Source organism: Rhineura floridana, chromosome 16 (genome assembly GCF_030035675.1).
Source record: "Rhineura floridana isolate rRhiFlo1 chromosome 16, rRhiFlo1.hap2, whole genome shotgun sequence".
Lineage (NCBI taxonomy): Eukaryota > Metazoa > Chordata > Lepidosauria > Squamata > Rhineuridae > Rhineura > Rhineura floridana.
Genome location: NC_084495.1, coordinates 38,508,291 through 38,576,719, shown reverse-complemented (window position 1 = coordinate 38,576,719; position 68,429 = coordinate 38,508,291). Strand labels below are relative to the sequence as shown.

Sequence of the window (68,429 nt, the reverse complement as noted above, 5' to 3'; positions counted from 1 at the left end):
GGCTGGAAAATTAAGGGGAAGATGCTTTGGAAGAAAGTGGAGTACAGGCTGGAGAAGAGCAACTGTTGACAGATTTCTTCACCCTGTGTGTGCCAGCTGTGGAAGAGAAAGTGCAGGAGGAGAAGCCTGAGGTGGGAATGCAAGTCCAAGAGGAGCTCCCAGCGCCTGGAGAGATGGGTGAGATAAAACCCCCAATTAACTTTGCCCCTTGGGTGCCCCATAATGGTCTTATAGAATGGGATGCAGCTCCTATGATGGGTGCAGTTCCTGGGCAAATTCCAGCTGTGAGAGGCACCCAGCGCCCTGTGAGTTTGGAGGGCAAGAGACACTGGGAGGGTTACCTGCCTCTGTTTGGGCCCATGTTTCACACTGGGGATTATGAGGGAGAACAGAGAAGATTTCTTTCTGCCAACCTGGGTGGGCTAGGCCAGCTAGTCCTGAAGATGCCCCCAGATAAAGGCTTGTGGCAGAACTTTGGTTTGGAGTTTGGGGCAGGAGATGAAGTGGACTGGCTTAAAGACTTTTCCCAGAGCAGAGAGTGGGAGGAAAATGGCTACAGCCTGCCCGTGTGCTGATGAGGAAACAAATCTGTTCCTGCAGATAAATCCCAACACCCTGCAGGTAGCAGCAGGGATCTGCATGGACTGGAACTCCATGAAGCCCCAAGACAAAGGGCCATGCGGGCAACCGCATTGTTTGGGGGTGGGGGTTATGCATATGGGATTGTGTACTGATCTGCTGTAGGAATTCTTCGGATGCTTTTAGTATTGCCTTTTGAAATGCTGTTGATTTGTGCTTTTTGCATGCTTGTGGGGATATAAGCTGTTTAATTATTTTTTAGAAATTATGCTGATAGGTTTTTGCAATAAGGTTTTAATGTTCAAGATTTACTATTCTGTGTCTGTTAGATTGTGGGTGTGTGTACAACTGTTTGGGGGAGCTCCAAGGAGGAAGAGGAAGCCTAAAGAGAGAGCAGTTATTTGAAAACTTGCTGTAAAGGAATGGATTGTTTTTGTGCTTGTGTGGAAATGAGACTGTAATATGACTATGCTTTTAATTATGTATATTTCAATGTCTTATTAACCTGTATCTGTTATTTCTTTGTAGGAAAAGCTGTTATTCTGTTGTTTGCAGGTCTGGGACAGACCTTTTTCAGAGAAGGGGGTAGTGTTGTGAGTTTGGGGGCCTTGGAATGGATTATTCCTGTGGGTCCCCTTCCAGCCTCTGATTTAGAATCCTGTGCCTTGGGGTGAGAAACTCTGTTCTGTTGGTCAGATGAGCTTCTTTTGTTAAACAAATAGAGTGGCCAGGTTTGTAATGGGTCTATCAGGTCCCCAGCAACTGGTGAATGGGCCAGGAAGATCCTTTTGTCATTGAAACTCTTCAGGAGAGCCTCCCCCCCTCCTGGAGCCAAGGAGAGGCTTGTGTTTTAGTTGTGTCTAAAGAAAGGCTGAGAACTGGAGGCAGGCAGAGAGGCTACCTCCTCTGCACCATGGCTTTAGGATGCCTCCTGTAACACTGACGGGAAAGCTGGATATTGGACTTTTGATGCCTTGAACCCCTCCATCCTAAGCTCAGGTTGGAATGTGCGTAAATAAATAAACTATATTTCATAAAGACACCGCAGTCTCTGCTGAACTTCTTCCCAAAGGAAAGCAAACCATGGATGAGCACAGGGACCCCTGAAATCTCACAGCTCGGAGATTGGGGAGGCGTGCAACAAAAGGTAATTACAAAATAGTTGAGGTACTGCCTTTTGTTGACACACTTTGCAGGCAGCCAAAGCTCCCTTTTCCATTCTGCTTGAAGAAGACTTCGGAAGTGCCAAACTTTGCATCATTAAGGGGCCCTACTTGTGTCAGTCCACAGGAAAGTGTATCATGCAGGATCTGCAGTGTGGGTGTGTGCGCGCACCTACTTTGCACCCACACTCTCTTATTTCCAGGATATACCAAAGGGCTGATCTGACTGATCCTCCTTTGGCAGTAAGAAGAAAGCCTTGCCCTTTGCCTCTGTTTGGGCTGGGGAGGGGAACAGTGCCCTTCCGCTCCAGGCCTGGCATCTCCTGGCTGCAGGCTCCTTGGCTGGACCTCCTTTGCCTCTGGCCCTAGTCAAGGTCTGGCATGGAAGAAAAACCGAGAAGACCCCCTGCAGTTCCGCCTGAGCAGTTCAAGGGAGGTGCTGGTGGCTCTTCCGTTTGACGCGCAAACAGCACCCTGGCCTGTGGCTCGCTGATCAGAGGCTGGTCCCTCCACACGCCCGAGGCACGCGAGCGGAGGAAAGGCGACACTCTGGCTTCGCTTCCGAGACGAGCGCGCGTGGCAGCGGAGTGCCGCGCCGTCGGGGCTGTCCTTCAGTGGGCTGGGCAGCGCCCTCCCTGCTGAGGGCGGGCTGAAGCGAGCGGGCGCGTCTCTGTCGAGCCTCTGGGCGGCGGGCAGAGGAAGCGGGCGGCAGGCAGGACCGAGGCGGTGGCCGTCGCTCGGCCGTCAAGGCGCCTCCGTGCGGCACAGCCGCTGCCGCTGCCGGACGGCGCCGCGGAGTAGCAGCGGGACATGCTTGCGCGCCTCCTTGGGCTGCGCCGCAGCCGCTGTAAGTCTCGCCGGCCGGCGGGAGACAGAGCGCGGCCGAGTAATGCAAGCGCCGCTCCTGCTACAGATCCTGCTCGGCGCGCTGCTCAGGTAAGGCGGGCAGGAGGGGGATCGCCTCCGGCCGGGGCAGCCGCCGCCACCGCCTCGCGCCTCTTGGGGAGCAGGTTCTGGGACTAGTCTCCGGGACTAGAGCTGAGCGCTAAAGTTGAAAACTGGTTCCGGGGTTCACATCAAGGGCCAGGCAGCCCCTCCCCCCCGCGCGCGCCTTCTTTCCTGGAGTGTCCCTGGGGCCTCTCCGCCCGCGCCGCTCCCAGCCTCTCTAGCTACTTACCCTGAGCCGGCCTGGGCGACAAAGACGTCGAAGGCAAGCCTAGAAGAGAGAGACCCCCCCCGCGCAGATCGTCCCCCCCCCCGCTTGCCTGGATCTGGTATTTGAGGGGGACTTCCTACCTTCGCTGTGCTTGTGGCGGGGGGGGGGGGCGTGAAGCGGGTGCGGGAGGGAGGGAGGCGGGCCTCAGACCTAGAGAGGCGTTCTGCCCCTTCCAGAGGGGAGAACTTCGGCTGCTGCCGCTTTTCCCTTCCAGGGAGCGGGATGGCTTTTCCGAGGCATGGCTCAAAGGGCAATCTTGCCTGGAGGCGGCTGCTGGGAGGAGGCGGCCGCTCCCCCTTTGTGCCTACCGCCAAAGTCGGCTGCTGTAGGAGGAGATCCCCCCCCCCGAAGGAAGTGGCTTCCCCTCGGGTGGGGCTGGCCTTTTCCTCGCCATCCTCGGGCGAGGGAGCTCCAGAGAGGCTCCCCTGTGCCATTCCCGCCATGATGCTCCTCCTTGAAGCTGTGGCTGCCCCAAGATGCGTTGAGCCCTGGGCGGGTCTGGCCTGGTGGGTGCCCATGACCAGAGCTGGGAACAGCAAGGGTGGGGGCTCCCTGGGCTTCGAGGAGCAGAGAGCAACCAGGAGCAAGCTCTCCTGGAAGAGGTTCAGTCGTGCTGCTCTTGCACAGGGACAGGATTCCAGCTGCTGGGCTGTCCTGCTGAGAGGCCCCATAAACACTGCAGACCCCCCTCATGGCAGCCTCAGCTTTGGAGCCAGTTTCCAGGCAGGCGCATGGGCCCTGAGCATAAAGGTGTCAAGGGAGGTCAGGTGCACCCTCTCTGCCTCCGGGGCTGCGCTTGTTCTGCACAGAGTGCAGCTATGAAGTGTGGGGGAGGAGCTGAGGTTGATTTTGATCAGGACCAACCAGACCCACTGTTTGGACTTGCCATTTGAGGGGTGGGGCGAGGCCTGCCTGCTTGCCTGATGCTGCGATGTAGATGTCTGGGCCTGGAGAGGCACATGGGCAGCTAGCCAGGAGGCACCACCACCGTCTAAGGCCCTGCCCGCTTGGAGGGGTGCCCTGGACATGGCCCAAATCTTTTCCAAGCACTGTGGCTATGGCACAGTGCTTCAATTAGAGGGAGGGGGCAAGGCCTGTGACTACTATTTTGAAGAGGCTGCAGCGGTGACTGTAGCCAGCCAGGTTTCCAGGGCTTGCCTGATATGGGCCCAGCTCTTCCTCTCTGCCCCCCACAATCCTCTTCCAGGTGGTGCTGGATGGCTCTGGGCGGCGTCTGGGGCACAGTGTCCAACTGTCTTAGTAGCCACAAGTGACTGCATGTGCAAAGTGAACTCTGAAGCATCCACCATCCCAACGTGTGTGGCTTCTGACGTGGGGAATGTACTCCCAGGGGCATCCTCCGTTTTGGACTATTTGGAGTAAGAAAAGGTTTCCACCCCTCCCCCACCACATTATTCCCTCCTTGCGGGCTGCTTGCAAAGAAAACCAGGAAGGCTCCGTGCTGGAGACAGAACTGCAATGGGACGCCAGGTGGCAGGGAGGTGTGGAAGGGAAAATGCAAGGGATTTTGCTTCCTGCTTGGGATCTAATGGACCCAGCCAAAAGAAGGAATGTTTTGCCTGGAAACTTTTGCTGTCTCCATGTGGATTGGCTCATTTGCTTGAGCTTCTGATGTGAGGCGCTGTGCTTGCTCACATCCTCTGTGCTTGCCATATGCCATTGTTGGAATGAGATGTGTGTCATAAGAACATAAGAAGAGCCTGCTGGATCAGGCCAGTGGCCCATCTAGTCCAGCATCCTGTTCTCACAGTGGCCAACCAGGTGCCTGGGGGAAGCCCGCAAGCAGGACCCGAGTGCAAGAACACTCTCCCCTCCTGAGGCTTCCGGCAACTGGTTTTCAGAAGCATGCTGCCTCTGACTAGGGTGGCACAGCACAGCCATCACGGCTAGTAGCCATTGATAGCCCTGTCCTCCATGAATTTGTCTAATCTTCTTTTAAAGCCGTCCAAGCTGGTGGCCATTACTGCATCTTGTGGGAGCAAATTCCATAGTTTAACTATGCGCTGAGTAAAGAAGTACTTCCTTTTGTCTGTCCTGAATCTTCCAACATTCAGCTTCTTTGAATGTCCACGAGTTCTAGTATTATGAGAGAGGGAGAAGAACTTTTCTCTATCCACTTTCTCAATGCCATGCATAATTTTATACACTTCTATCATGTCTCCTCTGACCCGCCTTTTCTCTAAACTAAAAAGCCCCAAATGCTGCAACCTTTCCTTGTAAGGGAGTCGCTCCATCCCCTTGATCATTCTGGTTGCCCTCTTCTGAACCTTTTCCAACTCTAGAATATCCTTTTTGAGATGAGGCGACCAGAACTGTACACAGTATTCCAAATGCGGCCGCACCATAGATTTATACAACGGCATTATGATATCGGCTGTTTTATGTCCAGTCCTGATGACTGCTTGGCTCCAGAAGCCCCAACAGCCACTCAGGCATTCTGCTGGCCAATACATCTGCATAAAGATCCTCCTGAGCAGGGCCAGGAATGGCCTCTGCAGGTGGAGGCCTGCACAGATTAGTCACCACTGCTGTCCCCCCGCAGGGCTGAGGCACCTCAGGCTCAGGGGGTGAATGTGGCTGGCCAGGCGCCTCTGCCCGGCCCTCAGAGCTCTCCTGCAGCCACATCCTGGCTCCCCATGCCGTCTCCCTCCCAGACCTGCTTTGCACCCTCCTTGGCTCCTGTTTCTGCCTGGTTGGAAAAGTCTCCTTGAGTGCTGATCATGCTACTCCCATGTCTGGATGGAGGACAGAGAGGAGTGTCGGGCGAGGGAGATGTGTGTGTGGCCACTAGCCTGTCGTGAGAAAGTTAAAATCATACTTGCTGCGCCCACTTTTCCCTCTGGCCCTGCCCACTGCTGGCTTGCGACCACTGGCAGGGAGCCTAGAAGGGAGTGTGGTCCTTGGTCTGACCCAGGTTCCCCCACCCCAGCCTTGCAGGGATCAATTGCACCTCCATCTCCCCGTGAGCCTCCGTAAGGGAAGGAAAAGTCTTGCTTGGGCAAAGATGCATCCGGCTGGGTGGACACCCATGGCAGGCAAGAGGGCACCCACGCCCCCTCCTGGCTCTGGCAGGAATCGTCCCCTCTCCCTCCCTCGTGGGCAGTGCAGCATCTCCTGCCTGAAGCCCTTCTAAGCCCCTTGCCTGCTCTCCTAAGACTGGGCCAAGGGACAAAGGAATGGGAGGAAACTGGACCCCTGTACAGAAAAGGGGGTCCTTAAGGACTTGAGAGAGGGGGCAGCGTCTGTGCTCCAAGCTGCTCCAGGCAGCAAACCATTCCCTCCTCCTCCTCCTCCCCATTGCCTGCCTTTCTTGTGTGAGCCCTCTCACTCGCTCAGTCAGCTGGGTGGCCCCTTGCTGCAGGGCCCTAGATGGGAGCCTTGCCTTGGCAGGGGAGGGAAGGACTGGCATCCCTTCCTCTCCGAGGGACTTAGAGCCCTTGCTTCTGTCCACTCTTCTTTGCTTACTGGAGCCAGCAGCTGGCTGCCGTCACCCAGGATGCAGAATTCGCGGAAGCTGCTCATGTAACGGGAAGCTGGTCATAGGATGAGGAGTGATGTTAGGACGCTGCTGGTACTGACTGAGCAGTCTTCTGAAGACTTGGGCTGGGCCTACCTACGCTTGCCCTCCCGTTTCTCAGGGTGACGGACTAGTGGGCCAGGAACTTTTTTCAAGGCAGCACCTGACCAGAAGGGCAACCGGGGTGGGGGGGTGGATGTCTCCTACTCACTTGAGATCTTCTGGCGCGGTTCATCCAGTTGAGATATTTTTGTGAATTGCATTTATTTAGAAGTATTTGTTACTGTAAAAATATAAAGGGCACATTCCACATGGTGCTATGATTGGCTTGTAAATGTAGTCAGATCTTTCCGCACCCCAAAAGAGGAAAACATTGCTGTTCTTGCCTCAGGCCACGACCTCCAGAGTGGCTCTGCTGCGTTGCTGAATTATTCTCTGTAATGTGTGTGCAGCTGACCTGCAGAACTTGCTCTCCTTGCCTTGCAGAGGAGGTGCATGTTTAAATTATTTGTCCTCTCAGGATTTGCAAAGCCTATTTTGCGTCTCTCTAACAGGGTTAGGGTCTTGCTATGCGTTTGTAGTCTGGCAAATATATTTCTTGCAAGCTTACTTAATTTCAATTGACAAGATTTTCATTTGGGAGATCAATAGCAAATACTTTTGCAGCTCTTGAGGAGGGGACATTCACAGAAAAATTTGCACTGAAAACTTTGGATGGAATGGCAGGAGGTTGGCCTTCGGACAGGCGAAACCTGGGCTCCTCAGAGTTGGCAAAAGTGCATGGCGAGAGGAGGTGGCCCCAGAGAGGGACCCTGAGAACAGCAGCTGGCCCATTAAAGAGGAAGGATTTCCCATGTGCTGCTCCATGTCTCAAAAGGAGATGGGAGCACCTGCTTGCCTGCCCACCTGCCTGAAAGAGTTGTCTGCATGCAGGCTACACATGGGACCTCCAGAAAAAGAGCAGCAGATGAATGTTGGCAGGCTGCAGAGAGAATCTGGCAGTGTCCTGGGGTCAGAGAGGAGCACATTCCTGTAGTGAGACCAAACTCCCTTGGGGATGTAGGGGGAGAAGCCCTGCTCTTGCTGGGTAGCTTTACAAAGGCTTGAGAAACTGGGTGGGGGCAGGAGGGGAGGACAGCAGCTCCCTGTGGCCTTTGGAAAAAGGCTTATGCCCGGTTTCTGTAGAGCTGATTTCTTTAATCTGCCTATTGATTGGTTACTAAGTTGAAGCAGTTTGGCTGAACAGTCTCACTCCTAATTCTAGGCAGAGTTCTGGGGAAGCATCTCCTCTGCCCGGGGCCCTCACAGCTGTGGGCTGGGGATGGCTGCTAGAGCAAGCCCTCCCAGGCGAGATGCTAGCCGGGCTCAAACTGGCAGGAGACACAAAAACCTGCACCTCCGCCCCCACCCCACCGTGCTCAGGACACCTCTTGCCCTCAAATCCAGCAAGTCCGCAGGCTGGTCCCCAAGGGCAGCCTCTCTGGCTTATCCACCCCAAGAGCTCCTGGCCGGCTGCTGCTGCTGTTCCTCCCTGGCAGACACCGGCCCAGGTGGAACCTTCGTGCAGTCCCTCTGGGCCGTTCCGACTGTGCAAGAGATCACGTGCTGCGTGGAGGCAGCCACAGAGCAGCTGGTGAGCAAGTGGAGACTCTCTTGCTGTGGAGTGAGAAGAAGAAGAAGAAGTTGAGGACGACCCACTGTTGGGTGGAGGAAAGGAAGGGAGGCCTCTGAGGGCAGCTCCGAGGAGATGGCTGGGACCCTTCTGGGATCTCCTTCACTTGAGGATGGTGCATGCTTGGCAATTAGGGATGGCTGTCAGATAAGGAATCTGAGCCCCATGTGGAGTGGGGCAGGGGCAGGGGAGAGAGTTTCCGCTTTGGAAGTGATATCGCATTTCATGTTGTTGGGAGTTTGTTCTTTTCCTTCCCTCCCAGGATTGATTGAAATGTGACTCTGGGTACACTTGGAATACCTGTCCATGTTCATGCTTCAGGTGTCTGCCACGTTGCAGCATCTCCGCATGCAGCGTTAGCATAGGCCTGCTCATCATCCACATGGCCAGAAATCCCTGGTGTGCTAATCCTGTCTGTGCAAGAGAAGCACATCTCTCTAAACAAGATGCCGAGTGCATAGAATGCCACCCAGGTTTAAAGAATTGTGTACGGCCATCAGTGTGGCTAATTAGACTCCAGGAAGAGTATCTGCGGTTGTGGATGGATGGGCTGGAATATCTTAGGTAAATAACTAGCACACAGACACAACCACAAGCACACCCACACATGCGCACTGCTTTTCTGGTGTGAGTCCTCTGAGCTGCTTTGCGCGCACCTTTGCTGCAATGCTCACCCTGCAGCTGTGGTCATTGTGAAAATTGCCCCGTCTGTGCAGCTATAGCGGGGGGGGGAGTAGCCTGGATGGGCCTCCTTGGCGGGGGGGGGGGTGGCAGTAGACTAAAGTGGCTTTGAGTGCCTTGGCCTTCTCCCTGAATGGCTCTTGGTGTTTATGTCAGGGTGCCCAGATATCTAAGCCAGCCCTGATGGAGGGTGACAGAGCAGGACTGGGTTCTGTGCGCCCTGTGGGGGCATTTTCAAATCCAGAGGTGGGCCAGCTCCCACTCCCAGCAGGGAAGGTTGTGTGTGTGTAGAAGTGGGCTTCAGGCAGTTGACCTCCCCTCTCCCCCCTCCCTCCAGATTGGTGTCAGGGAAAGAAGTCAAATCTGCCCCACGGAGTGCCCCTGAACCACCCATGTCTCCCTCTGATTTCCTGGACAAGCTGATGGGCCGGACGTCGGGGTACGATGCCCGTATCAGACCCAATTTCAAAGGTAAAGGAAGAGTTTGTGTGCTGCGCTTCTGGTTCCTTTTCCACCCCCTTCCTAGGAAGGCTGCCCAATCCAGGCTCCCTCAAATGCAGGAGGCCATCGGGGGCCAATGATACTGGCGGCAGGAAGTTTGGAAGCTACCCGGGTGGGTGTATGTGTGCCAACGGCTCAGGGCCCCCTTCCTCAATAAGAGAGATCCCAGTCGATAGGAGAGCTCCCTGGCTGGTGGGGGGTGATGGGGGGAGGCAGAATGGCTGAAGAGGAAGCTGGGTGTGCCAACAGGAAAGAGACTGCAGGGCCTCTGGGTCAGTTGCAGATGTTGTGCCCGTCCTGATGGACCCGAGTTCATCTCCTGCCATCTCCGGGGCAGGGCTGGAAATGGCCTTGGAGACCTGCTGCCAGCGAGGGGTATTGTTGGCGTTGGGCGGGGTTTGCGCTGGACAAAGCCGGATCCTCACACCACAGCTCTTGCAATCTGAATGGCTGAGGGTGGCTTCATATGGCCCCCTGGCACCTGCCAACTCATTTGGGCTTTTCCATTGGCTCACAGGCCCGCCTGTCAATGTGACATGCAACATCTTCATCAACAGCTTTGGCTCAGTCACAGAAACGACCATGGTGAGGCCTGGCCCCGCCCTCTTTCTCCCTGCTCCTCCTTCCCTGGGGGGCTCCCACATGGCTGGCTGGGCACGCCTAGGTTCCTGGGGCTTTCCCTCACCCCTGTGTGGCTGCTGCCGCCGCCGCCTAGAGTCCTTGCTCCTGGGGCTGATGGGGAGAAGAGGGAGGCGGCTCAGGCGATGAGGAACATTGGGAGGCAGGCAGAGCAGCAGCCGGGCAGGGAAGAGCCTTGGGACTCCACTCCTCAGAGCTCTCCACCACACCTCTTCTCGGCAGCCCAATTCCTAGCTTGGCTAGCTGTGCTATACGTACCTGTGTGTGTACATGTATGTGTTACTTGCCTCTGCCCACACGTGTGACTGCCAGTCTTTGCTCCCTAGGATTACCGCGTCAATGTCTTCCTGCGGCAACAGTGGAACGACCCACGCCTGGCCTACCGGGAATACCCCGATGACTCTCTGGACCTCGACCCCTCTATGCTTGACTCCATCTGGAAGCCAGATTTGTTCTTCGCCAACGAGAAGGGAGCCAACTTCCATGAGGTCACCACAGACAACAAGCTTCTGCGCATCTTCAAGAATGGGAATGTGCTCTACAGCATCAGGTGAGCCAAGCAGGACCCGGCGGAGGCTCGTAATGTGTAGCTTTCACATCCAGCATTAGCATTGCCACTTGGAAACAAAGCAAGAGCTCACATAGCCCCCCACCTGCAACCTTGACTCCCTCCTTTTTGTCTCCTCCCCAGGCTGACACTAATCCTCTCCTGCCCCATGGATCTCAAGAACTTCCCTATGGACATCCAGACGTGCACGATGCAGCTTGAGAGCTGTGAGTACTGGCATGCGGCATCTGGGAAGTCCTGGTGTCTGCAATCCATGCTTGACAGGCAAGGCATGGAGGAGGGATGGCCGCAGCCAGGTTGCCAGTGAGTAGTGAGGAGGGGCTGGAGGTGGTCAGGGTGGCTCACCAGAGGCTTTATTAAAGGGGGGCTGTTCTTACGGTGCCTTTGGCAGCAAAAGGAGAGCTGGAGGAGAAAGCCAAAGGCCAAGGAAGGTGCCGCTGGAGGCTGAGTGAGGGCAGCAGGTGGGGAACCTGCTCCCATCAGCCCTAGCCAGCAGGGACAGTGCGCAGGGAAGAGGGGTGGCCCAGTCCACCCATTTCAGCTTCTCCCAGTTTCTCATTTTTTCCAGTCTTAAGTTCAGTTAAGTTCCATATCACTTCGCAATTTTTTTTTAATATAAAAGAGTCCTCATAAAATTCATCTTCATTTTAGTGAGAATTTTTCCTAAAACATTTTAGTAAAAAATGTTCAATTTTCCCTAGTATAATGGACTTTCACAAATTATTTTCATGAATATTTTATTTATTTGATTTATATCCTGCCCTTCCTCCCAGTAGGAGCCCAGGGCGGCAAGCAAAACACTAAAAACACTCTAAAATATCTTAAAAGCAGACTTTAAAACATATTAATACAAAACATCTTTAAAGACATCTTCTAAAAAAACTCTAAAAACATCTGAAAAAGCAATTCCAATACATACGCAGACTGGAATTAGGTCTCCACTTAAAAGGCTTGTAAATAGGAAGGTCTTCAGTAGGTGCCAAAAAGGTAACAGAGATGGCCTCTGTCTAATATTTAAGGGGAGGGGATTACAAAGTGCCACAGCACTAAAAGTCCACTGCCAATGTTTTGGGAGATGGACCTCCTGATAAGATGGTATCGGCAGGAGGCCCTCGCCTGCAGAGCACAGTAATCGATGGTATATAAGGGGCAAGACAAATATATGCATTCTTACACTTCAGGTTAGTGTCTGCATTTTGTACACCATCCTTGCCTGGAGAACGGCATTGCAAGATTTGAAGACTTATGTTTCGGACAGTGTGAATTCACTAGATTCACCTTTAAATGCGAACTGGATCAAACCTCTCCCCCAAATCCCTAGTCAGGGATGAGAATGGTGGGAGTTGTAGTCAAACAGTGGGGGGGGGACACAGTTCCACTTTCCCTGAGCTAGAGTCGGGGGGGGGAAGAAGGGGGCATAGCTGAGCAGAGGGCTGAGGAAAAGGCAGTGAACAAAGCCCAGTGATTTGGGGAAGAGAAGAGATTCTTGCCGGAGCCTGTGGCTCCCTGCAGAGGGCTGGGAGGGTCTCCACTGCCAGCCCCCTCCCCCCCACTTACCACCACTCTCTTCTTCGCCTTGCAGTTGGCTACACCATGAACGATTTGACCTTTGAGTGGGTGAAGGAGCAGGAAGCTGTCCAAGTGGCTGATGGCTTGACACTCCCTCAGTTTATTCTGCGGGACGAGGAGGACCTGGGCTATTGCACAAAGTCTTATAATACAGGTCAGCCACCTCCCTTGGTGGGATGCAGCCCAGAGAGGTACCTTCCCACCCGCAAGGCTGCCTGCCTAACTTGGGGTGTGCTCTGATGGGCATCTTGCCTGCTTGGCTCTTTGTTTTATTAAAGTCTTCTTGATCTCCTTACCTGTGTTTTTATTTAGGATATAAATCTTGTGCTGAGGGTTTTTTTATTGATTGTATCGGAGCTGTATATTTTATTCATTTTTGCAAACCACCCGGGGGGCTTTGGTCAATGGCACAAATAAATAAGTAGGTAGACAACCAGGCTGCTTCCAGCCTAGAGAGCCGTGGACCTGCCTCCGCTCACCCAAGGGGAGCCCCAGCTCCTGCCTTTGCAACATCTGCCATGCCTCCTTTCTCTTCCTTTGCAGGGAAGTTCACCTGCATTGAGGTGAAGTTTCACCTGGAGCGGCAGATGGGCTACTACCTGATCCAGATGTACATCCCCAGCCTGCTCATAGTCATCCTCTCCTGGGTCTCCTTCTGGATTCACATGGACGCTGCTCCTGCCCGGGTGGGCCTTGGCATTACCACGGTGCTGACTATGACCACCCAAAGTGCGGGCTCTCGGGCGTCTCTGCCAAAGGTTGGTGCCAGTGGGCAGCGGGGAAAGGCCTTCTCCAGGGGACTGAAATGGTAGGCAAGGCAGGTGGAGCCTCTCCAGGTCCCATGGCAGCCTCTTTTAAGATGAGCTGCATGCTTCTCCCCCTCCCCAGTGTTCGGGAAGGGGGCGTCTCCTGCCCTAGTAGGTCCCTGCCTGCACTTCTTTACCTGATCAGCTTTCCCCTTTTTGCTGCTGCTCACCTTCCTGATCCATCTGCCCTCCTTCCTCTTCAGACCGTCTCAGGTAATGGAAAGAAATAATGCCAAATATCTCTGTGCACCGTTACGCACAAGTAAAAGGAGCAGTGGGGATCCACAAAAGGGGCATGGACCTTTATTCCATACTGCAATCTTTGGTAACGTCTCTACACGTTTTGCAACCCCAAGATAGGGTCAGAACAGGGGGGTGGGCTCCATGCCACAGCTGCTGGGGAAATGCTTGCCGTGGCACAAAGGTCACATTGAGGCTTGGTGGGGCATCAGGTGATTCAGACAACTGCCTCTCATTTCTCCCACTGGTGTGTGCATGCACGCAGACGCACACTCACACACAAAACCACTACACACACACCCCAGCCGCTAGTTCCCGGCATGCATTGTGAACCTTCAGCGCACATCAGAGCCGTGAGGAATCCGGCTTCTCATGTTTCACACACTGTTTGAAGCCATCCTGCTCACGGGTAGAGAGAGAAGGTTTCTTAGGGTGACAGAGAGATCCGCAGGACTTACCCGAAACCTCTTGGCAAGTACAAAGATGGCCGGAAGGTCCCCAGACCGTTTTCGGATCTCCTCATTTCTGAGTTCATGATGCATGATTCATAGCTTAGGCAGAGCTGAAAAGCATTTGCAAAAGGAATTTTGGAACAAGGCACCTCAACTTTCGTTTGAAATAGGCAGATTTGAAAATTATCAGACGAATTGAATTAAAATTATTTTCCTCAATGCCCCCAACATTTGCAAGGAGCAGTGCCCTTTTCTCTTCCCCTAAAAACATAAATGCTGATTCTCCCTCTGGTTTTTTACATGCATGTTACTTGATGGATATTGTCATTTTTATCAGTAATTCTTAACATTTCAGAATGCCAGTGGGGAGTGTCAGAACGTTCTGACACCTGCTGGTTAGTAAAGCTCAGGAGTGTCCAAATGCCTAATTTCCATGCATCTCGTTTCCATGGGAGCCTCTCCCCCACCCCCATGGCTGCGTTTGCCAGTCAAAAGCCCTGCACGGATCTCTCCCTGTGATCTATTTGCGCTCCTAACTGTAGTGTCTGTAAACAGTAAACTTGCCGAGAGAAGTTCCATCTTTTGCCTTCTGCTTTCACTATCCCAATGGTGGCTGTCCCTAGGTGGGGGCACCACACCCTTATTTTCGTGGAGGGGCAGAGAGAGGCTGGAGGCAAGGCTCCTCCATTGCTTGTGCTGGCCCAGTGAGTAATAAGAGGATTCACCTGCACCATCACAGGCGTTGCTTCAGTTGCACCAGGTTCTCTGTGGCGTGATAACATTCTGCCACGTCAAGTGAGGCTGCCAAGGTGCACTTGTTAGCTCACACAACCCACCCCGTGAGCATTTTTAGCAGGGGTGGGGAACAAGTGTAGGACTCCCAGCAGCCAGTATGGCCAACGTTCAGGGAGGAGGAGGAGGAGGAGGATGGGAGCCGTAGTCTAGCAACCCCTGGAAGTTCCCCTGACATGGGGAGGGGATTGTGCAGAAAGCCTTCTGGAGGCCTGCAGGAAAGGGAGTGGGGGGGGCATGCGGGAGGCGCTCAGAAGGGAGCTGTGTGTGACCTGCGGCCTGAAGGAGGCACTGCAGGCAGTGAGGCAGGGGGGAGGGAACAAGGTCTCCCTGGAAGGCTGGAGTCCTTCCAGGCAGGCACACTCTGCCCAGGGAGCAGCTTCTGAAGGGCACCTTCTCTTGCAGGTCTCCTACGTCAAGGCCATTGACATCTGGATGGCTGTCTGCCTCCTCTTTGTCTTTGCCGCCTTGCTGGAATATGCCACAGTCAATTTCATCTCGCGCCAGCACAAGGAGTTCATGCGGCTGCGCCGAAGGCGGTGGCGGCAGCGGATGGTGAGTAGATGGATCGATAGCCCCACTCGCCTCTGCCTCCCAGCTGGCTTCTCGCAGGGAGGGGGTGATGCACTGGCCATGATCCCAGCTGGTCTTCTCTGTCCAGACAGGATGGCTGTGGAAGGGGGGCAGGATAGGGGCCTCCCTACTCATGTGGCAATAGCTGATCTGCCCTGCTGTTGCATCCCTTCCATGCCAAGAGTCAGTTTGCCAGGTGCTTGGGACGTGGCGGGGAGCAGGGCTTCTCTGGAGGGTGGAGCTCAAATAATCAAGAGCCATTTTACTAACCTAGTTACAAATATGTCGCTTCCAAAAATACCTCTAAGCTTTCCGTCTGTTTTGCTGGGATTTTGTTTCCATGAGGGTAACATCTGCTGTGAGTCTCCATAACAAAACCCGTTTATAAATCTGATTAAACTGTCTTGTAGGGGGTCTTGCACGTAGCTTTATGTCTTGGCCCCTGGCTGTTGCTGTTTGGGGGTGGGGGTATGGGGGAGGGAATCCAAACCCAATTCCTGCCCTCGGGTGAGTCAAACAAAACATGAGGCCTGGAAACCTTCCCCTCTGCTGCCCTATTGACTTCCAGGCTGGAGTGGACACCTGCAGTAGTACCTGCTTTGGCCACTAGAAGGCAACAGTAAGCCATACTTCTGCAGTAGCAAACACTCCCCCACACACACACACCTTTGTCTGCCGGGAGCCTTTCTCTGCTGTGAGCAGGGGTGTCTGCTCTGTCTCCGAGCATGCTTCCTCAGGAGCCTCTGGGGGCTTCCAGATGCCTGTTTATTGTGGGAAGGAGGCCTTATGCATACAAGGTTTTTTTCAGTGTCCACACAACATAATTAACATGAAAATGTCATCCTGAATTCCTCCCCCCATTTAATTTGGATTTACCCTTTATAAGGGCGATCTGATAAGCTTTTTTAAAAAAACACCTGTTGCCAATGACCCATCTGAGATATCTGAGGGGCCCATTTGCAACGTTAAGCCCCCTGTCTGGAAGCATCAAGAGGAATGTGGTACCCCACAACCAGAGCAGAGCACTGCCTTTACCCTCCACACGCAGGCAGTGTGGCCAGGATGGTGGGCCAAGCAACAGGCAGACCTCCCTGCCTTCCCCCCTCCCTGTTTGAGTCACAATCCAGCAGCAGAGAGGCCCATCCTGTCCCTTAGTCAGGCCTGAGCACCTTTCGGCAGTGTCTCCAGTCCAATGGTGATCCGTGCTGAGTGGCCCTTGCTCTTTCCACCAGAAGGAGGAGGAGGTCCGCGAGAGCCGCTTCTACTTCCGGGGCTATGGCCTTGGCCACTGTTTGCAGCACACGACGGATGACGGAGCCATGGAGAGCCCCAACAGCTGCAGCCCGCCCCCTCCCACCCTGCTCCTGAGGGAGGGAGAGATGCTCCAGAGGCGCTACCTGGACAGGGCCAAGCGGATCGACACCATCTCCCGCGCTGTCTTCCCCTTCACCTTCCTGGTCTTCAATATCTGCTACTGGGTGGTCTACAAAGTCCTTCGCTTGGAGGATGTCCACCAAGCCACACCCTGAAGCCCCATCAGGACTTGGAGACCAAGCCAAGCCGGCCCCACGGGCTGTGTTCTTGCTGTGTTGGGACTCTGATCTCTTCCCCAAGGACAGCCCTTTGTGTCTTCCTGGACGTCCACTTTCCCGTGCCAGCTGAGAAACTTGGCAAGCTGTGCGTGGCATTAGAGCTTGTTCCTCCACTGCCATCTGAGCGTGGCATTTAAGGATGGGATTCAGGGGGGACGTGTTCCGCAAAGTGCAGCAGCTCCTGTCCCAGGGACGTTGAGGCACCACCAGACTGCTGGAGGCACCAGCATTTCTGCTCTAGGCCTGTGTCCTTCTTCTTCTACCCCAGCAAAGAGTTGGGAGATTCAGTGAGACCCGGTTTTCCAGCTGTGTAGCGTAGTGCACCTGTGTTGCCGCTGCCACCCCTCTCTGGCCCCGCAATACTTAATCAGCGTGGTCAAACAGAGAGCATTCTGCCAGTACAGGTAGGACACTTTTCAGCCACCCAGCATGGACCATTCAGCCATCCTGCATTAGTAGCATAGATGTGCATCCTATGTGATCTCACCAGTGTAGGTGGGTCTGTTGGGGCAAATGGGACACTGCCTCACCCACCTCAGGCAGCCCTCACCTGCCTGCCTTCTTCCTTACATTCAGTCCCAGGGACGGCCCTGCCTACAAGCGTCCTCTTCCTCCTCACCCTCAGCGTTGCCCTTGTAGAACTCAGCAGGGAGGAGGAGGGGACAAAACTAGGATTAAGCTGTGGGCACACTAGTCACTTCAAAAGCAGCGAGAATGGTTTTCCTGGCTGTGTTTTGATGCCACACTGCCCTCAGCTGACTTCAGGCCTTTCAGGACCACCCACACTAAAATTGGGCCAATCACTGTCTCTGCCTGAGCCTACGGCAAAGCATTTCCATTGGCCACACCTGGAGGGGCAACAGGTTGATCCACCAATCAGTCGTGAAAAGAGCCTGAAGCTGAATTTTAAATAAAATACACTCAAGCTGATCTGACCAGGTTTTAGAGTAAAAGGGGGCAGGATTTGACTCATGTAGTGTGCCCCCATTTTCAGAAATGAGAGGTGGAGATGCACTGGAACCGGCACAACAGAAAATGTACCCTCAGCGGGCTCGGCCTGTCATTGACTCCGTCTGCACCTCCCTTCCAGCCTGCCTGCCCCAATGGGCACCAGCTGCCACTGGATCTTGCTTCCTGAAATCTCTCTGACCATAAGAACATAAGAACATAAGAAGAGCCTACTGGATCAGGCCAGTGGCCCATCTAGTCCAGCATCCTGTTCTCACAGTGGCCAACCAGGTGCCTGGGGGAAGCCCGCAAGCAGGACCCGAGTGCAAGAACACTCTCCCCTCCTGAGGCTTCCGGCAACTGGTTTTCAGAAGCATGCTGCCTCTGACTAGGGTGGCACAGCACAGCCATCACGGCTAGTAGCCATTGATAGCCCTGTCCTCCATGAATTTGTCTAATCTTCTTTTAAAGCCGTCCAAGCTGGTGGCCATTACTGCATCTTGTGGGAGCAAATTCCATAGTTTAACTATGCGCTGAGTAAAGAAGTACTTCCTTTTGTCTGTCCTGAATCTTCCAACATTCAGCTTCTTTGAATGTCCACGAGTTCTAGTATTATGAGAGAGGGAGAAGAACTTTTCTCTATCCACTTTCTCAATGCCATGCATAATTTTATACACTTCTATCATGTCTCCTCTGACCCGCCTTTTCTCTAAACTAAAAAGCCCCAAATGCTGCAACCTTTCCTCGTAAGGGAGTCGCTCCATCCCCTTGACCATCATCAATAACTCTGGAACAGCAACCTGGCAGCTGGGCGTGTGTGGGAGGGGTATATCCTGAAGATGCAAAAGTCCTTAATGACAAGATAGATACTGTCAGTTATTGTTGCTAGAGCCAGCCCAGTAGCACAGGCAAGAGGAAGGTGCAAGTGATGCAACTCCATCCCCTTGCGGGGGGGTCTGTGTGTGTGTTTATATCTTTTGAAAATGCTTGATGGGCCTTGGACTGTCACTAGAATTAACTATGAGAGATGCTTTGTGTTCTTTTCTTCATTCAGTGCAGCTCAGTTCTAACACAGTAAATGATCTCAGGTCAGGCATTTGAAGAGTCAACACACGTGCAGGCACACACAGAGGAACCCCCTGTTGTTATTACAAGTTTGCCAGAGGCCATGCTCTGAGACTCTCATGAGATAGATCCTGGGGATCTATATGATGGTGGCACAAGATCTGCTAGCCGGCTTAGGAGAACTCTCTGAGGGGAGGAAATCGCTGCCTGGGAGTTCATTAGCATCACTACATCATTTCTGTCCTGCCCTTTGCCATAAGAGCCTAGGGCCATTACACTAAGTTGAAAACAGTAAGAGTTAAGAAACAGAATGCAGAAATCAATCCAACCCCCCCCCAGCTCCATCTCTCCCCTGGAGCTATACAGGCCCATCTCCCTAAAATGTTTCGAAGACTTTCAGCTATCCTGGGAAATGGGCAGTGGCCAGCAGAGCCTCTCTCTTGTGGTGGGGTGCCATTGCCAAGGTGGCCCTCTGTATCAGGAAGGGCACTGGGCGTGTGGGGAGGGGGTTCGTGTTGGGCACATTCAAACTTAATACAAGGACCAAACCTTTTGAGCGGTGGATTCCTTTGTTGCATAGTGAGGCCAAACACGTCTTGGAGCTGAGGGTTTGGTGAAGTGCTGAGACAGCACAAATTCGAGAGCCGGTTCCCTTTGCAGCCCAGAGATCATTGGAGGCTCTGCGTTGGCAGATCCTGTTTCAGGAGCCCAAGGAAGGACTGGCTCAGATTCTGAAGCCATAGATAGTGTCCAACCCCTGAAGCATTGTTTTTCACAGTTAAATTGAACCAGGGTTAAAATGGTGGCAGCACAATTTCCCTTATAACCGTCTGGCAACACCCTTTACTGTGGGTGCGATTCCACTGTATATTTACTCAGAGGTAAGACCCTTTCAGCACAGGTCGTGCTTCTCCCTACAACAGGTCTTTTAATTAGTAGCTTCATTTGCCATAGCTGAAACATTCCAGTATGTATGTATTTATTTATTTTCTTTTTCATGAGTGCAATTGCAAAATTGCACTGATGAAAAAATAAGAAAGTTGATCTGGCGGCAGAGGTGCAAGCAGTAATTGCGGCCTCCCCCTTTCAGGCAGCAGGAACTGCAAATAAAGGGCAATTTCAGGGCTGCTGAACAGGAAGGAACTCTTTTAAAAGAGCACCCAGGAGGAAGCCTTTTATTAAAGACTTGGGAGCCCTGAAAAGCCTCAGCAGTGCTTTGCCAGCGCTCCGTTCAGGCTGGTGCTGCAGTTGCAGTTTATGCATAAAATTGCCACATATCTGAAAAAGACAACACCAGTGCTGGAAGGCAACAGTTTGACAGCAGTGTTTGTCTGGATTCACTGTTAACAGTGAGTGAAGAAAAGATGGCACTTCCAGCATGAGCTGCTAATACAGAGTCCAAAAGCAAAAAGAATGAGTGTGTTGCCTATGGCAAGGGCTGCAGCTCAGTAGCAGAGCACTTTCCTTGCAGAGCAAGATCCTGGGTTCAGTCCCCAATGGCATCTCCAGGTAGAGCTGGAAGACCCTTGGAGAGCTGCTGCCAGTCAGTGTAGTCAATGCTGAGCTGGATGGACCACGTCTGACTTGATGGAAGGTGGCTTTCTGGTTCCTACAGAAACTGATGGTGGTAGAATGGAGCTGAATCCCTGGCCTGGCCAAGCAGCCACATAGTAAATCCTTTGGGTCTCCCAGTGCCAAACAGAGCCGGCCTGGGCCGGCCTGCCCTCTACATGGTCTGTGCCAAAGTTGGCCACATTTTTTTCCTAAGGCAAAAACAGTCATGGAGGGGGGAGACAGCAACCCTGCATGTCCCTCTTCCCACAGCTATGCTGCCTCCCCACATGCTGGTTTGGACCAATACTTTCTGCTTGCCAATCGGACTTTCCTGGAACAGAAGATCTGGAAGCTGTGGGCACACCTGTGCCCATTGGTTGGCCTGCCACTTTCCTCTGTTGGCTGAAAGCCACAACTGGTTTGCTCACGACACTCACAAATTTGGAAATGGGTGTGAGGCATTTCAGACCTGTGCAGCGTCTAAAGAGACTGGTGGAGTTTTTAAAAAACGATGCACTTTTAAACGGCTCTAATATTCCTACACAAATAAAATGTTTCTGGATTTTTTATTTATGTTATTGGTGGTGTTTTTCAGGGCAAGGAAGGTCACATTGAAAGAACAGCCACTTGACAAACAGGCTGAGTACAGACGGCAAGCCAAGGGCTGGATACAGGCATTAGGAGGAATTACAAGGTCTGCCTCTATGCTCTGAAAAGGCTTCCTTGCTGTTACTGTACACCAAACTATTGTTAAAGGCACAGGAGCAGATCGAGCTGTTTTTCCCCAAATCAAGGGGCAACCCAGCATTGGTTCAGGAGTGAAGATTGGCTGGGCCTGGTTGGCTGGAGGCTGCTTCTCCTTGCCACATGTCAAGGCAACAGCACCATGAGAGTTGGCAGCCAGTGTACCCCCCACATGCCAAATGCATTGCGATTTGAGGAGGGTCTGAACAGCTTCTACCTTCTGCTTGGCAGTGCAACAGCTCTCGGGCCAAACTATAGGCGAGCCTGGCAGAGCAGGCAGGAAAAGGGAGGAGGGGCTCTGCAAGGCTAAGCAGAAGCAAGACAGACTCTTGAATGCTGGTTCCAAAGCTCCTGAGAGCGCCGTGCTTGGAATCCATCACTGCAGGGAGGAGCTGGCACCAGCTTTGGGAATGGTGGCCTTGCAGAGGGTGGAGTGTAAATGTCACCCACCCATACCCTAGGCCTATTCTGGTTGTCGCTGCCCTCCCATCAGGCCCGGGGAGCGAGTTGGGGGTCCCTCCCTCCTTTGCTGGTCAGTCGCCAGCTTTAGAGAATGGCCAACTGCTTTGGTGCCTCCGCCCAGGACAGGCAGCCATGCAGTACCATGAAGGACCAGCACATCTGGTGATGGCTGGCACCACAGTGAGGCGGGCATCACAGCTGAGCCCCTGTTCTGAAGGAAGCCTTAGTCCTCCCAGGCAAGACTCACAAGCCAGCTCTGTGGAGCTGCCACAGCAGGCCAAGGAGCCACTTCCTGGCAGCCTGTGGGGCAGAGTCCCAGCTTAGCATCGCTTCTGCCTCATTCCCATGGCCGGGCCCAGAGACTGGCCCTTCCCTAGACCTCCTCTCTGCTTCAGCCTCCCACCGCCAAGGCAGCATGCCCAAGAGAGGGAGGGGGGCAAGTCAGGCCATGAGAATTGCCCTTCCAGGGCAGATGGCCACATGACGCTGCCCCGCTTGGCTATCTGCCACTGATTTACCTCCAGCCTTTCTCCTGACCCCCGTGGTGCCTTTGAGCAGAGTTTTCCAGTGCAGGGAATGACAAGGAAGGAAGTACCTGCAGCTGGCGCTGAGCGGGAAGGGGAGGAAGAGGCCAGGGGTGCAGCATCCCATCACCCCCTCCCAGTCTCCGTGGAGATCCCAGGGACCTTCCTTGAAATTCCCAGCTTTGGTGTGAAAAGGAAAGCAAGCCTCCACAGGGGAAAGTGTGGGGTGCCTATTCTACACAAATGCTCACTGGGAAGGAAACGTGTCTGTGCCTCCCAGTCCTTTGGGGAGCAAGTTCAGAAGCCCTGGGGTGTCCAGCAACCGCCAAGAGCGTTTTTGTGACTTGTATAATATTAAAATGTTAATAGTAAACACAGTGAAATAGACTGAGCTGCCTGCATGTTGATTGTGGCTGCTCTTCTTCAGGCCCCTCGTGCAAAATACTTGGCTACAGCCGGGCGACGGAGCCTCTGTGGTTGGAGTCCAACTCCCAGCAGCCCTAGCCCTATCCTCCCCTCCATGGTCAGGGATGATGGGTGTTGTAGAGAGACCTGCAACATCTGGAAGAGGGCCAAGGGTTCTCCAGCCCTGGGCTACAGACCTGTCCATGATGCCTTCAAAGAAAAGGCAACCCTGAAGGGAAATGCCGCCTATCCAAGCCCCAGGCAACATCTCACATCTGTGTGACAACAAGAATGTAAAAAACACTTCTTTATATAACTCTCAGTTTCAGTCACAAGGTAGGGGGCGAACTGTAAAAGTCAGAGTTGGGCCTATTTGCTGGTACAAATGTACTGTGGGGTGAAGCAGAGTCTGCCGTCTCCTCAAATCTCTCAGTGGGGGTTTTGTTTTGTGTGCTTTAACTGCAATAACGGGGGGATGTGCAGCAATAAGCGAATCTTCCCCCCCATCGACTAATGTCTGCCTCTGCTGTGCAATTGTTAAAGACTCAGAGGCTTCGGGGAGGGGGGCAGTGTGTGGAAGGCTGCAAGGAGGCCCCAAGAATGATCTGGACACTTGGGGCTTTGGGTGCGGTAGCTGAAAGCGGCCCTTGCCTGCCTCCACATCATCCTAATTTATATTTATAGGGTGATCCATCACTCTTGGCCCCTCAGGCCATGCCAGCCTCCCCCCTGATTTGAGGATGGCAGAATTTATCCCCAGTTGGGATCATCATCAGTTGCACCACCCTAGGTGGCCGCATCCTCCCTGTGCTGGCTGCCGGGTCTGATGGGAGCTGGAATCCAGACGTGCTCCACTCCTGGCTTTTATTGGGCGGGGGGGTGTGGGTTTCTGCTGAGGAAGGGATTGTTTGGAGTGGGACGTGCGAGACTCCACTGGGTCCCAGGCCTGTTCTGGAGGTGGCCAGTCCAGTCCTCATGCCTTGTGCCAAGCAAGGCTCATGTCACAATGGCCCCTGCACCATGCTGAAGCAGAGAGCCAGAGTTGCAAGCCCTGCAAGACCTCTCTTAGGTTGGGGGTGACCACCAGGCTCCCCACATTTTGCCAGGCCTTGCCAGGAGTAGAACTGAGCATACAAAGTGCCCAGAACAATAAACAGGGTAAGGTGGTTCTGAGAGCAATTTTAAAACCCAAAGCTTGCTCTCCCCCCCTAACATCTTAACAGGCAATCTCTCTCTCTCTCTCTCTCTCTCTCTCTCTCTCTCTCTCTCTGGGGTCAGCTCAGAAGAGCATTTGTTGAGTTTGTTTCCTCTCAGCCAAGAAGCAGGGAGGTGGCGCCACCTAGTGGGAAATCATCAACCCAGCTTTCCTACTATTTTGTGGAGAGACCCTGTAATGAAACCACTTGCTGGGAACTTTTATTAAATGTGTTACAGCTGGTATAGCACAGTGGGAAGGAGAGCCTGGCTGGGAGTCCAGAGTCTGTGAGTTCAAATCACCGCTCATGTCTCCTGGGTGTAAACGGCCAGCTAAAGATCAGCCCTCAGGGTGTTACGTGCTCAGGCTCGGGTTACGTGCCCTGCCACCTGTGCAGCCGTGGGCAAGCTGCATAGTCCCAAGGAGCCCAGTTGCCCCCCCAGGTGGCAGATGTGACAAGGAAGGGGCCAGCTTGTGCACCTGTGGCAAGCTGAGCAGCCCTAGCCAGCTGGGGAAGACTAGCCTCGGAGGAAGGCAATGGGAAACCCCCTCTGAATACCGCTTTCCATGAAATACCTATTCATAGGGTAGCCATAAGTTGGGATCGACTTGAAGGCAGTCCATTTCCATTTTATTAAATGTGTTAATGGAATGCCTGGGAGTTTGAGTGGTGTGTGTGAGAGAGTGAGAGTTCTAAGGGAGGTTTGAATAAAAAAGTTTGGTTAGTTAGTGGAGTTTTTTGTTGTTGGGATTTAGAGTGGGAGGAAGGCGATTGTGTTGTGGGAGTGAGCTGGGCGGGAAAGGGTGGATTACATAGTAGCTGGGTGGTGTAGGGCAGACAGGGAAGAGAGGGGCTATATATCAAGATACTATTTAACATCTTGCATGTTAATAAAGTTATTTGGTTCCTTGAAATTCCTGTGTGTCTGCCTGGTCATGTGGGCTACCATATCAGGGCCCTATTCAGTTCCTGCACCTACATCCTATTGTGCCAAGAGGGCACATCAGTGGTCACCTTTTGAGTGGGACAAAAGGTGGAAGGGCTGGAGCTTGTGGTGCAGAGAGCACATTGGGCCCAGGCTGAGGCGAGTGTCCCGCTAGGTGGGGATTCCCTCAACCAAGCGTGGGGTGTCAGCAGGGATAATCCTGCATGAAGGGCGGGTTTGCAACAGACCCCCTTAAAGAAGCACCTCAGGGGGCTGAGTGATATCCTACTCTTTTGCATAGAGGTAAGATAGGTTTTATTTTGTCCATTTCTCTATGTATAACCTGCTTCTCCAGGTGGCTGCAGTTAAAAAAATTAAATCTAAAACAAAATAAACCCCACATTCAAAACTGCAACTATTAACTATCAAAGCACAAGTCAAATGCATAAATCCAGCGGCACAGATTCAAGACCAGCAGCAAAAGAATCAAAACACCACTCTCCAAGCACAGTATGCACCACTTATGGAAGTAAGGTGGCCAACTAATTTTTTAACAGCAGGTTGACAAGCAGAAGTTATCATTTATTTAATCTATTTATATGCTGCTTTTCCCACAGTGAACTGTGCCCAAGCAAATTACAACAAATCACAGGAAGCTGTTCGTAGTGTTGAAATAAAATGTCATCACTTGCTAATATCTGCAGATCAAGGTGCTCATAAAGGCACAATTACCATGACCCTTTTCAGGTGAGCAATTTTGACCTCCTTCCGTCCCCCTTCAGGAAACTTCAGGAAAAGCCTGACCTTGCTCTCTTGATGTCTCCTCCGCCCCCACTTCTGTCTGTGAACCATAGTGGATCAGTCAAGTGGAACATTCCGGGAAAGGGACTGAAAAGTAAATGGCCAATTTCATAATCCCCTTATACAAATCTATGGTGTGACCCCACTTGGAATACTGTGTACAGTTCTGGTCGCCTCACCTCAAAAAGGATATTATAGAACTAAGGTTCAGAAAAGGGCAGCAAAAATGATGAAGGGGGTGGAGCAACTCCCCTATGAGGAAAAGTTGCAGCATCAGTCAGAGAAGCTGCTGGGCAGCAGAGTGGACGGTACACCAGCAGCAACGCTAGTTCACTGTCTCCTCGGCCCAACACCAGATGCAGGCCCTCACAGCCAGCTCCAAGACAGAGTGGTTTCCTGGTGATAGAGATGGAAGTTCGGTAGACCCCATCCCTGCAGCCTGTGCTGGTGTTGCATCGAGTATCCAGGTGGGCAAAGCTGGGTCAGATCCACTCCTCCCAGCTCATGCACCCAGGTCTCAGCAATGCACACCAAATTGGCACCTTCATCCGTGATCAAATCATGAATGATTGTGGTCTTATTGTGCACTGATCTGGTGTTAAACAACAGCACACGGACATCAGTGGGCACAGCAGATGAGCAACGAGGAAACCATCCATGAGAGGAGTGGCAGCAAGGAACAACACGTAGATAGTCTTGCTCTCATCTTCTATGGTAGTTCACCACCTCCCCATAGCCATACCTCCCTCTACCCATGATTATTGAAATTGTGGTGGCATCACCCATGTTCCTCCTTACTAAGACTTCTCCTAAACATCTGACATTGACATAAGAGCCCACCAACAAAACCAACCTGAACCCAGTAGGCCTCTGAGATAATTGGGAACAGTCAGACCCACTTAATATCTTTTACATAGGGCGCATCTACTTCCCCCCCATCTCACACCCAGGGACGGACAGCCTTCTGCCAGTTGCAGGCTCTCACTCTGAAGGCATCTGGCAACTTTCTCCTATCGCTCTCACCCTGTGCGGGAACTACACATGCACCATATGCCCTCCCAATATGAATCTCTTCTAGATTTCCATTTTAAAAAATGGAAGGGGGTAGCACCCTCACGGCTCCCCAAGGGGTGACATACACCCCCAAGGGCAGCTGGGCCTTTATGCCCCCTGACCCAGCCAGGAGCTGATGCAAGAGGCTGCAAGATTGACTGCAGCCTCTCTCTGGCACCAGGGTCAGGCAGGGGGTCCCAGTCCTTGCAGCACCTACCTGGGACCTCAGCTGTCTCGAGAGATAGCAACCCAGAGGAGTGAGCAAGCAAACATCCAAATGCTCAGATACTCACTCCCAGGGCAGGTCTCCTCCAGTCCCCCAGGGCTGCAGCCGTTCATTAATACTAATGATGATGATGGTAATAACTGCAGCTCAGGAACAGGGCCGGCCCTCCCATTAGGCAGAGTGAGGCAGCTGCTGCAGGTGGCACATGCTGGGGGACGAGCAGTGGTTGCCACATGTTGGAAGACAGTGCTACACCTGCCCTATGCTCCCTCCCCTCAACTAGCTAACATGGCATGAGGGGGGGATGAAGCCATCTTGTCCTTTGGCTCAGATAGCAAAATGTCTTTGGCTGATGCTGCTCACGTGGACTGCAAAGGCGAATGGATTTGGCTTACAGTCACAGTAGGCTTTCCATTCAGAATGGAAATGTAGGGAGAGCAAACATGGTTTTAAATGTCATTTCTGGAAAAAGCCAAAGGCTCTTTAATGGGGGTGCCCCCCAAAAACCCTCCTTAGGAGAAAAGAGGAAAGGGTGGAGGCTGAGTGCAAGAGCAGAGTCTCTGCTTGAGTCATCTTCGTAAGTGGCATTAAGGCAGCCTTTTAGTCTGGAATGTGTCACTTGAGAATGTTCACAGGGAATGGGAAGGAGCTGGGAGCTTTTTTAAAGAAAGAATTGCACATTCAGTCAATTTAGCTTTTCCGGCAGCTTTCCAGGAAATGCAAAAACTCACTGAAGGAATATCTTGTGGAGAAGACTGAAAGTCTACTAGGCAGGGATGGCTTGAGGAGGGCAGCTGATCCCTGTGTCCGCAGTGCCAGGCAGGAGGTGGCTTCTAGTTCTGTTCTTCCTTGCAACAAGAACCGAAAGTTAAAGAGCTTCTTCTAGTCGGTGGCTGCAGCTTCTGATCCTGCTGCTGCCAGGATTGCGGGGCCATTCTTATCTCCTGAGTGGCCTCCACCAGATGCAGGAAGGAATGTAAGCCCTCCTCTGCTTTTCCACTCACTGGGTGGGGCATCCCAGAGAAGCAGTTGTGTGACCAGAGCCTGGCACACCTTGTGGTAAAGCCCTTAACCTGGCAGGAAGAGCTCCTGAGCCTGGCAAAGCTCCTGGGTCAGCCAAGGGCGACTGGCTGTGGAGGCGAGCGAAGTGCTTCCTCCTCCCTCTCTCCCAGCCCATCCATCAGGCACCGTCGCTGCCTTCCTGCTTTCACTTCCTGAGACTGCACAGAGGATGCCCCCTTCAGTCCAGACTCTGGGAAGCTGGCCATGAGGAGCCACTGCACCAGCCCTCATCCCCAAAGCTCACCTGCTTCCAGGACGTGGGATCATCCACACCACTCTCTGAAGAGGTGAGTGTTAACTCTTTGGAACAGGGTCTACTTTGCAGCTTATGGGGTTATCTGGGCAGAGCTGATGTCTCTGAATAAAAGCCACCCACCCATCTCCCGTCCAAGGCAAGGGGGACACCTCTGGCACCCTTTTCTTTGGTCCTGCGTGCAAAACCCTTTTTCTTTGCATCACAGCTCAGAGAAAGGGTGCAGAGCAGCCGCTTGCTTTAATAGGACAGAACTCAGCCCCCAAAATATCCACCTTACATGGAGGCAAGTCTTCTCTATCTGTGGCCATGAAGACCTGACAGACCAAACAGACTATCTGGAGATGAGAAGCGTAGAGAAGATGCCTTTTCCAGGACAGGTTCATGGGAGTGAGCTTTTGAGTGACACAGAACTTTGCATCAGGCATAGTTTCAGAGCAAAACATTTATAAAATTAAAGATAAAAGATGTTGTTGAACTGCTGTAAATATGTCTGAGTCATGGGCTCATTGCAGTGAAGATTTTAATTCAGCAGAGGAAATCTGTTTAATTGGAAGGTGTATTGATAGTTTCCAAACATCTTTAAGGGCAGTGAGGAGGAGAAGCAGGGACGTTGCTAGCTGATTCTTTAGTTAGACCTCAGATGAAAGATGAACAGGAGAAGGGAGGATTGTGTCCAGTGTTATCAGTTTCCTCCTCCATATTCTTCTCCCCATCCAAATGCCCCACCTAAAAATATGGCTGCCGTACCTAATGACAAAGGCTGGCTCCTGGGCTGACCCCATCCCTCAACTGACTTGTGCAATGATTTGCACCATTCTGAAATTGTGCATCAGCACAACCCTGCTGATGGCAGGGTTGCACTGGTGCAAGAGTGTTTGTACCTGATCTTATCCATTATTTGTCTTGCACGGCCCATTACAGATGAATGGAGTCAGCTGGTGGTGCCTGGTAAAGAGTGGTGTGAGACTGAGAAATCCTGCAGAAGTGGTGGAAATGTTGTCCACAGTTGCAAAATCCACAGGTGCTGGCTCCACACATTACGGCAACATGTTTACTTTATAAGCTCAGTCACTCCCTTGCGCTGTTTGCAGAGCATTGTGGCCACTATTTGGTTGTTACTTGAAATCCATTTTGCCGCTTCTCCATCTTGCAGCTGTTTTCTCTCCACAGATGTTGATTTGCTGCTTCCTCAAGAAGATGGCAGAAAGCTGTTTCTTGGCTCCAGGTAACCATTTCCCCTTCCATGATCATCAGCAGAGCCTCCCTCCCACGCCTGGACTCTGGACTGTGTACATTTCTGTTTGTGACTGTGTACATTTTTGTCGTGGACGCGGTCCAGCTTTCCGCTGTTGAATGGGGGCAGGTTTGGGGGTTGTTGGGATGAGGCAAGCAGAAAGGAGGGAGTAGCTGTTCTTTTGTTGATGGTGACAAAGAGGATCCTTTGGAGATCCAGTGCCATGATGACCTTCCCTGGCGACTGGCTGTCGCTCTGATGGTTCATGTCAGCAACTGTGAATGTTCTCAAAACAGCTTTGGGGTTGGAAAGGGATGAAGCTGGACATACTGTATTTCCATTGCCAATGTGCTTTCCTCCCCCCTCCTTAAGTTTTGTATTCTAAGAAAAGACTTAAAGATATAAAGAAAGGACACTGGTTTCTTGTTTCATATAATGCTGGACTGGAGAACAACTGATGTCTCTGGAGTGTGCGGGGGGGGGTCCTTTCTCTTTGGAGCTGCCCCAGGCCGTGAATCTCTGGCTGGCTTGCAGGCCATCCTTTGCAAGTGGCACTCTGGACTTAAGGATGAGATCTGCAAAACTGGGATTGGTGTTTGGCCATCTGGCTTAGAGGGAAGTTCTGCCCCAGCCCCAGATACAACCATTAGCTAGAGCCTGAGCACCCACTGGGCATCTCTGAGGCTCTGTGTGCTTGTGGTGTGTGTGTGTGTGTTGCCGGTCATCTGACTGCTTCCGCTTCCTGTTCAACTTTTCTCTAGTGCTGCTGTGGCTGTTCTTCCAATGGACAAAGGGAGCAGAGGGCCCCCCGGAGGAGACCAGGGCCACCACAGTAAACTTTCTTTTTCTGCTGCCACCTCCAGAGAACATACTGGGCGAAGTGCTGCCCACTCAGCGTGGCTTCCCTAGGGGAAAGTATCCACCTGGGCATTCCATGCAGCAGCATCACACAGGCTCCCCGGATCCATCTGTCTCCCCGCTGGGAATTCTTAGTGAGTGGCATCTGCTTGTCTTTCAGTGGAAAGTTTGCAAAGTGGCCGGGAGGTGAGAGGTGAGCCTGCCTGGGGTGGGGGCGGTGTCAGAGCAGAAGGAGGTGCAATGTGAGGGCTGGTCTGTGGGGCTTTTTTCTTGTTTCTGCCAAGGGTTGGGCTCCTAACCCCTGACCTAAACCGCAAGGCCAGGCCAGCAGATACTCCCAGGGGTGATGGAGAGGGTTAGTCCAGCCCCTTGCTTTACCTGTGGAAGAGTCAATTGTTTCACAGTCCCTTTCATGCATCTCAATGATGAGGTCCTGCTGCAAACATTTGGGGCACAAGAAACGGCTTTGAGGTTCCACAGGATTTTTTACTTTTTTCCATCTGCAGCTAGCCTGGCAAGAGGAGCTTCTGCAGGATCTATAGAAGGCACTGGAGTCTGGTGTTAGAGTGCCCCCTGCTGGGTATGGGCCAAACAGCTTCGGGCCAGTCTCTTGGAGCTCGCCACCCTCTTGGTTCTGAGGCTGTTTTTGCACCCCTTGGGGGGTTGTGCTGGTCCCGTGATACTCTCCAGCCTTCCTTGGGTTCACTTCCCTCATCCATCCAGCCTACTTGGATCAGCACCATGTGGTTCACCTGCTCTGCTACAATCTTGATGTTCCCTCTCCCCCGCCCCTGATAAGTTGTGCAGAAAGGGAGTCTGAGAAACTGAGGCAAACAGTGGTGAATACAGATTAAGTTTTAGGCTTAAAAGACAAAATAAAAACTGATAAATTGCTGGGTCTGGATGACCATGATCCACCCAAGAGTTCTCAAAGAACTCAAATGTGACATTGCTGATCTTCTAACGAAAATATGTAACTTGTCCCTCAGGTCTGCCTCCATGCCTGATGACTGGAAAGTGGCCAATGTAAAGTCAATCTTTCCAAAGGGATCCAGGGGGGATCCTGGAAATTACAGGCCAGTTAGCTTAACATCTGTCCCTGGAAAACTGGTAGAAACTATTGTTAAAGATAAAGCAAACAAGCATATAGAAGAACAAGCCTAACTGAAGCAGGACTGCAAGGTCAAGTCCTGTCTCACTAATCCATTAGGGTTCTCTGAGAGTGTCAACAAGTCTATAGACAGAGGTGATCCAGTTGACATAGTGTAGTTGGACTTTCAAAAAGGTTTTGACAAGGTATCTCACCAAAGACTCCTGAGTAAGATTAGCAGCCATCAAATAAGAGGAGAGGTCCTCCTGTGGATTAGGAACTGGCTAAGAAACAGAAAACAGAGAGTAGGAATAAATGGACAGTTCTTCCAATGGAGGGATGTAAAGTGGAGTCCCCCAAAGATTGGTACTGGGACCTCCTCTGCTTTATAAAACGATCTAGAGTTAGGAGTGAGCAGTGATGGGGCCAAGTTTGCTGATGATACTAAATTGTTCACAGTTGTAAAAATAAAAAGGGATTGTGAAGAGCTCCAAAAAGACCTCTCCAAACTGAGTGAATGGGTAGTAAAATGGCAAATGCAATTCAACGTAAACAAGTATAAAGTTATGCATATTGGAGGAAAAAATCTTAACTTCACATATACGCTCCTGGGGTCTGAACTGGCAATGACCATGAATGAGACTTTGGGGTCTTCATGGATAGCTCAGTGAAGATGTTGACCCAGCGTGCAGCAACGGTGAAAAAGGCAAATTCCATGCTAGGGATCATTAGGAAAGGTATGGAAAATAAAACTGCCAATATCAAAATGCCATTGTATAAATCTGTGGTGCAGCCACATTTGGATTACTGAGTACGGTTTTAGTCGCCTCACCTCAATGCACAGGCGATATGGTTGATGCATATAAAATTATGCATGGCATGGAAAAAGTGGATAGAGATACACTTCTCTCTGACTCGCATAACACTAGAACTCCTGGACATCCAATGAAGCTGAATGTTTGAAGATTCAGGATAGACAGAAGCAAGTCCTTCTTCATTCAGTGCATAGTTGAACTGTGAATTCGCTCCCACAAGAGGAGGCAGTGATAGCCACTAACCTGGATGGCTTGAAAAGAGGATTAGACACATTCATGGAGGAAAAGGCTATCAATGGTAATAATGTCTATGCTCTGCCTCCATAGTTGGATGCAATATGCTTCCAAATACCAGTTGCTGGAACCCACAGGAGGGGAGAGTGCTTTCTGTATTCAGGTCCTGCTTGTGGGCTTCCCATGGGCATCTGGTTGGCCACTGTGAGAACAGGATGCTGGACTGGGTGGGCCCCCTTTGGCCTGACCCAGCAGGCTCTTATGTGAATGCAAATGAATGGGGTTATGTCAACCCACTAATTCTGCCTCCTAGAACCATATTTATCTTCGGTAATCCTCTATTATTTCATGGCTCACCAATGGTACAATCCATTTCCCATTGAAGGCAACTGTAACCCCTGCCCCATGATGTTAATGCAACTGGATTGGTCCTAATTATTTTTTTTACTATCCCGTACATATTTATCTTCCATTTTTTAAAAAAACCCTCATTAACCCCTCTCTGATCTGATTTTGAACGTTGTACTGCCTGAGTAAACCCCCCAGGACTATTGACAGTGTCATTTGAGATGTTCTTTTGTTCAAGTTGAGCTTGTGCCTCATTGCACCCTCAAAAACAAAGGGTGCTCTTGCTAGCGGGTCTCTCTCTAGCCTAAACGCTTTCTCTTTAAGGGAGTGAAATGTTCGTACGAGGCTGGCACGTCAACAAATATGATTCCACATTGTGCCCATTTTTCCAGAGCCTCTTGTCCAACCTATCATACGGAGAGAATCTGCCAGGGAAAAGCTGGGCATCTGGTTGTCCTGCCAGGTGCCAGGGGGCACGGTGGATGTCATTGAATGGAAACGGGATGGGAAGCCAGTCTCTGTGGGCCAGAAGCGTCACCTCCCAGCAAACCTGTTGAACCTCCCAGAGACAGAGGCATCCAGCTGTGGGTCTTACTCTTGCAATGCCAGCAACTCCATCAGCTGGAAGGAGTCTCCCTTGCTGAGCGTGACACTTGGTAAGTAAAAGTCTTGCTCTGTCTCATCAAGCATCTGTGCTGGAAGAGCTTCTGCTCGCCAAGTTGAAGCTTCTGCCTCAGACCAGTTGCAGATTGGGCCAACTCACTGATCCCCTAATTTGACACTCTCCACGCAGTGGTCCTTATCCACAGAAAATCAAGCATGCCAAATCCCTCACTTTCCCAAGCTCCATTTTATGGAAGCAGATACTGTTTGAAGAGCTGGAAAGTAAAACGATCCTCGGGATCTGTTTATAGTGGAAAGTTATGTTTTCTCCACATGGTGGTTGGTTGATCCTTTCCCCTCTTCTCCAGGGATCTCCAAAGCACTGCAGGTGTCCCTTCAGATTGCTGCACTTGCTCTCGTCTTTGCTGGTTTCTCTGGATGGGGGATCCTTTTCCCTCTGTGTCAGCCAGAGAAACTTAGGATCCGTGAGTATGTTCTCCTTGAGATCTGGGGTGAAGAGGACACTGGGGCTTTTGGTCTTGCCTAGCAGGGGGCTCCTCTGATTGATTCATAAGAACGTAAGAAGAGCCTGCTGGATCAGGCCAGTGGCCCATCTAGTCCAGCATCCTGTTCTCACAGTGGCCAACCAGGTGCCTGGGGGAAGCCCGCAAGCACCCTCCCCTCAGATGAGCCCAGGGTTTCTCTCTCTCTCTCTCTCTCTTTCTGGGTCACTGGTTGCCCGCGGCATGCCAAAGGAAACTGGGGTGCTGTGAGCCACTGCACCCTGCTTCTGGGTTGGTTAACAGAGAGAAAGCCAAGGGTGGAAGGTCTCACAACCAACATTTGTGCTTCTTTTTGCTTTAACAACCAGGAGCCATCAGTTGTGGACCCACAGATCATACACAGATCTGTTTGTGCAAGGGTGTGTGCGGGTGCGTGTTTGAGTGTGCCTGGTGGGTGTTGCGCAGGCATGGGGAAACCTTTGTTTTATGTTTGCTATAGCTATCAAAGATATCCACTATAAAATATTACAACGCACTAATTGCCAGCAGTTATTTATTTGTTTGTTTGTTTATTTATTTATTGTATTTATATACCGCCCCATAGCCGAAGCGGTTTACAGTAACTAAAAACATTAAAACAAATATACAAATTTAAAACACATCTTTTAAAAACAATTTAAAACACAATTTAAAAATTTAAAACAATTTAAAAACACATGCTAAAATGCCTGGGAGAAGAGAAACACGCTATTATCTAAATACTTAAAACATTAAAGCAATTGCAGATTTGAAAAATATGCACTTGTGGGGAATCTTCTACAGCCTGAGGCCACACTGCCTGGAGGGCATCCTTCTGGAGTCCACAAGACAGCAGTGGGCGAAGCAACTGGTGTGCCCCTTACCTCTGTACAAGAGGCACTATTACAGCCACTCCACATTCAGAGGTTTCTGCATGCCTTCACCCTCCAGCACCTCTCTCCAGACAGGCAGGCGAGAGGCATCATCACAGGGGAAAGCACCCAAGGGTGGGGGTGAGGGTACAGAGCAGAGCCAGTGAGGCACATGGCCTGGGAAGAGAGATTCCCAAGGGCCAGAGAGAAAGGCCTGGAGGGCCACATCTGCCCCCCTCAGAATATGGTTCCCTGTCCTGGGGTAGAGGCTGTGCCTTCCTCTGTGGCTGCTTGATGAAGTCACAGAATAGCATACTAGTCTATGGAAAAAGAGGGGATCTGTCCCCCCGGGATCCTAGCCCAGCCCAGTTGCCCAAGTACCAAAGCCCTGTGAGCAGAATCATCCCCTTTCCCACAGAGGACTTGCCAGCTAACATAGAGGAGGCATGAAGAGGGACTCTCCCGAGGATGGAGCCCTTGCCTGGGCTGTGGGCTGTCCCCAGGGACAGCATCTTGGCAAGAACAGTGACAACAGGCATCCATTTTCTCCCTGCTAGGAGGAAAGGCCTGGACGTGGCTCAGCACCTACACAAACGGGCTGACGTGCTTGGCTTCCATCCTGGCCTTTGTGGCCCTGATCCTCTGGAGCTATGATCAAGGTGAGATGCTCCTAACGCTGCACGGCCTTTTCAGGGGTTTTTTTTGGGGGGGGGGGTTGCCTGATCCAGAGAAGAGAAGGCGGGGCAACCTATAGGCAGCCCTGTCTGGTTTCTGCATGCCGGTCTTTGCACTGTAGGTAATAGCATGTGCTTTGGGACAGATATTTCAGCCGGGCCTCTCCCCACCCCACCCCTGCTGTGTCCCAATTTAGCATCCGGTCAGATCAGAAAAATCAGGTACTTGAGGTGAAAGAGAACCATCTTAGCTAGGATGAGTATTCTTTTTTTTTTTATGGCTAACAAGGTGCACCAATTAATGAGGCAGAGATTGAAATATATATATGATTTTTAATTCAAAGGATAGGTAAACAGCATCTTCAATGAGCCTCCCCCCGCCTGCTCTCTCACTCTCAGGGCTGAAGTAGCTTTGCTGCTGAATGTGCCCTTAGCCATCCCTGCTCCCTTCATGCTGTGGCCCCAATGAAAAAAAACCTGAGTGTGGTTTCCAATGATGCCACATCTAGTTTGGGTCTTGCAGAGAAGGGAATATCTTTTCTAAGATGACTCCTTCTGAAGTTCTGAGGTGCATGCGCATCATCTGAAGACACAGCAAGTCTGCTTCCTCCTTCAGAAATATTATTTTATCTATTTGTGCAAATATCATCAGAAGATCAATCAATAACTCAGCGAAGATTTCTTTCTCCACTTGTAACATCTTGAGCATCCTCCCTGCAGGACTCTCTGCCGCCCTCATCTTGCCAATGTTCCTTCTCCTCTACGTGATGATGGTCACTTCGCTAGTCGTGGGATCCAATGTGTTCCAGCTGGGAGTGCTTCACCAGATCACAGACAAGGCAGGTGAGCTGGCTAAACTTTACTGAGGCTCACATGCTGGGGAGCAGGGGGTGGGTGGGGTGGGATGTAGCGGCCAGTACTGGAGTCCAGGAGCTCAGCTTGACTGGCCCTGTAGCCCTCATCAAGGACCCAAAAATTCAGGCAGCTGCGTTGATCCATATATACACAGATACAGGCATAAACCACCTTCATCCCCAAAGATCAGCAGTATGTAGCTGAATAACCAATTTACACGGATCAACCAGCAGTTATGGAACAGATGTGTACAGAATAATTTCAACTTGTAAAAACACACTGAGCTTTAACAAAAGATCTTCAGCCAGCTGAAATGCAACCTTAAGCTTTTAATTGGAAATGCAACCTTGCAATGAAGTGTTGCCATTTAAACTGTTTAGTCTGAACAAAATGTGAACAGCAGCCATATCACCTCCTTCCCTCACCAGGGCAGGGATTACTATGGCACTCCAGCAGACGATGTCATCACTCCTGATCTGAAGAAAGACCCAAAGTTGTCCTTACATTTCCCCTCCACTAATATTCACATGGAGTTGGCTGAACAAGTCTCTGTGCATGTCCCCCTCCCCCTGCTGCCAGCATCGACCACCTGAGGCAGCTGCCACAGTCCACCTAGAGGTCAGGCCAGCCCTCATTGGGAAGGGGGTCTGTTGGGCAGCTGAGGAATTACTTTTAGATTCTCAATCCCCCCTCCTTCTCTTTCTCTCCTTCCCCCTCCCTATCACAGTACAACGTATGGTGGACTTCACCACCCCTGCAGGGTTAATTTTGGCCATTGTGATGTCCGGTCTCCAAATGAAGTGCATAATGAACCTGCAAGGTGAGACTAGCAGTTCCCTGGCATGAAGATACGCCAATGACATCTGCAGGCTGCAGGTGGATCAGAACAGAGGGCAACAGCAGGAGCACCATGTGCCACAAGACTTGGTTCACTTCCGGGTCAAGGGTTACAGGTGGCAGAGAGAGGGAAGGAATATAAAGCTGCTTTCTAACAAGTCAGACCATTGCCCATCTAGCTCTATTGTCCGTGCCAGAGGTAGTCATGGTGGTGACCTCCAGATGTTGCTGAACTACAGCTCCCATCACCTTGGACCATTGGCCATGCTGACTGGTGCTGATGGGAGTTGGAGTCCAGCAAATTCTGCAGGGCACCACCTTGGCTATCTGTGGTCTATACTGCCCGAAAACAACTCTCCAGGGTCTCAGGCAATGCTAGCGCCCTCCTTCTCACCCTACCCAGTGATACCAGGGACTGCGCCTGGGTCTCTACGAGCAAAACAGGTGCTCTGCCCTGAGCTAGAGCCCTCCCACCTTCTTAAGCATTGACCTCCTCCTCCTCCCAGGACTCTTTGCTGCCCTCATTTTGGCAAATCGGCAGTGTGGGGCCTCCATATTGTACCAACAACCGGTATCATCTGGTTGTCACTTCCAGACTGTCAGTATTTTAGAAATTATTTCCAAGTGTATTCTGGAAATTAAGGTTTGCACAATTAAAGTGGATTCAATCGCTCTGTTACTCTGTTGCAACAAATCCCAAACTGGAGTTTTTGCAGTTATGAAAGTGATGGGATGAAAGTGTGGGATGAACAAATGATTAACAGGAAGCCATATGAACACAGACAAATTAGGATAAATGCTCAATAAACTCCATAGTCTGACCTCAGCTTAAGCTTTCTGCAGAACAGTCAGGTTGAATGCTCAATAAACAGGTTGTCTGGAGGAGCCTTTTAAGGCACCACAAGACTTGTATTGTTGTTGTTTTATTAACAGAGCAGGGGTGTGCTGCACCAGTAGACCTAACACCTGTGGTAGCTGGAGCAGCTGGCCTGTGTTTCCTTCCGTTTACAGCCATTGTTGTGGTCCGTAAGTAACCCCTTTTGCTTGCTCTCAGTGACTCACAGGGCAGGTAGGACAACGGCTCCGAACAAGCTGGTGAAACACTTTTGTGTGTTGCTGGTTTGGGGGCAGAAGAAGCAACTCCCCTAGCAAACAGCACAGTAGCCCAGAGGGATCACCCAGGATACCCTCAACAACCTTCTTCCCAAGCCTGCTGGAGCTGTTTGCCAAGGGGCTTATTGCGTAGCCCCCTCCAGCTAAAGGCCACCCTACATCAACTGTATCTGCCTCTCGTGGATGGCCGGTCAGGAACGAAAGGATGGCATAATCAACCACAGTGGAAGGAGTGGAGCGACTGGCAAATGAGGAGCCACCTCTGGTCGGCTTGGAGGAAGAGGAGCACGTAGCTGCATGCCCCCCCAGCAGGCAACAGTGACAATATATGTGGCACTGCCATTCACTGGCAGTTTTCAGTTGCTGGAGGGCAAAGTGGAAGAATCAGCCCCCTGGGATCCAGTACCATTCCCATTGCAGTCACCACAACCTACATAATACATAGGTTGCCAGGTGGGTCCATTAGAAAAAACTAAGAACCCACAGGATTGTAATACCTTAACGAAGGCCAACCAAAATGTCACAAAGTCATGGCTTTTGTGACTTGAATGAGCAAAGACCCACAGAGGGATTCTGGTCCTCAGGATCTGGGGGAGTGCAAAACTCCCCGGAGTCTTTTGGTGCGAGACAACACTTTGTCTTGGCTGCTGGATTAGCTCCTAGTGGCATGGCTCTTTGTTGCCACAAATAATAAACATTTTAGGAACGTGGAAATACAAATGAGGATAGGATGTTTCTAAACATGTTTAGATGTTTAGAAACATGTCTAGATGTTTAGAAACATGTATCCTACTTTTCCATCAGTAGGATTTCAAGCAAGACAGCTTGAAACAGATAGTACAAACCATATAAAAATCTATAGCAACTAAATAAAAGCCATACTTATAATACAAGTATACAAACAAGGGCACCTCCATACCGTATTTTTCAGAAGGGATTCAAAAGCATCCCTGGAACTTTAGGGTTGTGCAGTTAAAGTGCATTAAAGTGCTCTGTTGCTCAAGTGCAACAAATCCACTTTTATTTTAAAAAAGCACTTTATGCAGTTTGGAAAGTGGTGAGCAAATGCCCTGAAGAGCGTGGAGTGAGCCAATGCTTAATGGGAAGACACTTAAGCACCCCTTAAGCAAATCAAAATAAATGCTCAATAAAAGTCGCAGACGTAGGGCAGAGAGACACTTCCTGTTTTGCCTAGTCCAGTGTATCTCCATCTCTCTTTTCTGAAAATTGGGGCATACAAAGCTAGTCAACTCCCCCCTTTTTTTGCTGTAAAACCTGGTGGGATCAGCTCAAGGGCACTTTTAAAAAATCAGCTTCAAAAGATTTCACAGCTGATCGGCAGATCAACCCGTTACCCCTCTGGGTGTGGCCAATGGAAACGCTTTGCTGTAGGCAACTAGTGTGCTCACAGCTGTAGTCTAACCTCCATGTAGGTTTTGTACCAGCAAACCAGGATGAATGCTGAATAAACAGGTTGTCTGGAGGAGTACAAAGATAAAACAATTGGAAAACAGAACCTAACAACAGCTCAGTAAAACAGCAGAGGAAAAAGTCATTGATAAAAGTAGCTCCAGGTTAGATGCCATGAGACACTTGGGAGAACAGCCAAGTAGGTGCCACCAGACACCTGTCCTGTAACCAGGGTGCCACCAGAGCAAAGGCTCTGAGCCTGGTTACCACCCGCCTCCCTCCTTCTCCAGGTTGGGATACCTGGAGCAGGACCTCGGCTCCTTCAGACACCATGGTTCCAAGCCATTTGGGGCTCTCTGAAAAGGTGCAGGACACTTCTGAGCAGGACCAATAGATGGGGCAAGGCAATTCACAGGAGAGGGGCAAAGGAGCAGATCTGGTACTCCAGGGCTGCTTCTTCCGACCCACCTTGTCCTACTCTGCTTGCACAATGGCAGCTGTGCCCACATTGTGCCCTAGTGTGGTAAACAGACTGTGCCACAGATCAAGAGAGGTGGTCCCAAAGGGGAGGCCTGGTTGCAGCTCTGGGGGTGTGTGGCTGCCATTACGTGCTTCATTTGCCCTGTGTGCCACCTTCTGTGTCGAAGTGGGCGAGTGTGAAACTTTTTGCTGTTTTTGCAGATTGTGTGGATATGCAGAGGAGGACAGCAGAAGACCGAACATCCAGAAGGCAAAAATGGAACGAGGTAGGATGAGACCCTCTCAGTGGTTGGGAAAGGAAGGAATGAGCCGGGGTTCACTGCTGGGTTATATTTGCAAGCCCCCCCCCCCAGATTGACATTCCTTTCACTGCCATATTCCCCACAGCAAAGTAAGGAGAAAACAGTTACTCAACCAGCAGACAGTAACAGAAAGAGCTATGTGATATTCTTCAGTGCCCTGGAATGTTATCCAGTTAGCGCCTCCTTGAGGCCAGCAGCTGTTGGGTGGGCAAAGTGTACATTATTCTGGAGGAAGTTTAAATGGCCATGGGGAGGAGGAAATGTGTCATTGTGCCTGGAATGAGGCACGTGGGAGTTATGAGCTCCCTGCAGCAGGGAGAGCCAAGAGGCTGGATGGAGAATGGGGAAGGTGAGGTCAGAAGGAGCCCCCACCCCGCTCCCAGCCCTGTGGTACCATTGTCCCAGGTCACGGGCTGTCTTGCTCCCTCGGGATAAAGCAGGCTATGGGTTCATCCCCACCTTTCCAGCATAGCTGAGAGGGAAAAGCATCATTGGGCTTGGCTAACGGAGATAAACTGCACCTGGCAGGAAGATGCAAATCCCCGCCCAGCCCCCATGCCAGGGGCTTCATAACAGCCCCTGCAGCCGTGCCCCTTTGAAGGCTAGTCATGTATGACAGACATGAGGGCTGACATTAAGGCTTCCATAACAAGCTGCCCCCTTTTAGTGACCACCGCTTTGCTTAACATTCAGCTCGATGATGTCTTCTTGTGGACTCAGAAAGTTTGCTCGCTCCCTTGTGACATTTCGGCTGGTCCTAAGGAAAGGGCTTTGGGAGTGAAAGGGGTCATTTCAAGCCATGCATGCTCATGCCAGCTGCCTCTTGGTGGGTTTCTCTCTGGGAAAAGCTTATTCCTCTGTCTGGCGGGAGGAGGGCCAAAGGGTGCCCTGGGAGAGGATGGCACCAGCACAGGCCCTGCTGTGGAGCAAGCGGTGGCGCTTCATCCCTGCTGCACTCCGCCTCTGCTCAAAGCCTTTCCATCCCACCTGGGAGGGCATCTTCTGCCAGGATCATCTCCCACAGAGTCCACTGAAACGACTGGGAGATGGGTATGAGCCTGTGTGCCCCTCCGCCCGGGAAGTGGTGCTCAAATTGTTCTGGCTTTGCACGAAAGGACCCCCTCACGGCTTGGCCCTTTCTTCCAGCTTCAAGCCTTCCAAGAGGGGACCCTCGGCCTCCCTTGAGTCCTCCGCGCTCTCTTGAAGAGTCTGTGTGTGCCTGGGCTGGAGGGGCAGCAGCGGCGCCTGGGCTGGAGGGGCAGCAGCGGCGCCTGGGCTGGAGGGGCAGCAGCGGCGCCTGCTGCCTCCGTTTGCTGGACCTTTCCAGGCTTCCTGTGTGGACCCCGCCCCGAAAGCCTGCCTTAAAAGGCTTGGGAATTCTTGCCGGCTGTGTGCTCGGAACCGCAACCCTCACGAGGGTCAATAAAAAGTGTCACAAAGCGGCTGCCCTTCATCTTTGCTTCCCTTGCCTTTTTCCATCGGCTGTCTCGCTCCCCCCTAACAGCACAACTGCCTTTGTCTGCTGCGCACGGGGGTAGCGGGGTGCTTCCCTATTCCCAGAAGAGGGGCAACACACACACCCCTCCCTGAAGTTGAGGGCTGAAGAGCAAGGTCTCCGGCCAGGGCGGGGAACCTATGAGGGTGGCCCTTCTCTAGATACGCTGGACTACGGCTCCCATCATCCCTGACCACTGGCATCCTGCCGGCAGGGGCTGATGGGAGTTGGTGGCCAACAGCATCTGGCGGGCACCAGGTTGCAGGAGGCTGCTCTGCCGGCCGCCCAGGGCCCCATCCTGTGTTTGGGAAAGGGTCGCCTGGCCGGGAGGCAACAGATCCTGGGGGTCGGCCCGGAGGGTGATGGCTCTCGAGCCCGGCACTCAGAGTGGCCCCCCTCATGCCCCACCCGAATGAGTCTCAAAGCGGCGCGGTGGCGGGGGGGGGGGTCAGGCGGGCCCAGCAAAGAGGGGCTCGCCTGCCCTGTGCGGCCACTCTCTTGCCAGTGATGGTGGCGTCGGGGCGCTTTGCAAAGGTCTCCTGCAAGGCAGAAAGAGCCGCTAGGCTCCGGCCCTCGCTCTCCGGGGGCCCCGGCTTCCTGCCTTGGATAAGCCCCACTCGGGTGCTCTGCGGAGCTTCCCCAGCAGGTGGCGGCAGCAGCCAGGGAGCTAGGAGTGCCCGGCTCCCCGTCCTCCTCAGTCACGCCACAAAGGTGATTCCCTCCCGGGCGGCGGGGCGGGCGTTTCCTCAGGTTGCAACCTGGCCATGGCGCGCCTGGCAACCTGCCGCGGCTTCTCCCGGCCGGCGCTCCGGGCGGGGCGGGGCGGGGCGGGGCGGCGGGGCGGGGGTCGCGTCCTGCGCCGGGCCCCAGGGAGGGCAGAGCGGCGCTGCCTGGGCTGCGCCCAGCCAGAGGCGGGCCTCGTCGCTTGGCCAGGGACGCACAACTTGCTCGACCGAGAGTGAAGGGCCCTTCGGCTCGTGGGTCGGGACTCGCCTTCCCCAGCCCCCAGTTTGCCAGGGGGGCGGGCAGACATCCGGCAGCAGAAGCTCTAGCCGTGCGATGAAAAGTTCCCCGCCTTGAAACTCCGCCGTTCAAGGCACAGGAGCAGCCCTTGCCCCGGGGGAGAAGGGTGCTGCGGCGCCACCGGCTCACGGCCATCGGCAGGAGAGCGCCCGCCGGCCGTGCCAGGCTTCCTTCGGCTCGCCGCCCTGGCTGGGCCAGCCTGAGGGCGGGCCGTGGGGCGGCCTGGAAGCGCCTCGCCAATCGGGGCCAGAGCGGAGCGAAGGGGGCGGGCACGGAAGGGAAGGGAAGGGGAGCCGTCGCTGCCGCGCAGCCCAGACAGGCGAGGAGACCCGAGGCGACGGCGGCAGCCCAGGCAGGCAGTGACTGGCGGGGACGGGGCGACCCCGGCCGGAGGATCGAGAACGGCAGACAAGGTCCCGGGAGCTGCTACTGTGGCTTCGTGGGGGCCGTGGCCTCGGGGCGGCGTCGGCAGTTCCCGGCAGGCGGGGAGCAGGTCGCAACGGGCAGGCGCAGGTGGCTGGCCGGGCCAGGTGCTTTGTGGAGCCGGAGCCGAGCGGCGCGCAGGCAGGCGGGGAGGCGAGTGGCGCCCTCGGGCTGCACAGAAGAGTCGGCCGTGGCTGTGGCGCTCTGGGGCTTGGCCTGCCGGTCTGTGGCCCGGGGCTGCGGTACCCAGAGGAGCTCCAGCGCCCTGGCAGGGTCCAGGATGTCGACCTCCTCCTCGGAGGAGTGCCGCTCGCCGGTGGGACTGGACTGCTGCAGTTGCTGCCTGGACTTGGCCAACCGCAGCGGCCTGGAGAGCCCCCCGGGCTACAACAACAACCCGGGCAGCCCCTTCCTGCAACTCCGGGAGCAGCTGGTCTGCGAGAACCTCAACGCTGACAAGCTGAGCCGCATCATGCGCCAGGACTCCCTGGAGCTGGTGGTGCGCGACCCCTGCTACCTCCTCAACCAGGGCATCTGCAACCGCAACATCGACCAGACCCTCCTCTCCATCCTGCTCTTCTTCCACAGGTGGGTGAGGCTGCTGAGGATCCTAGCAAGAGGGTAGGAGGACGTGTGGGACTACCTGTCTGCAAAGTGGGCGGGGGGACGGGTGGACAGGGGCGATGGAGAGTGTTGCACAGGCCAGTAAGCAAACAGCAGCAAGGCCAGAGTGGGGCCTGAAGGGATGCGTTTGCCTTTGGCGTCTGGGTAGCCCTGAAGAATTGGAAGGAGCATCTCCCTCCCAACTCATCTTCTCAGATGTTAAGATCGGGGGGGGGGGGAGCGCTGCTCTCTGGGTAGTCCCGCCACCCCCAGAAGTGCAGAGGATGGGCAGCCTAGGAGAGGCAGGAGCTAAATTGCTGAGCTCCCTCCCCACAGAGGAGTGGAGTCTGGCGTCTTCCCTTTTTTCCTTATGCTGAAGAGGCACCTCTTTGCTTTGGCCTTTGACAGTTGAGGTATTTTGCTTTGGGGGGCACCTCTTTTGTTGAATGCACCCTGTGCTGTTCCATTTATAGCCACTATCTGTTTTTATAATTGTATATTTGACGGTCACCCGCCCTGGGACATTGTGGTGAAGGGAAGACATCTGACTGATTGACTGATAGCCGGGAGCTCTCCGGGCAGTGGGGTGGGTGCTGCCATTTGGTGGGTGCTGCCATTATGGAAAACCAAGGTGGCAGGGCCTCTTCCGTGCTTTCCCTTCCTTGTGGCATGGGATGCTGGAGTCTGCACAGATCCCAGGGAAACCAGGCAGCTGCTGCTGCCGCCTCCCAGAGCCAGAACTCCTCATGAGCTTGTCCTGCAGGGCCGGACTGGGCGGGCGGGTGGGGGCGCGTGGGCCCCATAGCTTAGCAGTGGCGACCCTGCTGTGCAGGCAGAAGGTCCCAGTTCAATCTGCACTGAAAGGGAAAGGGTCTCCTCAAGAGCTCCAGAGTCAGTATGGTCTGGAGGGACAACCAGCCTGCCCAGTTACCATGCAGCGTCCTGTGCCCCTCTGCTGGGAGGGGTCAGAGTCCAGGAGTCCTGGGAGTCAAACCCTGAAGTGATTTTAGCACAGCGTGACCAGGAAGCGCATTTACTTGAGGGAGAATCTCAGTAGCCGTGGCCTGATCAGGAGTTTTGTGATGAGCCGGTGACAGCCTCCCTTCTCCCAATCCCGTCATTTGTGCTTCCAGAGCTTCTTCCCCAGGAAGGGAGGAGGAATTGTTGTAGGTGCTCCTTGGCCCTCCAGCACCCTGTCCTTTCTTGCAGACCGGATGCTTTCTTCCTAAGTGGCCCAGTGGGCAACAAGCCATCGGCTTACCCACACACACACAGGTGTGCACTTGCCCAAAGCAACCAGATTTGCACTAGCGGCCATGTGGGCACGTGTCATGTTCAGACAGCAGTGGTGTGCTTGCATACCCACGCCCTCTCTAGGAGCTGCTGCACGTGGCTTCCACATTCATGGCACAGGCCCTGTGGATGCCGGCTGGAGGGGGCGGTGCCAGCAGTCAGGCGGGTGCTGCAGGAGGAGGAAGAGCCAGCCCTTTCTGCCCTTACATAAGTCCCTGGAAGGGGTGGCTGGTGGCAAGCAAGGTGCTCTTGGTTGGCTCAGTGGGAGGCTGGCGCAGGCCCTGCCTGCAGCCAGAAGAGCGGAGGAGGAGGAGGATTCCTCTCCCTTTGGCTTTGCTTGGGAACAGTCTCGGATCACTGGTCTCAAGCAAAGCAAATGCTGATGGTACGCCCACAGGAGTTGGGCAGTGGCAGCCGCTCACTCCAGCTCCCAAAATAGCCGTCCATAGGCTGGGCGGTGTCAGCTGCGGCCTGGGGTCTCACACCTCTCCCTCCGCAAATGTGCAGAGCCAAAGGAGCTGCTGGTTTGGGCCAGCAGCTAAATGTGCATGGTGGGGGAGACTGCTGCCTTTTCTTGTCAGTTCTGGGGTCTGTGACAATGGAACCAATTACCTGGAGAGGCAGTGGGCTCTCCGACACTGGAGGCATTCAAGAGGCAGCTGGGCAGCCATCTGTTGGGAATGCTTTGATTTGGATTCCTGCATTGTGCAGGGGGTTGGACTTGATGGCCTTATAGGCCCCTTCGAACTCTACTGTTCTATGATTCTATGACCCTGAGGGATCAAGCAACGTGCCCTCTTTCCAAAGAGCCGGTGTCTTGGCACACCTGCCCCTTGGCCCTCTGCCTTGCATTCCCTGTTGTTTCCCAAGGGCCACTTCCAGAGCCACCTCTCCCCCACCTCCGCTGCCTCCAGAGGCCCACAAGGGTCACAGCTCATGTGCTCCTTATATGTTTCCGTGACACGGCACGGAATAAACTGTTTGCAGGTCAACTGAATGCCTGGGTGTACATATATATATATACACACACACACGCAATGCCCTGTGCATGCATCTCAATATGCGGGCCTTCAGATGACCTGTGAGTCATTGAGACAACCAGGGTGACTCAGTAAGGAAGGGAGAGCAGATCCTTCAGGAGCTGTTAGCCAATGGAACCTCCATGTCTGGCGGCTGTCTTTCTCTGACAAGCAGAGACATCAAGGGAGGGTTGTTTCTTTTCATGCATCACTTCTGGGCTTCCCAGAGGCACCTGGCTGGCCAGTGTTGGGAACAGGATAGATTGGATGGACTCTGCTCTGCTCCCACAAGGTCCTTTTCTTGCTCTTAGAAATTGCAACGCATAGCTTGGTGTTTTGAAAAGGACTAACAGCGAGCAAGGAAGAAACCAGGAGTGTGGTGTCTGTAGCTGCTTTGGCAGGTGGTTTGGAGCCCCCAGCTGTGTGGTGAAGCCCATAATTGCCTCCCCTTTTTTGCAGCCCTGTGGAAAACGAGGAACTAGAAAAGATGGCTTCCTCACACTATTATATAGCTGCCCATCATACAGTAAGCTTTTAACTAGCTCCCACCATGTCGCTCCTGGCTGTGCAAGCCCACCTTGTCACCAAAGAAAACTGTCCTAAGGGGTGTGGAGCTGTGTGGCTGCGCTTGGGCCATTGGGGGGGGTGTCTCTCTCTGGCAACCTGGACCCCTTGCACCAGAGGTGGCCCGGCCCTGTCAGGAGGCCAGGTTGGCTCTTTGGAAAGGAACCTGGGTGCTGCTTTGAAGCCAGGCTCAGCTGCCGGTCGCTCACCCAGGATGACTAAAGTGAGCCACTGACTGCTGTGGCCTCTCAGGGTCTTGTGACTGTCTGACTAGGCAGGCAGGCACCAGGGGACCCTACTGGGTGTTCTTGGGAATGGGCCTGGGCAGGGTGGGGGATTGTTTGCTATTCTCAGAGACTGGTTTTGATAATCAGGAAAAGAGCCAGCAAAGCTGGATCACACCCACTTTGGAGTTAATAAAACTCCTTTGCAAACTGGCAAATGGGCCAGCTTTACTTGCATAGCAGAGGCGCTGCATTGCACTCCGTTCCCTTCCTCCCAAACCCGCAGACATGAATGGCAGAGACACCTGACAGTTCTGTTTCCTGCCACAAATGGACTTCTGCAAGTTTCTTGCATTTGGGCTCCTTGGGCATCCTTGAGTAGCAAATGGCCTCATAGGTGCTTGGGTTGCAGACCAGCCTGTTCTGAGCCTGCAAACGCATCTGGTGACAATGTCTCTGACAGCTACCATAAGGTGGATGCAAAAAGGTGAAGGTGGTTGTGTGAATCCACCACACATCTGGATAGAGAGAAGTTTTTCTCCCTCTCTCATAACATTTGACCCCTAGATCATCCAATAAATTGAAAGGTAGAAAAATCAGGACAGACTAAAGGCAGGACTTCTTTACAGAGGGCGCAGTTAAACAGTGGAGTCCGCTTCCACATGTTGTGGTGATGGCCACCAATTTGGATGGCTTTAAAAGGAGGTTGAGAAATTCATGGAAGAGGAGATGTCTACCAGGCACAATGGCTGCATACCATGTCAGAGGCAGGATACCTTTGAATACTAGTCCCTGCGGAACACAAGCAGGAGAATCGGCTGTTGCGCTCATGTCCTGCTCATGGGCTTCCCAGAATCTGGTTTGCCACTGTGGGAAACAGGATGTTGGACGTGCTCCCCCCCCTTGCTCTCACCCAGCAGGCTGGCTCTTCTGATGTTGCTGCGGATGGGGCTGTCCATACAGCGGAGACAGAAAGTGCCAGATAGTCTGGTGAGCCAGTCTCTGTAGTCAAAACTAAATCCTGGAGGCCGAAGAGTGACGGAATATTTCAGGGACAAGTTAAGATTGTTTGCTGTGCTCCAAGAGGGGGGGGGAGGCATCTCCTGGAAGTCTGCAAAGGGAGTCGTGGCTACCCAGCCTCCCCCCCCCCAGCCTAGACTGGGAACCAGCCACAGGGATGTGTTGCCCTGCTGAAGGTAGCCCTTGCCTCGAATGTAGCAGAGCAGCAGCTGGTGGGCTGAACTCCCTTCCCTGCAGCACCCAGATCCTTAAGCTCACGATGGGCTGCCCTGAGGCCCCCATCCTCACCTGCCTGGGGACTGCTTGTTCCAGAAGAACAGCCACCTTGTGGCCCACTTGTGGAATCCTCAGGAGAAAGAGGTGCATAGCTGGGGGGGTGGAACTGGAGGATTCCAGGGAGGTTTTGGCCTTTTTTGATCTGGCAGCCCCTAAACTTGACAAAGTCTTGAGCAGAGAGTGGACTGAACATGAGTAGGGCAGCAGAAACAATTGGAAGCCCCCCCTCCTTGTCCCTGCTTTAGCAGTCCTCCCTTTAAAAGAGCAGCTGCCACTGCAAGATTTGGGAAAGGCCCCATGTTTGATGAAGGTGAGAGTACAAGCAGAGGTGTGTTTGCACTGAGGCGCATGTGTGTATGAGAGTCAAAAGGCACATTCGGCTGGGAGATCCTTGACAGATGTCCTGACATATATTAGAGAAAGCGCAGACCTGTGGGGTGTGTGTGCTGATTTGATCAGAGAAGTGGTGATGGGGGCAGTTCCTTTGTTCTATTTTCCTGTGCTAAATTCCTCTCCTTTGCTATCCACTCTGTGGGGATGGAGAAAAACACAGACATAGTACAGGTGGGAGAGAGGCAGAGACACAGAGAGATGCGCATACAGGGCTGTGTGTATCCCTGGTTTAAAAAACCGATTTTACTACCAGGCAATCCAAATTCTGTAGTAAAAATGTGAATTCTGCAATCTTTACAAAATGTGACGGTTGGGGACGCCTGCAGGATTTCTCTTCCTCTCTCTCTCCTCTTTTTTCTGCTGTGTTCTGCCCCATTTGTTCCGCCGGGGTGCCCAGGCGATGCAGGTGCCTCTCACCCAGAGGGCTGGCAAGGCCACCCTGGGCTTCCTCGGCCAACGGCTTTTGCCTGGCAGTCGTACCTGCTTCTTCTCAGAGGGGTGCTGAATAGCACTCAAGGGACAAAGAAGCCGGGCCAGGGGAAAGTATGTGGCCTCAGGTTCCAAAAGCCAAAGGCCCAGCTAATCCCTCCTCCTCCTGCGCTCCAACAGGCGGCTGACTTTGCGGGCAGGATGAAGGCCACCTGTCGGGGATGTATCCTGACAGAGCCAGTGCCAAGTGCTGTGTTTCCCAAGAAGGGAAGAGCAGGAAGCGAACGGCCCAGAAGCTGGAACCAATGAGGCTTTGCGGTTTACAATCCCCACGTTCCATTTGGAGATCAGAGGCCCCTCTGTGAGGTTTGCTCCATTAGTCACTGCTCCCTATCAGGGGGCAGATTTGGCACCTCCCTGGGCTCACAGGCTTGGCAAGGAGCTGCAAAACTCACCCACCTTCTCCCGATGACGGAATGACTCCCTGGCTGCCTTGTGGGCTGGGCAGAGGGCTGGCCTCTTCCTGAGAGGAACCGGATGAGCCGGGATGCTTGGCCAGGGAGCACCCGAGAGTGTTTTGAACACACTTGGCATCCGTTGCAGAAAGTGTGGGGTGATGCGCTGAAGGTGCAGCTCCTCCTCCTCCTCCTCTGTGTGCTTAGGCGAGATTAAGTGGCACTTTCGGAGCACCCTTGCAGGTTCACGCCCTTACAAGGAAGCCGGTCGGCTGCTGCTCTGCCATGTCCCAGGAGTTTTTCTCTGTGTACGCACCATACATTTAACACTCATTCCTTCCTTCCATCAAAGAATCCTGGGAACTGTAGTTTACTCCTCACAGAGCTGCAATTCCCAGCACTCTTAACAAACTTCAGTTCCCATGATTCTTTGGGGGAAGTCATGTGCTTTAAATGTACATAAAATGAGCTTTAAATGTATGGTGTGTACACAGCCATATACTCAATGTGTGGGGCAAGGAGGGGGGGAATGCCTCTGAAGGCAGCAGCAAAGCCAGGGGAGACGCACAGTGCCTGGTGCTCTGTCTGCTGAGCTCCCCTTTGCCCCCTGACACAACCCCCCCACCCGGTCTCATGCTCTTCCCCATGCACTGTCACCAACTCTGCCCGTGCCACAGCACGACCCCCTGACCACTGAGGGTCTGCAGTTCCACAAAGAACCCAATGCCCCAGATTGATTCCAGAGGGTAGCGGCGGCGGCAGCAGAAGAGTCTTGTGGCGTGTTACAGGCAAATGGGCTGATCATAGGAGCAGCTTCCACAGGAAGAGCCTGACTGCTGGGTCAGGCTAAGGGGCCCATCTAGTCTGGCCTCCTCTTGGCACAGTGACCAGGCAGGAGCCCCACTGGGACGCAAACAGGCAGGACATGACAGGGATTTTCCCCCCTCCTGCTCCAACTCAAAGGCGTCCTGCTTCAGATCCAGGCGTCGTGACTAGTAGCCATTGATAGCCTTCTTGCCCTCCGTGAATGGGCCCAACCAACCCCCTTTTAAAGCCGTCCCAAGTGGGCAGCCTTCACTAGGGCCTGAATCACTCCAGCGCAGTGGCCACCAAATCCTTTACTCTGCTGGGGCATTGTGGGTATGGTAGTCATTGCTGGGGGGATGTTTAATATTTTATTTATTTTTCCCTCTCCACAGAGTTCACAGGGCGGGGGGGGGGGAGGAGAGACATTTCCTCACCCCTGGTCAGTGTAAACTTGCACTGTCAATGGGAGTATAGAGTGAGGGTGTGCATGTGCAGCCAGACTAAAGCTGTTGAGGAGAGCACAAAGCAGGGCTGTATCCTGGAGAAGAGGGGCTGTGGTCTGGGAAGAGGCATGGTTGGGCTAGAGGGCTGCACTTGGCTCCCAGCCCTGAGGTTCCCCACGCAGACTTAGAAGCTCACCCCTAGGTAAGGTGGTTGCATGTATACTTGGCTTTGGTCAAAATTTTATACTTGCGCATCGTCAAGGCTATTTTTTCAGCCTTAAGGGCTAGAAGCTTGATTTTTTAAAGAATAAAATAAGTTGAAAGCCAAAATTCGGTCCAGTCAGTCCCAGCCTCCCCACTTGCCTAGTGAGAAAGAGCATACTGATGTCATAGTCTTGTGCCTGACTAGTCAAACAGGCCAGGGAGGTCCAGGATTTTGGGAATGAGGTCAAGAAAACAAAATATGGAGCACAGAAAATGAGCACAGAGGATTCTGCTGACAATGCAGGGCTGAAAATATCTGCACCTCTGCAGTGGCCAAGGTGTCTATTAATAGGAGGCTCTTCCATGGTGCATTTGGTGGTGGCCTCAGCTGCCCTCTGGCAAGGAGACTCTGGTAAAATGCTGCAGACAATAGCTTTGTGCTGTAGTGGCCCAGAACTTGCTAAGCAGACAGGAAATCTTCCAGCAGTGCAGGCTGGGCTGCCGCTTCCTCTGGGTCCCAATAAAGCCCCTCTCCCTCCTCACACTTCCTGGTGTCACAGCCAGTTTGGTGGTGGGAGCAGCAGAAGAGGCAGGGTCAGGCCTGAGCCCAGCCCAGTCTGAAGGAGGGGCCCTTGGAGTGTGGTGACGCATCCAAGCCTTGGCAAACGCCCAAAGGAGCATCTTGCTGTTGTTCTGCAACTGGAGAGTGTGCTGCTCCTGCTGCTGCTTCCATGCAATGGGCCTGCACCAGCAGCTTTTCCACGCCACTCCCCGCCCTTGCAGTTTGCTTAATTTGCATTATTTATTCTAGGTACAGAAGACAGCTTTTCCTGGCCTGGGATTCGAGTCCTCCCTTGAGCACAGGATTGTGCTTGTGTGTTTTGAATAGTTGTTCTGTATGAATCATTCCTTAGATTAGCAAAGTGGGTGTGCCGTGAGAGGACAGGCATGGAGCCACAGCTGCAGGGAGCACAAGGTAGAAGAGAGTGTGGAGGGTAGAGAGAGCCCTTCTGCTCGTCAAAAATCACCCCTCCACCCCCAGGGGTGCCGTCCTTGGGTTGCCTCCAAACACAGGCAGCAGAGAGCGACTCACAGGCCGGAGGCCCTGACCAGAGTCAACAGGGCTGACCACTTGCTTCCCTCTAGCTTAGCACATGACTCTCTTGGCCAGGGGAGGGGGAGTCAGCGAGACCCCTCTGTGTCCCCAAAGCACTGTGCCAGACTATGGAATTGGCGCCCACAGGAGACGATGAGGGCCACCAACCTGGGTGGCTTTAAAGGAGGATTAGACAAATTCACAGAAGGGGAGAGTGTTGTTGCCCTCAAGTCCACTTGCAAGCTTCTCAGAAAAGGCATCTGGTTGGCTAGATGGGCCATGAGCCTGATGCAGCAGGCTTTTTTCTTCTTATGAATGACAGAATCATAGAATAGAATCATAGAGTTGGAAGGGGCCTGTAAGGCCATCAAGTCCAACCCCCTGCTTAGTGCAGGAATCCAACTTAAAGCATGACTGGAGCATCCTGAGCTTGGAGGAGGCAGGTGCCTTGGCACATCCATCTCTGGAGCTGAAGATTATCCCCCCCCCAATTATGAGTTGGAGTGGGGGAAGTGAGCTCATGTGCATTCCTTCTGAGTCCAAAGCCATCTCTGGGCTGGGCTCTTGTGATCCCTGGAGACAGCTTTGGTACAGCAGCTACGCCTGGCTTGAGCAGAAAGGCAGCGGTGCTGAGTAACCCCAGAGCTAGTGCTGTGGAATTGGAGCACCTGGATAGGGGTGGAGAGGAGGAAACATCCCTCCCACTTTGCCTGCTCCTCTTTCTCTCCCCCCCCCCCGCCACTAAAACTTCTCAAGTCCTGACCCGTAATAATAACCTAGTCCTCTGTTCAAGGTCAGAGGACAGAAATGTCCCTAGCCCAATGTATTTGAAGCGTTGTTCTCCGATTCCTTGGCCCTCTCCAGGGGTTGTATGTTATGTAAATTTGTATAAATGAGCAGAGATCATCAGTGGTCTGAGCTGTGTGGGTGCCAGGGGGTGCGTTTGCCTAAGTGGCAGGCTTTTACCCTGCATCAGGATCACTGAGACTTAAGACTTAGTAAAATAAGAGACACTACTTTATTTATAGAAATACATAGTAGATAGAAAGGCATACCTAGTTCTAACTAAGTTGGAGGCGGAATGCTCAGATGTGGGCATTGCCCTCATGGCTCAGGAGAGAGCAAAGACAAAGATGTCTAGCTTCCCTAAGCATATCAGTCTAACAACAGAAGGAAGTCAGTCAGAACATCACAGGTAAAGGTAGTCAAGCCTATCCATCTGGAGGACCCTCACTCTTATCTCCCTTCTGGAACATCAACAGAAGAACAAAACTGGAGTTGCTTTTGACCCACTTCCAACATTATAGTGAGGCTAAGCAAGAGTGTAGAGCCAGGATAGCCAGCCTGGTGCTGGTGCTGGGCTCCAACTCCCGTCAGCCCTTTAGCCAGCATGGCCAATGGTCAGGGATGGTGGCAGCTGTAGCCCAGCAACAACTGGAGGGCACCACCACTGGCTCCCCCGATGTGTAGAGGATCATCAGGGTGGTCTCTTCTGCAGGCGTGCTGAGAAGAAGGGTGGCAGAAATGTCAACATGCAGCAACATGGGAGAGTGAGCAAAGGCATGTGGCTGTGTGGCCCTCGTGTGTGTGTGTGTGTGTGTGTGTGTGTGTGTGTGTGTGTGTGTGTGTGTGTGTGTGTGAGAGAGAGAGAGAGAGAGAGAGAGAGAGAGAGAGAGAGAGAGAGAGAGAGCGCGCGCGCACCAAGGAAGGGGCCACCACCAGCACCTGGGCTGGGGAAAACGATGCCCACACGTGGCTGGCACCATTTAGGAGAAAGTGCTGCGGATGCTGCCTGGCACAGCCCCTGCCCCAGCAGAGCTTGGGAAGGTTACTTTTTTGAACTACTATCAGCCCAATCCAGTGGTCATGCTCGCTGGGGCTGATGGGAGTTGTAGTTCAAAAAAACTTTTCCAAGCTCTGCTCCTCACCCTCGCGGGTTGTGTAGGGAAGTCGGGATGTGGAGCAGCAGTTGCTGCCAGGGAGGCCACCAAAGGAACAGCCAAGTTGCGCCTCGCTCCAGCTGCAGCCCCTGGAGCTCCTCAGCAAGCCCTTGCTGTCGGACAGAGCCACACTCCCTGCCCCTATCCATCAAGAAGGCACGCAGGCCGTGGGAGGGGGGAGAATGATTGGCCTCCCCCCTCTGAAATCCCTCTCCTGGCTTGGCTGTGACTGAACAGAGACAGGAAAGGAGAAACAGGCCCTGTCGGCAATCAGGGAACCCAAAGACACTGCAGCTGACCCAGGAAACAAATGCCCAAACATGCTTTCAGAGTGCAAACATGCAAAAGTGCATTCAGACAAACACCAATATAGTCATGGAGCTGGGAGTTGGAACAAGTGTATATATTGCTTAGAGACTCATTTTGTCATACTGCATAACATTCCTAAACAAGTCCTAAAACAACAATCAAAATATTTTTTTTCTAATGTAGCAGTTTTAGGGCAAATATTTTTGCTATTTTGCTGACAAACATAACATTCCAAATAGAGACAGCTTAGTACCCTGAGATAGTGAAATTGTTACGTTTCAGTCTGTGGGTCACATTTCCATCTGGCAGGTTCTCTTCAGCTGCACAGAAAAGAGGGGGGGGTCATCTCGCTCTTCCAGAAGTGACTTAAATTGGACCAGGCTCTTCCTATCAAGTATCCATCCAGTTCTGCAATCCCAGTGAAGTGTACCACTTTAAAAATAATTAAGATATTCCCCCATTTATATATGCAATTTTATAAAGCGGTTTTTTTAAATTCCCATTTCAATTCATAGCGCTGTGTCCCCACCATACATTTAAAGCACATGGCTTCCTCCGAAGAATCCTAGCAACTGTAGTTTACCCCCTCCCAAAAGCTAAAATGCTGTGGAGACCATGTCCAAGTGTGGAGACCATGTCCAAGTGCCTGGAATCCGTGAGTGGATGGATGGGAAGGAACAGGCTGAAGTTGAATCCTGATAAGACTGAGGTGCTACTCGTGGGAGACAAGGGAAGACTGGGAGATGTTGACCTGGTGTTCGACGGGGTGAAATTGCCCAGGTCCTTGATTCCAAGCTGTCCATGGAGGCTCAGATTTCGGCAGTGAGCCGGGCAGCTTGGTATCAATTACACCTCATTCGTAGACTGCAGCCCTACCTTCCTGCTCATCAGCTCCCACTGGTGGTACATGCCCTGGTCACCTCTCGGTTGGATTACTGTAATGCGCTGTACGTGGGGTTACCCTTGAAAACGGTCCGGAAATTACAACTTATACAAAATGCTGCGGCTCGACTACTTACAAACTGTCGCCGCCGGGAACACATCACCCCAGTGTTGTTCGACCTACGCTGGCTTCCAGTTATTTTCCGGGCCCAATTCAAGGTGTTGGTATTAACCTTTAAATCCCTATACGGTCTCGGCCCAGTTTACCTGATGGAGCGCCTCCAGCGCCACCAACCATGCCGCCCAACAAGATCAGCCACACAGGACCTTCTCTCAATCCCGCCAACTAAAACAGCTAGGTTGGCGGGGACAAGAGAGAGGGCATTTTCAGTGGCGGCCTCGACTCTCTGGAACTCCCTCCCGTATGACCTTCGACATGCCCCTTCCCTGAATGTATTCCGCCAAGCTTTGAAGACCTGGCTCTTCAGACAGGCCTTTGGGACTTACGGGGAGGGTTAAATTTTTACGACCAATAGCCTACTACTCTGTACTGGAACTGTTTTATTGTTTTATTGTTATATTGTATTTTATGATGTATTTTATTATGATGTAATGTATGTACGTCACCTAGAGTGGCCATTGGCCAGATAGGCGACCCACAAATTAAATTATTATGATTATTTTTTATTATTAAAATTCCCAGCACCCTTAACGAAGTACAGTTCCCAGGATTCTTTGGGGAAATACATGTGCTTTAAATGTGCAGCGCCATTGGCAACATATCCGCGTGAAGAGCAGATCCCGGTCAGGTGCCTCCTGCGCCAGCTGTGCAATGTCTGGCTCCAGGGGGGTCCCATTGAGGGGGCGGATCAAGGCCTCGCTCAGGGAGGACGGAGGGCACTGCCGCGAGAAGCCGCCTGCCCCATCGCCACGGCCCTGGAGCCGGGCAGCCTGTTTCTGCTCCTCCTCCCCGAGCGGAGGGAGCACGGGGCGGCCATGCGGCGGAGGCCCTGCCCGGGCTGTGTGCTGGCGTGCCAGCAAGCCAGGAACTGGGCGTTCTGCCAAGGCCTCTATGAAAGGGAGCGGCCGCCCAGCCGCTGGAAGCGGGAGCCTGCTAGCCCACGACGCGCTCTCGCGCTCCGGCAGCCAAGAGTCCTCGCCGCAGACGCAATCCGTGAAAAAATAGCCCTCGCTAAGAGGCCAGCTGGGTTGGACAGGGGAGGGAGAGGCTCCGGCACCGCTGCCCCCGACGCGTGTTATCACCCAAGCTAATCTAAGCAGCGGCACTCCCTCGCCCTCTTTCCGCCACCATTGCAAGGGAGTTCTGGAGGCGCCCAGGGGGACTCCTGTGGCTGGCCCTAGCAATGGCCGCGTGACCTCTGAAGTGCCCCCCCCCCGACTCGGGACCTGCCACGCCTCCCGTTCCGGGAGCCGGTTCCCTCCTCTCCTTTTGGAGCAGCGACTCAAAGGGCAGAAGTCCTACTGCTGTCCGCGAGACGTGGCTGTCGCAGATCTTGCACCGCTGCGAGAGGGGCAGAAGTCAAGCTCGGGCGGGGGGTGGCAGGCACCGCTGTTGGGCGCCTCGTCGGCCCGGCCCCTCCACACAGGAGATTTTGCAAGGCCTCTGACGGACTGACCGGCAGCCCTGACTTGGCACTGGACCTCTTGATCCCCAGCAGCCTGGAGGAAACGCGCAAACAGTTTCCCACGCCCGGGCTTTCCGGCCGTTCAGCACAACTCCAGGCGGCCCCATTGCTGTTGTCTAGGCGGGGAGGGTAGCCTGCGGGTGCCAAGGCGCCTTCTCCCTGGGGCAGGACGCTTCTTGCCCGTAGCTTAGTCGAGATGTTGGGCCCCGTGTAGAAATGCGCGTGCCTGAGGTTTCTGCAAAGAAATGTGCCTTAGGCCTCGTGGGATGTCCTGCCAGACGCTACCTGAGAGGGTGGGTCTCTTGGGCAAGTGAGCTAGGAGAGAGGCAGGCACTTTTCTGTATAGTGTGTGTGCTTAAGGGCATGGGGGTTGCACCTCCATAAGCAATGGTGAGGTGGCCTGTTGCTGTTTTCTGCTGCCCCTGTAAGCAAGGCAGGGAGGGAGGGGCAGCCATCGCCTTGCCCAAGTGCGGCGTGGGGCCAGGCTGCTTCATCTACATGGGCAAGGGCTGCTGGCCATAGGCTGGCACGGTGCCATTCCAGTGGGCTTAGGATGCTCAGCCAGTCCAGAGTGCTGCCAGTGGAGCTGCAGGGTCTCCGGAGCGGCACAGCAGGGCATTTCGAGCACACTTCAGCCTTGCCCTGCACCCCACAGAACTGGCACCCCTCAAAGTAATCCAGGCCTGGAGGGCCCCAGAGACCTCAAACAGTGTAGAGCTTTGCAGCCTTCCCCAGCCTTGTGCCCTACAGATGTTGAGGAGTATAGTTCCCTTTGGCCCTAGGCAGCATGGCTGTGTGATGTAGGGTTAATGGGAGCATGGTTGTGCTAGTCAGGGCTGATGGGAGGCCAAATCATTTGGGGGCGCCAGGCTGGGAAAGGCTTAGCCTTGGGCCAGGCACATGCTCTACCTGACCTATCTCATAGGGTTGTTGTGAGGATGAAATGAGAACGTCTACATTACCAGGGCTCCTTAAAGGAAGGGCAGGCCAGTGTAATAAACAGTGCTTTCTTACATGGAAAGCACATGACTCCCCCCACCGAATCCTGGAAACTGTGGTTTTCCCCTCCCAGAGCCACAATTCCCAGCACCCTTAACTAACTACAGTTCTCAGAATACTTTGTCAGGAGTCATGTGCTTTCAGCGGAGCTGCATGGGCTGCAGTGTTAGCCCAGCCGGATCTGACCCGTCTTTACCCTAGGAAGCTGCCTTATAACAACTCGGCCCAGCTGGCCCAGGGCTGCCTGTTCGGAGCGACGGCGACACTCCAAGGCTGGAGGCTCTGGTTGGGCTGGGCGTTGCTGACCCTAGTGGGGCCTCTGCCTGCAGTACACCTCGTGCTGTGGCCGCCAGGGGTCCCTCTCGCCCAGAGAGAGAGAGAGGAGCCGCGTGGGTTGCGGCTTGGCGGCGTTCGGGACCGGCGAGTCACAACAACATGTTTTGGTAACTTCTTACGTAATCGTCAACCCCGACCTAGATCTGAGCTTGGGCGATACTTTGCATTTCTGCAACCTGCCTCCCGTTTTGCAATGTCTTCGCCAGCAGCAAAGTGAAAACAAAGCAGTTTCTGCACATGGATGCAAAACTCTCCTGCGAGGGAGGGAGGCGCCGGCCAGCGCCGCGTGGCTTGGGCTTGCAGGCTTTTGGCGACTCGTGTGTGCGGCGCGTTTACTCGGGAGTAAGACCCTCTGGGTTCCAAGGGGTCTACTCCCACCCTCTGAGGTCAAGGGCCGAGTGTTAAGCTCGCAGCTCGCGGTGCGTTCTGCGGCAGCGAGCCCGCTGCACTTTCCTGCCAAGGAAAATATGCTTGGGGTCAGTGAGGAGAAAGCTGCAGGGTGAAGCCCCTTTGAAGGAGGGAGGCCGGCAGAAATTATACCCCGCGAGAAGTCGGGGAGGGGAATGTGGAGACGTAGTGGCGGCTCCGAGGTTGCGCGGGCTAATGCACCAACGTTTGGTGGTGCCTAGAACTGCGGGGGGGGGGCAATCATTGCAACGCCCCTTTCCACGAAAGCTTGTCCTTGAATAAGTCCGTGACAGCCTCTGCGGCGGCGCCCCAAGACTCTTTGCCGGCCGCGCTGCAAGAGGCTGACGGGTCCCCTCCTCTCCGGAATCTCTGCCTCAGCTCCTTCAAAACAGCTCAATATCGTCTTGTGGGCCCCCGAAAGACTTTCTGGACTTGTCAGCCCCTCCCGACTCGGGCTCGATCGCACTCAAACAACCCTCGGTTCTCGCCAGTGGGACTCGCCGGAGGTGCAACGGGAGGGCGGAGCTCGCTCCTGGGGGCGGGGCCTCCTTGGCGAGCCAGGCTGACACCATGTGACGTCACTGGAGCCTCCCTATATAGGGCGGGCGGGCTCCGAAGCAGGCACAGTCCCGTCGCGCTCGGCCGTTGTAGCTGTCGGAATCTGTGTCCTCTCTCGCCCCATCCTCGCCCGCTCCCAAAGTGCCCGCTCGACCTGACCGGCCCTTCCTTTGTGCTTGCAAGCCCGGCAGCGCCGCCTTCCGCTATGAGTACCGGCGTGTACCAGTCCCCGATGGAGGTGGCGGTTTACCAGCTACACAACTTCTCCATCTCCTTTTTCTCCTCCTTGCTGGGCGGAGACGTGGTCTCGGTCAAGCTGGACAACAGGTAGAGGCAGAGAGGAGACGGAGCGGGGGGACCGGGCGGGCGCGGGAGGCCGGGCGGTGGGGCTGGTCCGCCTTTGTTCGACGCCGACGCCTCCTTCTCCTCTCACGGCGCCTCCGTCCTTTTGTCTCTTGCAGCGCTTCCGGGGCCAGCGTGGTCGCCATCGATAACAAGATCGAGCAGGCCATGGTGAGTGTCTCCGGCAACAGGAGGGGGAGGGGAGGGAGCGGGCGCAGTCCTTTGTTCGCCGCCGGCTCTTGGCCGAACAGCCCTGCAACTCCTCCGCCAGCCTCCCTTTCCGGGCGGGGGTGGAGAGGGAGCGCGCTAACTGCAGCGGGCTGGCAGAGGCAAGCCCCGGGGAAGGGAATGCGGGCCCTGTTCGCTGCCCTCGCCTTGTCGCGTCTGGCTCCTGCCTTTTTATGACGGGGGGAGGGGGAATAGAGAAGGGTCTTGCTAACCCCAGCCCCTGCGAGGTTGTTAATGGCTGTGCACCTCACCTCGCCTTTCAGCTCCAAAGGCTCGTTCCACGATCCAAAGGGCAATGCAAATGGCTCTCTAGAAAAACAGGCCGGGATTTGCTTGGCGCATCTGCCGTCTAAATGACTGCAGACGCTTTGGGGGGGGGAGATACCATTTGTTCAGCATTGGAAAGCAAGTGAGCCACCCTCGTCCATCTGGGGTTAGAGGCTGGGGATCCCCAGCAGCCTTGGAGCCCACTGGCCCGCCCTGCTCCGTAATGGCATGGACCAGCCTCGCCCTGCCTGGTGCCCTCCAGTGCTGGATGGGGCCAATGGAAACCCTAGCCCAAACTGGCTGGAAGGCCATTGCCACTGCATCTGGCCTGTAGCTCCTCAGGGCAGCATGAAGGTAGCCTGTTCCTGACGCTGGAGCTGGTTTGGAAACCCCCATCCGGGCAGCAGGTCCAGGGGGGGAAGAGAGCATAGGCTTGCCACAGTCGTGGGCGGGGCCTTTGACTCACCAGCCCCTTTGCTCTCCCCTGGCAGGATCTGGTCAAGAACCACTTGATGTACGCGGTGAAGGAAGAGGTGGAGATCCTCAAGGAGCAGATCAAGGAGCTGGCAGAGAAGAACTCTCAGCTGGAGAGGGAGAACAGCCTCCTGAGGAACCTGGCCAGCCCAGAGCAGCTGCAGAAGTTCCAGTCCCGCCTGCCGCTGGAGGGGCAGCCGCCCAGCCCGGAGCAGCAGCAGAGCCCCCCAGGGGCCCTGGCCCAGCAGGCTGCAGGCTCTGCGGTGTAAGGTGGCTCTGTCCATGGGGTGGGCAGAGCCACAAAACTTTTTCTACTCAACCTCCTCAGAAGTGGTTTTTCCTCCTGCGTCTCCTTTGGAGAACTTGAGCTGGAGCTGCAGCCGCAGCCGTACCCTGAAGGGGCCCGTTAATCCATGGCCGGCTCACTTGGGTTGGCCAGAGACTCTGTCTTCCCTGACGAAACTAGCGCCAGCAAGCGAGGCTGCGCTGGGACTGACTGGCCGACGGACGGACTGGTTGCTGCAACTGCGGTGTAGCCCTGCCTTGATGACAGAGTTCTGAGTTAGTGACGGGGGCCCTCCCCTGCTGCTCACACCCTTCTGGAGAGAACAGGGGGCACCCTGTGTGTGCTGAGGGTCCTGTCTCACTGGCAAAAGACTGTTAAAAGACTGTTAACTTGGAAGAAGCAAGTTCTTGTTTTCTAAGCAAGAGAGAGCCACTGTCTTCTCACACCTGCCTCTCTTCCTTGCTCGCTAGCAGGGAGGCACCTCTTGCCTGATCAGCCCCTTGGCCTGGCCTGGGTGTGTCACCATGCAGAGATGGCACAGTTGCTGCCAGGGTGTGTGTGTGTTTGGCGCTTGCCCTGTTCTCCTCTAGTTACCACCTTGGGCTGGATTGGGGAGGGTGCACAAGCACTGTAGAACTGCCTCACGGACAGACTGCACCATGCCCCCCCCCGTGCATGTTGGGGGGGGATTGGACTGCTGGAAGGATGGTCTAGTGCCACCAAGTGGCAAATGGAGGGGGGGCTGAGGCTTCCTGAGATGGTTTATCTGTTGGATTTTGGACTTGGACAAGCCCCCTGTGAAAGGGGGGGTTCAGCACCAGCTGCCTTTAACTGTTCTGTGTGGACCCAAAGCAGACAGTAGACACTGGGGCAATGCGCTGGTGGGGTGGGGAGTTGGTGGCAAGCTGTTCCCCTCCTGCCGTGATGGGAACCTGCTTCTTTGAGACACTTTTTGAATAATGCTGTACATCTCAAGACATCGCAATAAAGTCTACTTTTTATATATATATCTGCAGTAGATGGTTTTGTGTTCTTGGGCAGGAGTGAATGGGCACTGCCATTGGCTGCTCTGCATGGAAAGTGGGGCGAGGGTCATGTTTGGGGGAGGGGTGCAGAAGTTAAAGGAGGCCCTGGGCAAGGGCTGCAGGACCCTCCACCTTCGTATCCAGAGATGGATCTCCATACAGGCTGGAGAGATGGCAAGGAGCTTATCTCTATAGTGGTTGCATTTGCTCATTCGAAACACCTTTTTATATTGCTCTTCAGCTCCCCACCCACCCCCCAAAAAATATCCCTCTACACTCAGGCTTGCAATCTCAAAAGACACAGCACACAAGGAAATGGGACTGGGGGTGGTAGGAAGAAGAAAACAAAAACTCGGGCACTGCTTCTCTTTCTTCATCTTAGAAGATCTGAAGCAAGGGGGATGTCTCACTCTCCAGTGGGCTCTTCACGCTACCCAGTGCCTTCCTCTGCCGGCCCCAATGCCTGTTTGAAAGGCCCTGTGCGTATCTGCACACAGTTTAGCTACTTCTCACAAATGTCTGTGGACCTATCAGTACTCCAGTGCATGCCCCTATACCCCAAGGCAGTGGAGTGTGAAGCTATGGGGAGAGGTGATCTCCCCACGTGCTCTGAGCAGGGCTTTGGTGGCTTTTGGAGGGGGCTTTTAAGTCCTAACTGTTTTGGCCCCTTCAAGGAAAAGGGAGCTGTGTGAAGACTCTTGTGGGGTACTGTGTTCCTGGAGTAAAGCAGGAAAGCCCATCCAACCATGTTCATGGAGGGCTTGCAGCTGCCGCGTCATGGAGGGCTTGCAGCTGCCGCGTCATGGGATTTCTTCACCTACCCAGCAAGGTGATGCATAAACCAATGCCTGGCATGTTCTCCCTCCACTGTTGGAGGCAGTATGCCAGTTCCTTTGACTGGCGAGCAGGGAGAGTGCTGCTGTTGTGCATGGTCCTGCTTGTAGGCCTCTTCCCATTGGGGCATTGGCTGGCTGCTGTGCAAACAGGATGCTAGACTAGATGGGTCCCTTTGTCCTCATGCAGCAGGCTCTTATGTTAATGTTTCATAAAGCACAAAAACTGTACTGCAATCTCTGTGCTATGGCTCCTTGTTCTTCCACAGAGATGGTTTGGGGCTGATTTTTTTCCCCCACTTGAGGGGTCATCCTGCTCTGGCAAAGTGGACATCTCATCCACCAGGCTCTACATAGCTCTTGTCCTGTATCAGATATCTGCCTTTAGCAATTTCTCCACAGGACGAGGAGGCGGAGGACCAAGAATGTGCGTGCCTGCCCAGCAACCAGCGGACTATTCGAGTCCCGACCATCTCGCCAGAGTAGAGGTCTCACAAAACTGCTGAGAGATACCCTCACTCCGCTGAGCAGGGGTGATACCCTCTAGCCAGGACTTGACCCCGCCGCCTCCCAAAGGGGCTTGCAGGGAACAAAATCAGCGTCGGGGCACTCCAGCTGCCGGGCCGTCTCTCTGCTAGACAGCCGTCACCAGCAACTTCCCATGGGTAGGCCAGTTCTGTTATTACCGACCCCCCTAGAGATATTACACCGGGAGTGGGCTCTGCTATGGGAGACACTGAACAGTAGTGTGGACATATCTCCGACATCCAGCCAGTCCAGCTTAGAGGCTCAGCAGGCATGTATGTGGAGGTGATCCAGTTAACGTGGTACAGTTAGACTTTCAAAAAGCATTTGGTACAGTACATCACCAAAGACTCCCAAGCAAGCTTAGCAATCATGGAATCAAAGGAGCAGTCCTCTTGCGGGCCAGGAACTGGTTAGGAAACAGGAAGCAAAGCGCATTAAAGTGGAACACCACCACTCCAGTGAATGGTATTGGGGCATAATAGTTCTTAACTTGGTAGAAGTGTCTATGTAAAATTATGCATGGTGTGAAGAAAAGCCAGACGGAGAAAAGTTTTTCTCCCTCTCTCAGAACATTGGAACTCCTGGACATACAGTGAAGCTGAATGTTGGAAGAGTCAGGACAGACAAAAGAAAATACTTCCTCATGCAGCACAGAGTTAAACTATTGGAATTCGCTCCCCCAAGAGGAGGCAGTGATGGCCACCAACGTGGGCAGCTTTAAAAGGGGCTTGGACAAATTCATGGAGGAGGCTATCAATGGCTACTAGCCACAATGGCTATGTTCTAATCACAAGTGGGGAGAGCGCTGTTGTGCTCAGGTCCTGCTTGTGGGCTTCCCATTGGGGCCCCTTGTTGGCCACTGGGCAGAAGAGAGTGGGGGACTGGAGGGGCCCTTCTCAGCTTGATCCGGCTGCAGCCAGGGTCTTTCTTAGGGTCTTAGGACTTTTATCCTGCAGGGGAAACGGCATGCTGTTCAAGCTGCCATCTTCTTTACAGGCACTCCATTCACGCTACTCTGCACAGCGCCCCTCCCCCCCGCATCTGCTTTATGACAGCTGCTAAGGAGGAAGTTTGGTTTAAAATAACAGCCTGTAGCTCAGTGGCAGCTGCTGTTTTGCATCTAAAAAAGCTCCAGGATCAATCCCGGCCATCTCCAGTAGGGCTGGAGAAAGACCCCTGCCTGAAACAGGGTAGACAGGGCTGGGAGGGCATCGGTGGTCCTCCAGATGCTGGTGGCTTCCAAATCCCATCAGCCCCTTCCAGCGTGGCTCATCATCAGGGACAGTGAGAGGAAGGGAGGTGGCTGAGACTCCTCTGGCCTCGGAGAGCTGCTAGCAGTCACCATAGCCCATGAGTCAGGACCTGGGTCTGCCTCGTGGGGGGATCCTAGGTGTCCCCGATGCCCAGCCAGCCACCTTGACCAGTAGGCACTGTCACACACTGGTCCATCCCCTGATGTTACCAAGAGGTCAAGCGACCGGTCTTTCCTTTGGAAGGAGGCTTGGCTTCAAGCCAGGCTTTAGTAAAAGGCTATCCCAGCCCCTTCAAGCAGGCTTCAGGTTTCCTCCAGTCAGCTGGGGAGACTGTCTGGGGCTAGCTGGGCAAATGGCCATTTCCTCTGTACCTGTATAGGTGGCAGGAGGGAAGGTGGCTGGGTTCCTTCTGGAGGCAAAAAGCCTTCACCCTGAGCCCAGAAGGTCAGAGGAGGCACAAGGGTTCACAGTGGATTGTGAGAACGAAAGCCTTGGCTGGTTTGAGGGCCTCTGCAGGGACCAAAGGTGTCCTTGGAGTGGGACTAGAGGGGTTGTGCTGTCTCCTTACATGCTCCGTGTTGTGAGGACGCCTGTCTGTCTGTCTGTCTGTCTGTCTGTCTGTCTGTCTCTCTCTCTCTCTCTCTCTCTCTCTCTCTCGGCTCTTACCCCGGGAGATGGCTGGTATGCCAGACTTCCCTTGCTCACCTTTACCAGGGTCTTAACAGTCTGAGTTGTCGCAATGGCTGTTTTAACTCTGTTGAGTAATCAGGAGGGCTTTTTGATTCATCCCTGGTGGTGTCCTTATGCCCTACATATGTACTGTCCTCCTACACTGTAAGATGGGGGGAAATCTGTGGGCCTCCAGCTGACTCAAGCTGATAGGCATTGGAGTCCCACAACAGCTGGAGGGCCACAGATGTGCACCCCCTCCCTGCTGTGTAAAGGACAAGGGAAGTTAAGCTTGCAGCTCATGAGAAGAGAGGCAAGGCAGTTGTCTTCTGCAGAGACAATTGAGTGTATGGGAGAGTTTTTCCCCTCCCCCTTGATTCTTACTGGGAGCATCACATATCTGCTGCATCCTCTCATGCTCTGGCTGCTGTCATGTGGGGGGGGTTGCCCACTTTCTTGGCTCCTTGGCAATGAGCTGCTGCAAGTGAGGACATCAGCAGGGGTGGAGGAAAGGATGAGTGAGTCGCTGTGCTCTTGGGCACCCGCTTGCTAGCGGATTGTTTTACAAAACAAAATTATGTCGCTGCAGCAACTGCGGCTCCAGGCGTGGTGTGAGGGAGCACCAGCCAATGGTGGCCAGCGCAGGGCCCACATGACCTTGCCTGCTGCCTGCACATGTTCCCCCATGAGGGTGGTAGGATGTGACTCTCTGTGTGTGCGTGCTAAACAACTCTCTCAGCTTAACCTAGCAAACGTCATATGTACGTCAGAGCAAGCTGCCGCTTTTGTCTTTCTGGGTGTGGACAGCTGCCTTGTGTGGGCTGTGGTGCCATTTGTAGTTGTTACATTTAACAACAACAACAATGCAGTTACATTGTAACTGCTGCAGACCAACAGGTGGAGCCCAAAAGCCCCAAGTAGTGGCATGCGGCGGAATGGAAATTTCCAGATGATGGGGAGGTTGCCCATACAGTAAGAGACCAAAACAGTGAAACCGAAGTCCCACAACTTGGGTTTACATCCGGCAGCCAGAAAGGAGAAGTGCTCCTCCTTTTGCCGTCCCAATAAAACGGCCTTTGCAAGGGGAGTGCAAAAGAGGCAAGTCAGGAAAGGATGTCCCACCATACACAGTGTGGCTCTTGCTCCCCCTGCCCACTTCTGAGACTTCACCAGGCGCTGCATGCAGGTGCACTGTGAGAAACTTTGTACATGACATGCACCCCCTTTCCATGTTTCTAGAAACTGGTGCAAAAGAGGAACATGCCCCCCTCAGTGGTACACAGAAGCTATATCTGCAGTTAGAGCATATGGATCAGCCCTGCACCAGGAACCCTCATAAATCTCCCACCCCCGGAAGTACAGAAGGAAGAGGGACTCCTCTGCATCCTCTGTTACCACTTTTGAGTCACGGTGAGGGATGTGTGCTCCTTACAGCCTAGCAAGAATCACTGCTCTCATGTGGTACAAAATTCACACAGCACGGTTAATTTGTCTAGGTAAAATGGGTGTCTGTAAAGCTGAGTGGTGAGCTTTACACTGCTCCTGTATGCATAACATAAAGCCAAGGACCGGGTGGTAGCCATTTCTTTACAGCCTTGTCCCCTTTGGCACCAGTGACTTAGAGCAGCAATTCCTTCCAGTGAAGTGATTTTGCAAGAAGTCCTCTGGATTGTCTCCCTTTCCTCCATGCGCCTCTTCTTCTGCAGAAGGTTAGATGCAGCAGGGTTCTGGCCAGTTCCTGCAGACCTTCTGAGTCAGGATGAAATGTGATATAACTGCTCCAAGTATGATCCCCACATGGGAATGCCAGAACTAGACAATGGCTGAGCCTGATGTGTGACAGGTCTACCCACTGGGTCCACCTGGAGAGCTGGTTGTCTGTAAAGTCGTTCCAGTGGCTGAGGATAATTTTTGCCATGCATAAGCCCCCCCCACACACACCTCTTCCGGTCTTCCTTTCACTTGCCCACTCGCTACCTGTGGATGAGATGCCCCTTGTGGCAGTAGCATCACACACAAACTCCAGTCATTTGTTGCCTCTTTTCTTTGGCTACCCAGGAAGGCCTCAGCTCTGCCTCTGCAATATGCCCCACACAGATCTTGTTATAAAATCATCACATCAACAGAGCCAATGTGGGTTAGAGTGTCCAACTAGCACTTGTGGGAAGATTCAGGTTCATTTTCATCCCCACTGTGGCCATGGTCACTGACCTCAGGCTAGTCACTGCCTCCCAGCCTAACATACCTCACAGGGTTGTTGTGATGACAATATACTAGGGGAAAGGCAGCAGAACCATGTATGTATTTATTAAAGTCATATCCTGCCCTTCCTCCCAGTAGGAGCCCAGGGTGGCAAACAAAACCACTAAAACCACTCTAAAGCATCTTAAAAACAAGACTTTAAAACATATTGAAACAAAACATCTTTAATAACATATTAAAACAAAAACTATTTTAAAAACTCAGCTTTGTAAACCTCTTAAAAAACAATTCCAACACTGCCACAGACTGGGATAAGGTCTCTACTTAAAAGGCTTCTTGAAAGAGGAAGGTTTTCAGCAGGTGCCGAAAAGGTAACAGAGATGGCGCCTGTCTAATGTTTAAGGGGAGGGAATTAAGAACATAAGAACATAAGAAGAGCCTGCTGGATCAGGCCAGTGGCCCATCTAGTCCAGCATCCTGTCCTCACAGTGGCCAACCAGGTGCCTGGGGGAAGCCCGCAAGCAGGACCCGAGTGCAAGAACACTCTCCCCTCCTGAGGCTTCCGGCAACTGGTTTTCAGAAGCATGCTGCCTCTGACTAGGGTGGCAGAGCACAGCCATCACGGCTAGTAGCCATTGATAGCCCTGTCCTCCATGAATTTGTCTAATCTTCTGTTAAAGCCATCCAAGCTGGTGGCCATTACTGCATCTTGTGGGAGCAAATTCCATAGTTTAACTATGCGCTGAGTAAAGAAGTACTTCCTTTTGTCTGTCCTGAATCTTCCAACATTCAGCTTCTTTGAATGTCCACGAGTTCTAGTATTATGAGAGAGGGAGAAGAACTTTTCTCTATCCACTTTCTCAATGCCGTGCATAATTTTATACACTTCTATCATGTCTCCTCTGACCCGCCTTTTCTCTAAACTAAAAAGCCCCAAATGCTGCAACCTTTCCTCGTAAGGGAGTCGCTCCATCCCCTTGATCATTCTGGTTGCCCTCTTCTGAACCTTTTCCAACTCTAGAATATCCTTTTTGAGATGAGGCGACCAGAACTGTACACAGTATTCCAAATGCGGCAGCACCATAGATTTATACAACGGCATGACGATATCGGCTCTTTTATTTTCAATACCTTTCCTAATTATTGCTACCATGGAATTTGCCTTTTTCACAGCTGCCGCACACTGGGTCGACATTTTCATCGTGCTGTCCACTACAACCCCGAGGTCTCTCTCCTGGTCGGTCACCGCCAGTTCAGACCCCGTGAGCGTATATGTGAAATTAAATTTTTATTATTATTATTATTATTATTTTCCGAAGGGTTAGGTATGTCTAGCACCTTGAGCTCCTTGGAGGAAAAGTGGGATATGCATCTGTTGATTTTAAAAAATGGAAATGTGGATGAACGCACTCAGTCGCAGACCCGTGGA

At 53.1% G+C, this 68,429-nt stretch overlaps 3 protein-coding genes across 5 annotated transcripts; all 3 read left to right on the top strand.

Annotated features, from left to right (window-relative positions):
- Positions 1-2,444: 2,444 nt before the first annotated feature.
- Positions 2,445-17,844, top strand: LOC133371189 (glycine receptor subunit alpha-4-like). Its single transcript, XM_061598346.1, has 9 exons — positions 2,445-2,678; positions 9,187-9,320; positions 9,868-9,935; positions 10,316-10,539; positions 10,681-10,763; positions 12,140-12,280; positions 12,670-12,884; positions 14,822-14,971; positions 16,222-17,844. The coding sequence occupies exons 1-9, from the start codon at positions 2,632-2,634 to the stop codon at positions 16,516-16,518; spliced, it is 1,359 nt and encodes a 452-aa protein (XP_061454330.1). The 5' UTR covers positions 2,445-2,631; the 3' UTR covers positions 16,519-17,844.
- A 9,601-nt stretch (positions 17,845-27,445) lies between these two features.
- On the top strand, positions 27,446-41,495 carry LOC133371197 (uncharacterized). 2 transcript variants are annotated; one of them, XM_061598360.1, is made up of 11 exons: positions 27,446-27,833; positions 28,973-29,027; positions 29,798-30,028; positions 32,774-33,037; positions 33,353-33,469; positions 34,935-35,036; positions 35,772-35,894; positions 36,634-36,726; positions 37,677-37,769; positions 39,948-40,012; positions 41,195-41,495. In XM_061598360.1, exons 2-11 carry the CDS (start codon positions 28,973-28,975, stop codon positions 41,231-41,233), a joined length of 1,182 nt encoding a protein of 393 aa, XP_061454344.1. In that variant the 5' UTR covers positions 27,446-27,833; the 3' UTR covers positions 41,234-41,495. The 2 variants fall into 2 exon arrangements, with proteins under 2 accessions (XP_061454344.1, XP_061454346.1); XM_061598362.1 differs by lacking the exons at positions 27,446-27,833; positions 37,677-37,769 and having other exon boundaries at positions 28,927-29,027.
- A 1,142-nt stretch (positions 41,496-42,637) lies between these two features.
- Positions 42,638-61,497, top strand: TSC22D3 (TSC22 domain family member 3). Of its 2 annotated transcripts, none has more exons than XM_061598108.1 (3): positions 42,638-43,577; positions 59,355-59,406; positions 60,222-61,497. In XM_061598108.1, the coding sequence occupies exons 1-3, from the start codon at positions 43,270-43,272 to the stop codon at positions 60,471-60,473; spliced, it is 612 nt and encodes a 203-aa protein (XP_061454092.1). In that variant the 5' UTR covers positions 42,638-43,269; the 3' UTR covers positions 60,474-61,497. The 2 variants fall into 2 exon arrangements, with proteins under 2 accessions (XP_061454092.1, XP_061454093.1); XM_061598109.1 differs by lacking the exon at positions 42,638-43,577 and adding an exon at positions 58,600-59,220.
- The last annotated feature ends 6,932 nt before the right edge of the window (positions 61,498-68,429 follow it).

Bases quoted from the DNA above. Each gene is read 5' to 3' on its own strand.
- LOC133371197 (XM_061598360.1), top strand. From the start codon at position 28,973: ATGTTGATTTGCTGCTTCCTCAAGAAGATGGCAGAAAGCTGTTTCTTG. The intron at 33,038-33,352 runs GTAAGTAAAAGT...CCTCTTCTCCAG, and splicing joins CTTGCTGAGCGTGACACTTG to GGATCTCCAAAGCACTGCAG. The intron at 35,895-36,633 runs GTGAGCTGGCTA...TCCCTATCACAG, and splicing joins CCAGATCACAGACAAGGCAG to TACAACGTATGGTGGACTTC.
- LOC133371189 (XM_061598346.1), top strand. From the start codon at position 2,632: ATGCAAGCGCCGCTCCTGCTACAGATCCTGCTCGGCGCGCTGCTCAG. The intron at 9,321-9,867 runs GTAAAGGAAGAG...ATTGGCTCACAG, and splicing joins TATCAGACCCAATTTCAAAG to GCCCGCCTGTCAATGTGACA. The intron at 14,972-16,221 runs GTGAGTAGATGG...TCTTTCCACCAG, and splicing joins GGCGGTGGCGGCAGCGGATG to AAGGAGGAGGAGGTCCGCGA.
- TSC22D3 (XM_061598108.1), top strand. From the start codon at position 43,270: ATGTCGACCTCCTCCTCGGAGGAGTGCCGCTCGCCGGTGGGACTGGAC. The intron at 43,578-59,354 runs GTGGGTGAGGCT...TGTCTCTTGCAG, and splicing joins ATCCTGCTCTTCTTCCACAG to CGCTTCCGGGGCCAGCGTGG. The intron at 59,407-60,221 runs GTGAGTGTCTCC...CTCCCCTGGCAG, and splicing joins ACAAGATCGAGCAGGCCATG to GATCTGGTCAAGAACCACTT.